Consider the following 60,948-nt stretch of genomic DNA (forward strand, 5'->3'; position numbering starts at 1 on the left):
CGGTGCTCATCTCCGTTTCAAAGCCGAAGAGCCAGCACTGTCCAAAGACGTCTCCATGGTCATGTGGCCGGCAGGACTCAATGCCAAAGGCACAGAGAGCGCTGTTCCCTTCCCACCAAAGATGGTCCCTATTTTTCTACTTGCATTTTTTACGTGCTTTCGAACTGCTAGGTTGGCAGAAGCTGGGACAAGTAATGGGAGCTCACCCCGTTATGCAGCACTAGGGATTCGAACCGCTGAACTGCCAACCTTTCGATCGACAAGCTCAGCGTCTTAGCCACTGAGCCACCACGTCCTCTTTGTGATATCTTACATGTAGTTAAACTACCATTTCCAGCAATCCCAGATAGCAAGACCAAACGTGAGGGATTTTGGATTTGTAAATGAACAACATCTCAAAGGTTAAAAGATCTGATTGGCCAATTCATTATATGCTGTCATGCTTTCTTTTTTTCCTCAGATGCTTCCTGATTGGAATTTTGTCTATGTGCGCTCACACAAGCATGTGCATTTCCTTTACAAAACCATCAATACAAAACCTTTACAAAGCCATCAATACAAAACCTGAACTAATTTTATTACATAATGTATATTAAACGAAGATGTTAAAAAGATTTTAAAAACGACAGAGTCTACAAGGACCTGAAGGCTCCACGTAATGTACCATGGTTGATTTAACCACGACAATGGGCCATGTTCACATAACCTACTAAGCCATAAATCATGATTAAGTCATTGGTTAAGTCACCAGGCTAGAAACCAGGAGACCATGAGTTCTAATTCTGCCTTAGCCATGAAAACTGGCTGAGTAACCATGGGCCACCCACTCTCTCTCTCAGCCCAAATCACCTCACAGGGTGGTTGTCGTGAGGTAAAATAAGAAGAGGAAGGAGTGTTAGATACAGGGGTGGGCTGCTGGGGGTTCGCAGGGATTCGGGAGAATCTCTAGCTAAGATTCTGTGCAGTTTGGAAGACCCCCAAATCCCACTCCTGGCTGGCCCCACCCAGCCCAGCCCCACCCAGGAGTCCCCATGCGGCCCATTTTGGATGCAGGTAAGTGCAGGGCATGCATGGAGGCTCCCGGAGGGCGAAAAATGGGCCTACCGGAAGTTCAGGAAGGCCGGAAAAGGGCCCATTTCCAGCCTCGAGAGGGCCTTCGGAGCCTGGGGAGGCCGTTTTTACCTTCCCAGAGGCTCGAAGAAAATCTCTGGAGCCCAGGGAGGGCAAAAACGCCCCTCCCCCGGTGCAGGAGGCCAACTAGGCCATGCCCACCATGGCCACGCCCACCCAGCAACTGCGCAGAGAATCCCTTTCTAAAATTTTTGGCGCCAACCCCTGGTTAGATACATTTGCTGCCTTTTGTTATTTATAAAAGTAATACAGGCAGGATATAAATCAATCAATAAATGATCTATATGCCGCAGTGGCTGGTTTTTCCATACTTCATCCTGAATCAAAGCCAGGCAGGCCATTTGAGGATTGTAGGGGGTTTTTTTTGAGTCCAACCTATGATTCAGCAAGAAGAATCCAGTTTCCCTCTGTTCTCCACATTTAGAAAACTAGCCCCTACCAGGCTCTCAATCCTGGTCATGAAACAAAAATACTCAGGCTAAAAATGAAGTAATTGTTTGTCAAATACAGTTATTTGGAGGGGGGGTGGGAAATACAGGGTTTGGTGCTTGCAAATGCTCTAAAATTGCTGCCTCCATTCCAAGGAGAAATGTTTCTTAAAGACAACTGTGTGATTACAGTCAACCTGAAAAGGACAGCAATTGTATCTTAATAGCTGACTTGGCCAAGATGACAGCGATGTGATTTCAGTTAAAAAAAGAAACTGCCCAGAATTGGGCTGGTCAGCCTCAGTCTTCCATCAGCCCGGCTGTAATTTGGAGAACGTTTCATTTCCACCGTGAAAACTGGACAGTTAAAAAGGCAGCTTGATCAATGCCGGCACCACTACCACCAAGCAAATAGTGACCGGTTCTGTCTTGTAAATTAAAAAAAAAAAAGATTTTGTTATCCTCTGGACCCAAAGTTAATTTCCCCTTTCTATTTTACTGCTTTTCTTTGTCTTTTGGACTTCAAAGGTGGTTTGCTTTTCTCTGAACAACCCATATGGCTGGAAGAATTACAGTAAGTGTTTCTTTATTTTAAAACAAAAAAAAAATCCCTAAAAGCAACACATTAGGAGTGTTAGGGATGTACTGAAACAAGAGCAAGAACAAACCCAAAAGACTAAAAAAAAAAAAAAAAAAAAGACGGGGTTGGATTAGATCAGGGCTCAGCAATCTTAAACGCTCAAAGAGTCATTTGGACCTGTTTCCCACAAAAAAGAAAACACCGGGAGCCACAAAACCCTTTTGACAGTTAAAATGAAGATAACCCTGCATATATTGTTTCTTACCTTTATGCTATGTATAAAAAAACTATAGTGCGTTGAATTTATGAAATCAATGAACTGCTACAGAGTTGTATTTCTCCATGCAACAAAAACATTTTGAACTCCAAAAAAAAAAAAAAAAAAAGATGGGTCGAAAAACTCAATAAATCGTGTACCAGCGGGTGTCACATATTGGCGGTTGTGACACATATTTTGAGCGACAGGGAGCTGCAGCAGAGGGATGAAAGAGCCACATGCAGCTCCAGAGCCACGAGTTGCAGACCCTCAAAAAGGATGCAAATGACCAGCTGACTGCAAGGAGTATAAATCTTTCCATTCCCCACCATCCAGTCAGAGCTGAAGAAGCTTCTTGGATGAGAAGCAAAACATCTTCAAAGAAAGTCCAATTGCCTCCTGAAAAGAAGCACCTTTGATATTCTTGCATGGCTTTTAAGCTGACTCAGTGGCCCCTGTATTTAAGAAACCCTCATCTCTGAAAGGTCTCTCAACCGCTTCTATATTTTCTTAAGAACAAACCTGATGTGCTGGCTGAACAATATCGCTTGGAGAAGGACATGATTTCCCCAGACATCTTTTCAATTTTGGGTAAGAATGCATTTTCACTCTGGTTTGCCCACCCGAGCCAAGCTTTATTGTAACGTTCTCCAAATAAGATCTATACAAAGTGGTGGAAAATTACTCTGCAAAGCAGGTCCATTACTTCATATGAATTTAAGCAATTTTAGGTGCATCATCGTTATCTTTATTACTTCTGCAACATTTTTTTTTTAATCTGTTCTTCTGCATATGCTTGTACTCCATTACAGAGCCCTTGAGATCCTTGTCTCTAATTGGACTTGTCCTCTTTTCTTCAAGTCCCCTTCCTTTTCCCTTTTAACTGGACAAAAATATCCTTTTCTTTCAAAGGAACAAGATGGAGCTCAGCAACCATTTATTTACTTTCCCCGGATGTCCAGAGCATTGCCTGCCCCGTCTTTTCAGTCAGCTAGTGCTACAGTAATCAGTCCTTACATTTCAGGTGTCCAGTTCTAAGGTGTTATTTTGAAACCAAAATATTTCTATTCCTACAAAAACAAAGATCAGAAAAGAAATAAATATGGTTTGGAAAATACAAAAGTTTGGAAAAATACAAAAGAAAAGTTAGAGAGAAAAAAAATCATACAATGAAAACAAAAAAAAAATAAAAAGGTTATTGGGCCATCCTATAGGTTAGTTTAAAGGGGACATGGTGGCTCAGTGGCTAAGATGCTGAGTTTGTCGATCAAAAGGTCAGCAGTTCAGTGGTTCAAATCCCTAGTGCCACGTAATGGGGTGAGCTCCCGTTACTTGTCCCAGCTTCTGCCAACCTAATAGTTCGAAAGCACGTAAAAAATGCAAGTAGAAAAATAGGGACCATCTTTGGTGGGAAGGTAACAATGTTCCGTGCGCCTTATAGTTCTTAATTAAGCAGACTCGATTATAAACTTGGCAGTTCTACTATCTACTATATATATTAAATGCCCTAAAGAAAGTCGGACAGTTTACTCTTAAATGTATCCTACTGTTTACCTCTTCATCCAACATGAACATGATTGGAAAATGTTAGCTGATGAGCCATCCAAGAATAAAATTGCAATCCCATGTGTGCAGCTCATCAATTTCAACCATTGGTCAAGGGAGCAAAATTGACCAAAAAAATATTTCCAAAGAGTAGCCTAATATTTCAAGAAAAACATAAGGTAATCGTCAAAAGTGCTGTAAAGTCAAGCTATATTGTATATAATATAGTTACTGCTCTGATTAGGGTAGTGTTTTTCAAGCTTGGGAACTTTAAGAGGGATGGACTTCAACTCTCAGAATTTTCTAGTTAGCCATGCTGGTTGGGGAATTCTGGGAGCTGAAGTCCACACCACTTTAAATTGCTAAATTTGAGAAACACTGGATTAAGGTTTAGTGAGTTGTGCCCTTCAGAGGTTGTTTAAATGTAGCTTTCCTCAGTTTATTCAGCACTCTCATGGATCAAGAAGGATGAGAGATATAATCCAGCATCTTCTAAAGAGCCAGAGAAGGCCCAGGCCAGCCCTTTTCCCCCACCTTTGGAACAGTAAAACTTGTATAAATTAGTACTAAAGTCAACCGAATACACTCATTTGCAAAAAAAAGATACAATGAAAAAGGTAAGGAGGATTTACTTCAAAGCTACCTAGAGAAATTTGCTGGGCAGATGGATATCACAAGATAACTCAGTGGAAAGGGGAGGCTGCAGAGAGATTTTTTTGGTATGAAATGAAGGCTCTTTCTGGCACGTCATCTTAAGCAGAAGCAATTTGTATGCTGCCTTGTGTCATTTGATTACTTCCAGTTGAGCCAGATAAAAATCACTTACGATCAGTAAGCAATGATGATTTCATTTTTCATCTGGGAGAAAAAAAATTACCTTCTATTTGACCTTAAAGGTGTCATTTATAGAGGAAAGTGATTGCATCTGATAGAAGGGAACATCAGCAATTTCTTTCAGGAAGTTGAGGGCTGGATCTTCCTCAAACAAATTGCTTAGAGAGAAGAGTCCTTTCAATTCCATCCTGATGGTTCCAATGATCCAATCAAGGATAAAAGTTCATTCGGAGGCTGAAGGAGACCCCTAAGAATCCAAAGCTCAAGAGCTCCTGACAGTTGGGGACTAGGGGTGATGGGACACTCCATAGGTCCATATGAAGGAAATTAGGCTGCTTGGACTCTTTACTTTAAGGTGCTCTCAAAATATGTTTAACCATTGATATTCTTTCTCCTGTTAAAATGCCAACTAAAGTTCCTACCAAATGAGATTGGTTTCAACCCCCAAATCTTCACTAAAAATTGAATTTGATTCAAATTGGGTTGGGTTGGGTTGGGTTGGATTGGATTGGATTGGATTGGATTGGATTGGATTGGATTGGATTGGATTGGATTGGATTGGACTGGACTGGACTGGACTGGACTGGAATACATTAGAGTCCTCATCTCCCCCTGAATGACCTCTCATTATACTGGTCTTCTTGAACCATCATAACAGTTGAAGAACCTGGAAGATAAAGGTAATTCTCAACTTAGGACTTAGAATTGGGACCAGAATTTCTTTTACTAAGCAAGACAGTTGTTAAATGAGTCATGCCAATTTTTTTCAGTGCCTTTGTAACTTTGAACAGTTGCTAAATGACTGAATCCTGATCATGTGACAGTGGGGGACGCCGCAACGGTTTTAAGTGTGAAAAACAGTCATGTCACTTTTTCCACTGCTGTTCTAACTTTGAATGGTCACTAAACAAACTATTGTAAGTCAAGGACTACCTGTATATCTAGAGAGTACAGGTGCTCCTCACTAAATATCCACCCATTCAATAAGTTTATGAGGTGGCATGTTGTTCTTAACAACTGCAGTGATTCGCTTAACAACCATGGCAAAAAGGTCATAAAATGGGGCACAACTCACTTAACAAGTGTCTCACTTAGCAACAGATACTTTGGGCTCAATTGTGGTCGTAGGTCGAGGACTACCTATATTTGGTGACTAAAAGTTGTTGTCCTATTTTTTTCCCCCAGATTCTGCAAACTGTCCACGGTGGAGTATGGCATGCAAAGGGGGGCGGATTTATATCATGCAAACAAGTGTGAACAAGTGTAATCTTTCCTGATTCTCTCAATTCACAACTGAGGCTTTTATTATTCGCTCTTGGTTTTGCTGTCCCTAAGGGATAGGCTGCACCAGAATGTGGAGGTTTTATTAACTTGCTTTTGCCCCTCTAGGTAAAAAAAAAAATGAAAAATACAGCAAAAATACAGTTTTCCTTGCTCTTCAAATGCCAAAGTATAATCTTTTCTTGAGAGAGAGACACATACAAATAATTCTGGTCGATTCCAGGAGCACCCTGTGAATTGAAAGACTTTAACTAAATAAGCTCGGAGACCAAATAAATTACGGAATTGTCCAACACCTTAAAAAAGCATTAAAGGAGGATTGGGGATAAGCCATGGATTAGGGAAAGTACATCTTTAAGTACATAATTTTTTTTAATAATATTATTATTATTAGACAATTCATGCATGCCTAATAATAAGAAAATCAATTGATCTTAAGGCCTGGCTTTATTTTCTGAATAGAAATGTTGCTCCGCATTATTCATGAACGATGTAGTTTAAGAGCCTTAGAGACAGCATTATAACTTAAGAAGTCAGACAGCTGATCAGGCCCTTCTGTAGAGTTGCAGGTTTTGTTTTTTGTTTTTTAACCAACCATGAACTAATGACTAAAGAATGGCACTGTAGAACAGGAGCGTCAAATTGGATTTCTTAGAGGGGTGGATCAGAATTGTAGTTCTCCCCTGCGAGCCGGCCGGAGGGTCGGGTGGAGATGGGACGGACGCAGGGGTCTGCTGCTGGGGGTTCGCAGGGGTTCAGGAGAACCTCTAGCTAAGATTCTGTGCAGTGCAAATCCCACTCTCGGCTGGCCCTGCCCCCGCTCCTCCCAGGAGTCCCCATGAGGCCCATTTTGAATGCAGGTAAGTGCAGGGCACACGCAGAGGCTCAGGGAGGGAAAAAAATGGGCCTACTGGAAGTTTGGGAAAGCCGGAAACACGCCTGTTTCCAGCCTCCAGAGGGCCTCTGGAGCCTGGGGAGGCCGTTTTTGCCCTCCTGGAGGCTCAAAGAAATGGAATGGAAAGGAATGGAGTAGGGTAGGGTACGGTAGGGTAGGGTAGGGTAGGGTGGGGTAAGAAAGGAGGAGGAGGAAGAACAGGAAGAGGAAGAGGAGAAGAAGAGGAGGAGGAAGAGGAGGAAGAGGAGGAGGAGGAGAGTGCTGAAAGATTAAGAGGAATTGTTATTGTTAGTTGTGAAGTCGTGTCCGACCCATCGTGACCCCATGGACAACATTCCTCCAGGCCTTCTTGTTCTCCACCATCTTCTGGAGTCCATTTAAGCTCATGCCAACTGCTTCAGTGACTCCATCCAGCCATCTCATTCTCTGTCGTCCCCTTCTTCTTTTAAGAGGAATACGCCAATAGACCTAGTGGTGATTTACTTTGGCTGGCATCACAAATACCTGGAAATTGACCATCATCACGTATCTGAGAGATCCCCCAGAGTGATGCCTCAAGATACCTTGGCAAGGACCTCGGGATTTATTTATTTTTTAAACAGAGCTGAAAAGTATGTCAATGGACACCACCTATGTGCTGAAAAGGACTGTAAAAATTTAATGTTCATGCTGCAGCAATTTAGGACAGCAGATGCCCCTTGAAGAATTCCACTCTCATACTTCCCCTGGCATCTTTAAAAAAAAACAGCATGAATGAAAAGCATAAAATGGACGCTCCGCACCCCCCCCCACCTTCCCACCAGCTGCATCTGTTCAGTGATTGATGCTCAGAGCATCTCATTCAAATGGCACAATATATTTATCACCCCCTGTGTTAACTACAGTACTTCTTTTTATTTTTGCCATTCCAGAAAGCAGCATGCCTTCCAGATTCAGAGCTTTGTCAGCATAAAGCTTCTCGGAAGACAGCTATGTTAATCTAAAAGCAGAGAGAGGAAAACCCATCTACAATATCTATATAGATATGGGGGTGGGGGTGGGGGGGTTAAAAGACCAAAAGGCCCAGATTCTCTTCTTGGTTGAGAGACAAGGGAAGCCAATGACCTTTTCATAGGGAACTGAAAGCTAAACATACAAAGAACAGTTGCAGGAACTGGTTATGCCTACTTTAATGAAAAGAAGGACCAGAGGTAACATGATAGCTGGGGTGGTGCACTGGTTAGAGTGCAGTACTGCAGGCTCCTTCTGCTGACTGCCGGCTGCCTGCAATTTGACAGTTCAAATCTCACCAGGCTCAAGGTTGACTCAGCCTTCCATCCTTCCGAGGTGGGTAAAATGAGGACCCAGATAGGCTGACCACAGATGGTATTCAGCAGGTTCTGACCAGTTCTGTAGAACCGGTAGCGGAAATTTTGAGTAGTTCAGAGAATTGGTAAATACCACCTCTGACTGGCCCCGCCCCCATCTATTCTCTGCCTCTTGAGTCCCAGCTGATCGGGAAAAAATGGGGAATTTGCAGTATCCTTCCTCTGGAGTGGGGAGAGAATGGAGATTTTACAGTATCCTTCCCCTGCTATGCCTGCCACGCCACGCCTACCAAGCCACACCACGCCCACCAAGCCACACCCACAAAACCAGTAGTAAAAAATTTTGAAACCCACTCAGCCGAAGAGGTTGTAGAAAAAATGCTTTTAAAAGCCTCTGACGATCCCAGCTGAGCCGTTCGATCATCAGAGGCTTTTTTTTTTTTTTTTTACTTTTAAAAGCATTTTTTCGGCCGAAGAGGTTGTAGAAAAAAATGCTTTTAAAAGTTAAAAAAAAAAAGCCTCTGATGATCGCACGGCTCAGCTGGACATGGGGGGGCAGGGATTTTTGCTACTGGTTCTCCAAACCACCCGCCACCATCGTTACCGGATCAGGCGATCCGGTCCAAACCAGGAACATTTCACCCCTGATTCAAATATTTTGGCAATATTTCAGCTTTCAGGAGGCAAGCAGGCAGGAATACCTGAATCCATCCATGACTGTAATAAATCATTGCTTCATAATTAACAATAATAGTTATTAGGTAGGCAAGGTGGAAAGGAACAAACTGACCCATTCCTTCTCCAGGCCTGTTCTTCTTTTGGGGAGGGGAGGAGGGGAGGGGAAGATCAAGGCTAATGAAGTCATGAGAACCTGTCCAGATTTTAAAAGTTTTGCTCTGTAAACCTTCTCAAAACTAAGGAAAATCTGCTGCTGGGACTCAGTCAGAAATTACACACTCCTAATTATTATTATTTTTTCTTTTAACAAAGGGATGATATCTTAAAGAGGTGAAAAGCTATTTAGCATGAGAAATTGCGCTTGTTAAAAGAGAAACATTAACAACATAATCATAAATCATCTGCCAGGTCTGATTTTCAAATTCATCCATTTTGACTGATATGCCAGCGAATCTCATTTTGCTAAAGTAATTAGATCCTTAACACCATTTTTGTGGGGCGGAGGAGGTCGGCAAGGAGACAGACAGTAGATTAAAAGAAACCCGATTTTCCGCATGTGATGATCCTGATATAGACTTCAAAAGGAAGGGAAAGCTGGAGAACAGAGGCACTTTGTTAAATATCTAATTCAGCACAAAAAAGTAATCTAGATTTTTTTTTTTTTTTTTTTTTGTCAGCAGAAGTAAAAAAATACATAGAACACAGAGGTATCATTAAAGCCAAGAGGAGTGGGCAGAAATCCAGGATTGCAATAAGCAAATTATTACCGAAATATAGCAAGGTTGAATTATCACCATTTAAAGCAAGTGAATATTCACTCTGCATACAGCAAAAGGCAATAAGCAGCCCCACAGAAGTAGTCCTAATGTCAATGTTCCGAGTAACACATCCAAAGAAATCGGAACTCCAAGGCAGGAACGTTCCTCAGAGAACTTGTTTATTGGACACATCATATCAGCACAGCTAGTGAAAACCAATTCTAAAGCTTCCCGCGGTTGCCATGTAATTAAAAGAGCAAACGTTTCCCTCCCCAAGTGTCACAGGCCACATTGTCCAATCAAAGCAGGTGGCGGACTCCCTCAATCACTTCTGCTCCTCCTCCAACTGCCACCTGTTGGGATGACCTTGGTTCCCACAGGAGAGCTCTTTATTTAGTTTATTTTGTCTACGAGACGGTCTACCTATTTTCCCTTCATCCTCCCCCTCATAGTGTGTGGCAACTGTAAAGCATCACAATTTTGATTCAGAGTTGACCCCTTGACTTAACAATCATTCATTTAGCAACCATTCATAGTTACAACCAGACTGGGGGTGGAGGGGGGAAATGACTTATGACTGGTCCTTTTATTTATGACGGTCACAGCATCCCCACAGTAGTGGGATTCAGCCAGTTCAGGCCAGTTCAGGTGAACCGGTCAGAACTACTGCTGAATAGCACCCCTAGACTGCAGATGCTTCATGCCGGCCATGGGACTAGGAGGGAAGATTGCTTAGAATGGAGTCCCCAAAGTGCTTTTTCAAAAGGCAACTGGGCTTTTTTTGTTTTTCTTGAAGACGTTTTGTCAGTGTGTATGAGAGTTCATGACTGGGATAGACATGGCAACAGGTCAGCCATTGGGGACTGGCTGGAATAGGACACGGTAACAAGGTCAGCCAATGTATAGGCATAGCAACTAAGTCAGCCAATGAGGGCTGTTTGGGAGCTGAAACAGCTTGGAGCCTGGGCGTGGCTTAGGTTAACTGATATGTATAAATATAAGTTGTGTGCTCCTCTTATTGCCCAGTGGGTGGGCGGGGCTACATTTGGTGTATAAGACGCACCTAAATTTTCACCCCCTTTTAGGGGGGAAAAAGGTGCATCTTATACTCCGAAAAATACGGAGTATTTACTGGTTCACAATGGGAGTGCACATGTGCATGCTCAGAAGCTTCTGTGCATGCACAGTTCACCCATGATGACATCAGGGCGGGAGGGCAGAGCCTCCCGCCAGTTTTACTACTGGTTTTATAGAACCGGATCGAACCGGGAGCAATCCACCACTGATCTACATATATCTATGTTCTAACCCAGGGGTGTCAAACTCAATTTCATTGAGGGCTGCATCAGGGCTGTGGTTAACCTCAGGGGGGGCATGGTCAACTGGGTGGGTGTGGCCAACTGGGTGAGTGTAGCCACCTTGACGCCATTCCCCAAACTGCTTACATGTTTCCTGTTCGCACTGCATAGACCGGGCCGAAGCCGCATTGGGTAAACCGGGCCGAAGTGATGCAGGCTGGCCACTTACATTTTCCAGGACAGTCCCATGGGCCAAATCCAACCACATCGCGGGCCTTGAGTTTGACACCCCTGTTCTAACTCAAACTGTATCTCATATATAATGCAGCTGCATTCGGCATGTTGCCTCACTTAATGTAACATTTAACATATCTGACTGTTCTGTTTCTTGCCAATAACATCCCCGGGAGAAAGCATGACAAACCTGTTTTGCTTTTTCCACATTGGCTTATATCAAATGATTTTCAAGCCAACTTTATCAGTGCACTGATTGACAAGCCACAGGAAAAACAATAAAAGAAAGCACAACATGAAAGATACTTGGCATAATTCGAAGCCCAGACTTTCAAACATCGTTTAAATGTTTTTGTTCTATTACTGCAATTCAGTTAAAGCACTAATGCAAAATCAATAATTTAACTACAAGCATCTTAAATTGATAGAATGCTATTGAATTTAGTAGCAAGGCTCTGGACAAGGGCATTTTTGTTTTCTGAAGTCCTTGCTGGCCCGTAGATGCAATAAATTGCAGCTATTATGACAGGCAACATCTGCCAAGGAAGATTTCTGACACAGGGACCTGCCAGGCCCCAAATGCTAAAAAAGATACATGGTGATTTTTCCAAGCAATTCCAATACTGTGTTGTTCTATACTCTTAGACAGAATCTTGCCAAATTAAAGCAGCCTAATACACACACACACACACACACACACACACACACACACACACACACACACAAACGTATTTTTCTGAGTATAAGACGCACCTTTTTCCCCCCTAAAAGGGGGTGAAAATTTAGGTGCGTCTTATACACCAAATGTAGCCCCACCCACCCACTGGCCCCCACTCTTTGGCCTCTGCTTCCCAGCAATTTACCTCCTTTCAGCAAGCAGCAAGAAGAAACAGCCCTTTTCAGCTTCAGCACAGCCTAATTAGCACAGTTGATTGGATCAGCCTCCCGACTCTCAGCTGATTTGCTCTTAGCTGTTTTGCACAGGGCTCTGCTGCTTGCTGCAAGGAGGTAAATTGCTGTTGCAGTTTTTTTTTCCTTGTGCTAATCAAGCTATGCTGAAAACAAAAATGAAAATAAAGCAGGCTGTTTGCTGTTTGCTGCAAGGAGGCAAAATTGTTCAGAGGAAGAGGCAGAGGGAGATTTCTTTTTCTTCTTTTTGTCACCAAAAAAGGTAGGTGCGTCTTATAGTCCGGTGCGTCTTATACTCCAAAAAATACGGTATTTGTATTCTATCACAGATATGCTTCTGCTACTGTAGTCATTCAATCAGTAATGGTTTACAATCTTCTTCCCCTTGCCCTTTGCAACTGTATAGTAATTCTACAAGATTTGCTAGGACCTATTGGCCAGTTCTTGCAATATTCCACGGGGGGAAAAAATATTTGAAGTGCTGTTTTTATCCACTATTGCCCCACGCTTATTGATAGATCAGTTTCTAAAACTATGCTTATTTACCCACTTGTGAGGAAAAGGAGTTAAAAGAACAGGTGTTAGTTGCCATGTCGTAGATCTCAGTTCCATCAGTAGAATCATGATGACAGGTGTTGAAACAAGACACTAAAAACATATTCATTTATTATTGCTTTCTCTTAAAAAGAGGACATTCAGATTGCTGAGTGGAACATTAGCTGTTTGGATCCCGCTTCAGTGAGCTTTTATTTGTTGTCAGTTGCTCATCATTTTAATATGGTACCCTGCCAGTGTAAAAGCTGAGGCTGCTTATAAAAATAAGATTATATACAGGAGAGAAATTATATACATGGCACTGACTGTAGTTTAAAAAAGAAGCTTACCGGTAAATACCAAAAAATGAATTAAATGCCACAACAATTAGAGAGCATCTTGTAACAACAGACAGAAGCATTCATAACAATTCCTAAATTTGATTCTTCCTACATTCACTGAGGCATAGTGTGCTTAATCGGAGTTTGTTAAATAAGCCACAATGACAACATCTACCTAAGACACTGCACATAAACCATAGTTTGCAAACCACAGTGATTCCAACCATACAACTTTCTGAACAACAACAAAAAAAGTCATTTAATCCTAAATGAATGATTCAGACTATAGTACCACTACTGCCATTATGGATGTCTGGAGCAGTATTTCTCAACCTCATCCACTTTATGATGTGTGGACTTCAACTTCCAGAATTCCTGCACCAGCATGAAGTCCATATTCATAAAGTTGCTGACTGGAGAATTCTGGGAATTGAACCAAAGGTGCTTTTTCAAGAGGCAACTGGACTTCCTGGTTTTTCTTTGAAGACAAAATAGAATAACAGAGTTGGAAGGGACCTTGGAGGTCTTCTAGTCCAACCTCCTACTTAGGCAGGAAACCCTACCCCACTTCAGACAAATGGTTATTATCCAAAAGCTTCATACTTCTTGGATGAGAAGTGAAGTGTCTGCAAAGAAAAAACAGAAAGTCTAGTTGCCTCTTGAAAAAGTACCTTTGGGACAACCATGACCTGGATGACTGAGAATCTTCATAGACCAGAGGTGGGTTTCAGCAGGTTCTGACCAGTTCTGGAGAACCGATAGCGGAAATTTTGAGTAGTTCGGAGAACCGGTAAATACCACCTCTGACTGGCCCCACCCCCATCTATTCTCTGCCTCCCGAATCCCAGCTGATCGGGAGGAAATGGGGATTTTGCAGTAACCTTCCCCTGGAGTGGGGAGGGAATGGAGATTTTGCAGTATCCTTCCCCTGCCACGCTCACCAAGCCATGCCGCGCCCACCAAGCCACACCCACAGAACCGGTAGTAAAAAAATTGGAAACCCACCACTGCCATAGACATCTGGGAGTTGAAGTCCACATACCAAAAAGTGGTAATTTGAAGTGTATTTTTTAAAAATTTTGCTTTGTTGCTTTCAACTAGGAAGCTTTGCCCAGGCTGTAAAATAAATAAATCCAGTCTTCCTAACAGCAGTCACCTGAATAGGAAAAACATTATTCCAATTATAGCTAGAGTGCAAATAATTTTATGGGTAAAGTTCTAGTTCTGCTCTTTTAATTAGAACTGTGATCCAGAGGATGCTTTCATATAAAAAGGATATCTAACATGATGGCAAATGTGACCTGAACATTTAGTCTCTCTTGGGCCTCAAGCCAGCCATTCTATTGTACTATCTTTATTTGTAGATTCTTGGAAGTAATTCTGTTGAGTCTAGAGTAGAAGAATAGAACCAGCCAGAACAGGATGTCCTTGAATTGGACCTTTTGGTTATGAAATTTACACATATGTGGAAAATATACATGAACGCAGAATTAATCATGCTTACAATCATGCTCAGACTTGAAAATACACTTGAGAATTACAAACTTCATTAGCACTCACTCCTCTCCTAGAAGAATGAAATATTTTAGGAAATATTAAAAAGGCAGAATTTCTCTGGATGAGAAATGGAGAAACATGTTTTAAAGACAAAGCAGCTTCCTGCCTCCCCCCACCTTTGTCAATGGGCCATTAAGGCCTCAGCCAAGCTCACTCATTCCCCCCACCTTTGTCAATGGACCATCATCTGCAACACAATAGGACCCATCTAGCAACAGAAACTCACCACATGGCACCTGGGAAGATTACATCAGCCAGCAAGGTTAGCTAAGACCCCCCACCCCCTCGGAGTCTGACAACAAATCAGGATACTCTTCCTGTGCCAGAGAGGGGCATAAAACCAAGGCACGCTTAGCATCTCCGCCCTTTTCTGTTCAGGAACTCAAACTATGTGATTCTGTCCACCATTAAACCATCTTTCCAAGCAGTCTCCATGTTTCCAGTGTCTTTTTCCCCACTTGGAACTGAACCCAGAAGGATATTTCTTCCAACATTTATATCAAACCAACAGAGTTACTGCTGAGTTCAACAGCATTGCTTATTTATAATACTACACCACACAGTACTTTTTTTTATTACACCATAACTAAGGGATTGAGATTTAATTACTTTTTCTTGTATCAATAAAATACAGCTTTCTCAAAGGGGTTGGAGGAATCTGATGCTTTCCAGATATGTTAGACTTCAACTCCTCATCCTGGCCAGGAATTCTGAAAGCTGATGTTCAACACATCTGGAGGACAGTGTCACAGTAAGGTGCAGCTTTCAACCAATGCTACATTTTTCTAATCAGGCAAAGAGCCTTGGTGGCGCAGCAGACTAAAATGCTGTTAAGTAAGACCAGCTGCCTGCAATTACTGCAAGTTCGAATCTCACCAGGCTCAAGGTTGACTCAGCCTTCCATCCTTTCGAGGTAGGTAAAATGAGGACCCGGATTGTGTGGGCAATAAGCTGACTTTGTATAAAAAAAAGAACACCGCTTAGGGGAGGGCGAAAGCCCTACTAAGCAGGTTTATACAAAAAGAATGAAGGCTATTGCTTAACTAATTGTAAGCCGCCCTGAGTCTCCGGAGAAGGGCGGCATATAAATTGAACCAATAAATAAATAAATATAAAACCAAGTAAATCCTTCTGGAAAAGCAATGGACATTCTTCTAAACAAATGTGGTTGAATCAGGCTGTAAGACTTTTGAACTACCCTAAAGTTCCTCATAAACACAATGTCTATAATTAACTCCTAAGTAGCTTTTTTTTTAAAAAAAAAGTAAGTATTATTTACAATGGGGAAAAATTAAAAGGAAGGGAGGAATTAATTACAGCTGACTTGAAGCAATGAGTAGTCAGTGATTTTTGTTTTAAATACAAAAAGTACAGACTGAATCTGCTCAATAATTGGTAATATTTTCATACCTTTTGCTTACAAAGACATTGGGCAAGGAAAATAACGGGCAGAAAGACTGTCTAGATTGATGCACTATATGAATATTAATTCCATTCTTCAATACTGCATTTGCTGAAGATTTTAATTATTAGCACCATTCAATGCCGGGAACCCAGACAAGGACACAAAGTCAAGAATAAATGCCAAGCTCCAGTCCAGAAAATCTGGGTCAATGAGAAGGTTTCCTTGTATAAAGCATCCAGAGAACTGCGGTACAGGTAGTCCTCAACTTACAACCATTCATTTAGAGACTGTTCAAGGTTACAAAGGCACTTTAAAAAGTGGCTTGCACCTGTTCCTTGCACTTAGGATAGTCACAGTCTCCCCGCACTTACGTTATCAAAATATGGGTGCTTGCAACCAGCATGTATTTACAATGGTTGTAATGGCAGCCTACTGGGATCATGTGATCACCATTGGTGATCTTCACAGCCAGCAAAGACAACAGGAAAGTTGGATTTGCTTAACAACCATATGATTCACTTAACAACGGCAACTTAACCACTGAGGCAACAAAGATTGTAAAATCAGCTGTGTGACTCATTCCTTGCTTATCAATGGAAATTCTGGTCCCAACTGTAGTCATCAGTCAAGGATTACCTGTACTGGATCAATTCTTTCCAAAGCAGCTGAGGGGAGGGCAAGAAGCAATGGATGGAAACTAATCAAAGAGAGAAACAACCTAAAACTAAGCAGAAATTTCTTGACAGTGAGAACAATTAACCAGTGGAACGGCTTGCTCCAGAAGTTGTGAATGCTCCAACCCTGGAAGCTTTTAAAGAAGAGATTGGACAACCATTTGTCTGAAATGTATAGGGCCGTGATGGCGAACCTATGGCACGCGTGCCACAGGTGGCATGCAGAGCCCTCTCTCTGGGCATGCACACCGTCGCTAGCTGCTGTTCTGGTTTCCGGTGCGCACATGCGCACCGACCAGCTGTTCTTCACATGTGCCAGAGCATGGAAATCTGAAGACCAGCTGGCCGGCGTGCATGTGCATGCCGACCACCTGGTCTTTGGGTTTCCAGTGCTCCAGCACACGTGAAGATCAGCTGACCAGCGTGCGTGCATGCACCGGAAACCTGAAGACCAGGTGGCCGGCGTGTGCATGCACACCAACCAGCTGGTCTCCAGGTTGCTGGGGTTGTAGCACATGTGCACATGTGTGTGCACACACACACACACCAAGTGTGTTTTTAAGTTTTAAAGAAGAGATTGGACAACCCTTTGTCTGAAATGGCATAGGGTTTTCTTCCTGAGCTGAGGGTTGGACCAGAAGACCTCCAAGGTCCCTCCGAACTCTTTTATTCTATTTGAAAATGACCAGACCTGTCAAACCTCTCCTTAGACTTTCTCAACCACTTTCCAAATTGTTGATCTTTCTCTCAGACCAGGCTCAGTCAGTATTTAATCTAGAGGTATCAGGAAAGTTTTTTTTTTTCCTCTAAGATTCTCAGAATCACTAATAAACTGGCATGCATTCCTGAATGATTGCTGACAAACCACCCACCTTTTCTCTTCTACCTTACTAGTTAAGGGAACTCTCTACAAAGAATAAGGGCAGGAGATTTTCTGCAATCTACACTACCCAGAAAATTCCCCCCTATTTAAGTATAAATTTTATTAAACGTTTTAAACATGAAGAAAAAAGCTAACACAAACTAATGGACGGAAAGAAAGGAAAAAGAAACAAAAGTCAAAGAAAAACCAAACAGTGCAAGAAAAGGAAAGCATGAAAGGAAAATAAAAAGGATACAAAGTGGTTTCCAATATGCTTCAGAACAGTTATTAAGTACAAATATATTTTGACCTCCCGCTCTGAAGTTATATCATATTCTTCTTTTTTCCATAATCTATACTGTGAAAACCATAAGTCACACCACATCCAGAAAAGTTTTTTCTGAGCATACAAGCCATTTTCTACAGGCCAACAAGATATCTGTGCCATATTATTGTCCCTAAGTTCCAGAGATTGCTAACCTTAGCATTGGGATAAATATCTAGATCAGAGATATCCAACCTTGGCAACTTTAAGACTTGTGGACTTCAACTCCCAGAATTCCCCAGCCAGCCATGGCAATTTTAAGACTCGAAGTCTACAAGTTTTCAAGTTGCCAAGGTTGGACACCCCAATCTAGATAGTTTAGGACTGTGATGGTGAACCTATGGCACTAAGTTACTAAAATTGGTTATACTGAATAAACGAATAAACATATTTCTTTTCTTTTTCTGTACTACATTTTTATTTTTTCTGTTTTTCTTTCTAGTTTTTCTTTTCTGCATCTATTTTTTTTTAGTTTTCTTGGTTTGCATTGGTTTTTGTCTTTTTAATTGTCCAATTAAATTAATATATATAAATAGAAAAAAGTAGTACAGGACCCTGTATTGGCATTGCTAAAAAATGAAGAAACATGTGAAGTGACATGTGAAGCCATGTTGCCTGGCATGCACCACCTTGCCTGTTTGTCTTTCGGGTTTCTGATGTGCATGCGCATGCGATGATCAGCTGTCCTTTGCACATGTGGCAGTGCCAAAAACCGGTGTGTGCATGTACACTGGCCAGTTGATCATCAGGAACGCATGTGCGCTAGAGCCCGGAAGTTTGGCTTTTCTGGAGTGTGGCCCCGATGAGAGCACGACATTTCCACGTGACCTTTTTGGCACTCGGTGCCGAAAAGGTTCGTCATCACTGGTCTAGGATAAGAGGCTAGATAAGACTTAAATAGTAGTAGTTGCTAGAAATCCAAAAATCAAGTTCCTTTTGGGTTTCTCTTTGAACATTAGCGAGATAGGTAGCATATATATTTAATAAGTAAACATTCTTTACTTTGAGATGGCCTCGTAATAAGCATTTAAAAATGTAAAAAATAAAAAAGCAATACAATATTCTTGTAGTTAAAAATTCTCGCACAATGCCCTGCGGTCTCTTTATGTTTTCAGATATGGGAAACTTTTCTCAACTAAGGTCGTCAGCAATGTTTAAGGACCCAACGGGTAGGGACTTATCTCTAGTGACCAGAGGGAGCCAAGCTTTAGATCTGCCAGCAGCACTTGGCAGCTGGTTGGGAGAAAAATCCACTGAGCCCACCCCAAGCATGGAAAATATTGTGTTCCCGGTGAATGCTGAACAGAACCAGAGGGAATTGGATTTACGATTCAAATTGTTAATTAACCTCTAGGAAGCTCATATTAAGCTCACGGAAGACGTATTTACTTGGGTCTATTTAACAAACCAAACAGGTGCTTTTCTTGATCCAATTCGGTATTTATATAGCTTTCGAACATTTTGACACTTGTAGACAGCAGAGCAATAAATCGCTTGGCAAAAACTATGGTGCCAGAATATTTCCCTTGCTACACAGGCCAGTTTGGCCCTTGTAAGTTCTTGTTTATTGATTACATTGATATTCTGCCTATCTATGTTACTATTTGTTTATTTTTCTCATTGATGTAGCCAACCATCTCATCTGTGTAATTCAGGGTGGGGGGCTTAGAAACAGTTAAAACAATGTAAAAACGATCAAACAGTATCTCAATCAGAGGTGGGTTGCAGCAGGTTCTGACCAGTTCTGGAGAACCGGTATGGAAATTTTGAGTAGTTCGGAGAACCGGTAAATACCACCTCTGACTGGCCTCGTCCCCATCTATTCTCTGCTTCCCGAGTCCCAGTTGATCAAGAAGAAATGGGGATTTTGCAGTAACCTCCTCTAGCCACGCCCACCAAGCCACACCTACCAAGCCATGCCACGCCCACCAAGCCACACCCACAGAACCGGTAGTAAAAAAATTTGAAACCCACCACTGATCTCAATGTATTGTTTCGATTGCCATGGGTAACAAGTTAAAATCTACATAAAAGCAGCCAAACATTGATAAAATACATTAAAATGTGCAAAAACCAGTAAAACACTAAAACATTGCTAAGCAATCTCTGTCTGTCTATCCATCCGTCTGTCCGTCCATCCATCTATTTATCTATCTATCTATCTACCTGCCTATCTACCTATCTCTCCAGCCAGCCAGCCAGAAGCTTGTAGCTCAGTTCTGGTTGTCTCCTTTTTCTTCGTAACAACTCTATGAAACAGGCTACTTTGGAAGCTAACAATGAATTTACCTGACCTGAAATTTCAGCTGCTTCTTTCCTCAATGTTATTCCAGCATAATTGTTATCAGTGAGCCAGTCTGGCCTAATGGTTAAGGCACCAGGCTAGAAACCAGGAGACTGTGAATTCTAGTCCTGCCTTAGGCAATAGGCATGAAAGCTGGATGGGTCACTTTAGGCCAATCATCAGGAGACTGTGAATTCTAGTCCCACCTTAGGCATGAATGCTGACTGGTTGACTTTGAACCAGTCACTCCCTCTCAAGTCAACCCACCTCACACAGTTGTTGTGGGGAAAATAGGAGGAGGAAGGAGTATTGTGTATGTTCGCTGTTTGAGTTACTTATAAAGTAATAAAGGCAGGATAAAACTCTAATCAATAAATAATGGAATAAACCAGAAAGAGTAAGTTATATGGTGAGGCACATGCTATGGCTGAGTAAAGACAATAATAACTCTATTCACAAACCACATTAAGGCACACCTAAGCTTAGTACATTGTATGCAGCTCTTGAGATTCATCCACTGCAAAAAAATCACAAACAGTATGTTGGATTTTGCCTTAATGTGTATGAAGCTGATCTTGTAAACCATATTTTAGGGGTTTATGTCTGAACCTAGCCACCTGTAGTTAATTCAATAATGGAAAAGGGAACCATGGAGGTTAAGTTTTGGGCGAGGAATGGAGGCGAGACGGGAGTGATTTCTAACAGTTCTTTATTCAATGCTGCCTATGAGGTAAATTGTCTCCCTGGCTGACACAGCTCCTTTTATATGTAACTGATCAGCCAAACAACCAATTAGGAGAGAGCATTTTCCCGCTCCAACAGAGGACCAGAATGAGAACTTCAACTGACAACTATACACTATATACAATACATAACAATGGATTTGCACAGTGAATGCCGGCATAAGACACTTGCCTTTATTTAACATAATCATGATTAGATTAGATTAGATTAGATTAGATTAGATTAGATTAGATTAGATTAGATTAGAATACTTTATTGGCCAAGTGTGATTGGACACACAAGGAATTTGTCTTTGGTGCATATACTCTCAGTGTACATAAAAGAAAAGATACATTCGTCAAGAATCATAAGGTACAATACTTAATGATAGTCATAGGGTACAAGTAAGCAATCAAATCATACTAGGAAACAATCAATATAAATTGTAAGGATACAGCAACAAGTTACAGTCATACAGTCATAAGTGGGAGGAGATGGGTGATAGCAATGATGAGAAGATTAATAGTAATAGTAATGCAGACTTAGTGAATAGTTTGACAGTGTTGAGGGAAATGTTTGTTTAGCAGAGTGATGGCATTTGGGGAAAAACTGTTCTTGTGTCTAGTTGTTCTGGTGTGCAGTGCTCTATAGCATCATTCTGAGGGTAGGAGTTGAAACAATCTATGTCCAGGATGCGAGGGGTCTGTAAATATTTTCACAGCCCTCTTTTTGACTCATGCAATATACAGGTCCTCAATGGAAGGCAGGTTGGTAGCAATTGTTTTTTCTGCAGTTCTAATTATCCTCTGAAGTCTGTGTCTGTCTTGTTGGGTTACAGAACCAAACCAGACAGTTATAAAGGTGCAGATGACAGACTCAACAATTCCTCTGTAGTTCATTAAATTAAAGATATAGGCTGAGTAAGAAATTAATTGCATTGCCTGGGATCACACAGTAATGCTAGCATAAAGTGTTATTTATGGTTCAGTAGGTCATGTAAACAGACAACATCTTAGCTGAGTCTCTCTCTTTCCTTCTCTCCCCCATTATGATTGTTAAGGCAACTTGGTTTTACAATACTCCAGACCAGGGGTCTCCAACCTTGGCAACTTTAAGTCTGGCAGACTTCAACTCCCAGAATTCCCCAGCCACCTTTGCTTTGCTGGCTGGGGAATTCTGGGAGTTGAAGTCCGCCAGGCTTAAAGTTGCCAAGGTTGGAGACCTCTGCTCCAGACTGACAGCTACGCTACATGTCATTTGTCACCCAATGGTGAAATTTTCCAATACACATAAGCAGGATTCTCCTGAACAAGAATGCTTATTTTAGCATGTAGCAAAAAGGAGAACCATCAATCCCGCTGTTTCTTTAGAGGAAAAACTTGCATCTTTTAAAAACTAAAGCAGTAGCATACCAGAGCCTGGGGAAAAAGCAATTGTTTCTGAGCCTCTGATTAAAGATCAGAATCTCCTGGAATCTGGAAAATTTCAGAGAAGCAAGTAGAAAAGTTTGTGGCAATAACTCCTTTATCTCTAAGGGATAGGTAACAAGTTTGAACTGGAAAGATGGTGTAAGGTTACTTTCATTTCCAATGTGAGATGCTATTAAGGTTTATGGTCTCTGATATCTGTTTTCTCTGATGTTTATTTTCTATGCAAGCTTAGGAGCTGTATGTCTTAGATAACACACCGATCTTATGTATTTTTTTTTCCATTGGAGATTATCTTGAAATCCCTTCGTTGGCTTCATATCTTTCTACTTTTATTTCCTCTGCCACTGGTTATTTCATGTGCAAATGCTTAAGGTTAACAAGGATTGTTTTTCCTCCCACCCATTCCCTCCCCTTTGCTTCAAGCACATTTTGTTTATAACTTGTGAACTTGCTTCAACTTCTTAGTTACATACCTCATGCCATGGAGTCACGATTACAACATTTATTTCATTTTTTTCATTTCATTTTTCAGCTGCTTGCCCCAAAGGCACACAAGCTAGGATCAGTACAGGAAAGGCATCTCCTTGGAAGACCGAATTTGCTAGCGATAGCACAGCTGAAGAAGCTTCTTGGATGAGAAGCAAAACGTCTTCAAAAGAAAAAACAAGAAAGTCCGGTTGATTCCTGAAAAAAGGACCTTTGGGACAAACCGTGACCTGGATGGCTGAGAATCTCTACAGACTTTTAGCTATACAGTTTGGAATGAACAACCTTTGAATGGTGTGGGAGTAGGAATGGATTTCCAGAGGAAAAAAATTACAGACTACAGGAACCAGGAGCACCACTCAGGTGACCCTGAGAACACAGATAAATCTCCAAGTGCTTCAAAGACCCTCTAAAACAGGGGTGTCAAACTTGCGTTGTCATGGCGGCATCACGTTACATATCACGACTTTTTTCCCCTTCACTAAACCTGGCATGGTGTGGCCAGTGGGTGATGCATCTGGCCCGCGGGCCACAAGTTTGACACCCCTGCTCTAAAAGGATGCAGATGACCAGCTGTCTGCAAGGAATATAAATCCTTCCACTTCCCCACTATCCTGTCAGAGCTGAAGAAGCTTCTTTGATGAGAAGCAAAATGTCTTCAAAAGAAAAATCAAGGAAGCCCAGTTGCTTCCTGAAAAAGCACCTTTGGGATAGCGATGGGACTCTGAAGAGGGTTTCATCCCATTTATTCAACCCTGTCACTCCAGCTCCGTTCATGTTTTTTATGTCCAGGCATGATTCTCACACAGACTCTTTAAGAAAATTTATTGGGGGGGGGGAAGGATCAGGATTACAAAAAATGTTGCAGCTGAACAATTCTCATCTCCACTATACATCTCACAGGATACTGAAGCAGCATGTTCTTCGTTTCCTCTCTGCCTTTTTTTGAACTAGCAAAGTGGTGTGCCTTCACTGATAACAAAGGAGCTTGCTTGGTCTCCTAGATTATTATTATTGTTCCTATTAGCATTGTTACATTAGCCAGGAGACTATAGTGCTAATGCAGACTAGGAGTTTGGCTGCCAAGTTACTAGCTCTGTTGTGGTACATGCTCATGCACTTCCCATGGTGCGCCAGAGAAGGGCAAGCTAGCTTCACACCAGATGAGTGGCTCTCCCTGCAGCAGCATCCAAGAACCCCTCCTTCCACCAGAGCCACCTCGCAAATGGGTATCAATTCAGATTCAGATGGCAAGAATCTGACTGTCTACAGCATTGCCAAAAAAGCATTAAAAGTTGTTAAACTAATCTTGCGTAGCTTCTTCTCCGGTAACATTGAACTGCAAACTAGAGCATACAAAATTTTTGCTAGACCAGTTCTTGAATATAGCTCATCTGTCTGGAACCCGCACTGCATAACAGACATTAATACAATCAAACAAGTCCAGAGATACTTCACAAGAAGAGTCCTCCACTCCTCTGCTCGCAGCAAAATACCTTATGCCACCAGACTTGAAATTTTGGGCTTAGACAATTTAGAACTTCACCGTCTTCAGTCCAACCTAAGCGTAGTACACAAAATTATCTGCTATGATGTCCTACCTGTCAATGAATACTTCAGCTTCAACCACAGCAATACACGAGCACACAAGATACACACAAGATTGCTTAGCGCATTGTAAGCCACCCTGAGTCTCCGGAGAAGGGCGGCATATATATCAAATTTAAAAAAAAATAATAAAAAAAGATACAAACTTATGGTAAACCATGCCAAACTTGATTGCAGAAAATACAACTTCAGTAACAGAATTGTCAGTGCCTGGAATGCACTACCTGACTGTGGTTTCTTCCCCAAACCCCCAAAACTTTATCCTTAGACTGTCTACTGTGGACCTCACCCCATTCCTAAGAATTCTTTAAGGGGCGTGCATAAGCGTACCAGCATGTCTACTGTCCCTGTCCTAATGTTCCCTCTTATTCATATCCATTTCCAGTTATGTTTATACTTATATCTGTTATCTAATACATGCTTGACGAAAGAAAGAAAGGAAGAAAGAAAGAAAGGAAGAAAGAAAGAAAGAAAGAAAGAAAGAAAGAAAGAAAGAAGAAAGAAAGAAAGAAAGAAAGAAAGAAAGAAAGAAAGAAAGAAAGAAAGAAAGAAAGAAAGAAAGAAAGAACCAACTCGACTCCCCATCAAAGTGGTACCTACTTATCTACTTGCATAGAACATTCTTTCCAACTAGTAGGTGGGAAACTGAGGCAAGTTACAGGATCTCACCCAGCCACACAGTGCCAGCACTCAAACCGCTGGACCAGACCATGTCCATCATCATTAAGTCACTGATCCACCATCCCTCTTCTACTGGATGAAGATTCGTCTGGGAACCAACCATTACAGGCTTCTTCAGTTTGGACTTTGCATATGGATGAACCAAGCTAGGCATATCAACAGAGTTGTCCAAGCCTAACTTGGATTATTCTGGATTATTCAGTAAAGCTTACTGAAGTAACTAAGTAGGCTAAGCTGTAGGCTTAAATGTGAACCCAGCTGCTGATCTATGAAGCTTGCATGCTAGGAGCCCATTTTGCATAAATACAGCATTCCTTTGCACCATTTTCTGCCTATTATATGCAGAAGAGCAAAGCAAGATTTCAACAGAATGTCATTTTTTTAAAAAAAACTTCTTGGTGCTGAGTGTTCTGCTAATGGGCTTCATTTGGTCCAAAGAAAGTAGCACATTTGCATGCAGCAGAGTTAGAGGCATTATGAAAATGATGTGTTTATGAACTTACATTAAAGCAAAAGAGGTCATTAATGTTTCATTTTTTACAGATAAGTCAGAAAATTACTAAGTGCAAGATTTTAACCACAGCAATAACTCGGCTTCTTCCGAACATCTGGAGCTCATCCATCTTATTTATTTATATATTTATTTAGGCGAGAGGAGTGGAAATGCTTGGGCTTGAGCACAAGCAACTCAGATTGGGACCTTGAAATGTATTGCTATTTTTGATGCAAGTCGGCAGTTGATTTCCCCTGATAAGGAAAAGTCCAAAAATGGAACACCATAAAATAGCAGGCATGTGTAATCTCTCCCAGGGTATTTCTAGCAGAGCAACTACAAATGGAAATAAATAGATAAATGATCCGTTTTTCAAGGTCTGGAAGGGGGTTCACATAACACGATCAGGAAACAGAAAAACCCAATCTCTGTTTCACCCTGACTACTGTACATTTGATGGCTTTCTGCGAATGAAGACTATAGAACAGGGTTTCTCAAACCTTGGCTACTTTAAGATGTATGGACTTCAACTCCCAGAATTCCCCAGCCAGCTCGCTGCCAAGGTTGAGAAACACTCTTCTATAGAACAATCATGATGTCCAATTAGCAGTAAGAGAAGTTAAAAACAATTATTGTATCTGTTGTTGGTTGGTTTCAACAATAAAGAGGAATAGTTGTAACTCAGAGTTGGAATGAGGGGTTCTTAGCGCTCTCTGAGCTTGGGTATTTTCTTGCAGATGTTTCATTACCCAAACCAGATAACATTACATCACTGGTGATGCTTTCTAATTTGGATAATGAATCGTCTGCAAGAAAATAACCAAGCTCAGAGAGCATCAAGGACTCCTGGTTTCAACCATTCCAGGGAATGCTAACTGGAAATGCAAATCGAGTCCTGGTTTGAACTGGAATGGGCTTACCCAATAGAATACCACCATCTATAGCTATGGGGAATAGGATGGGAAACCTATAGTAGCTTATATAGCCCAGTAAACACAGACATATCCAGACACAATTTAATGGAGAAACAAGCACACACAGTTGCAAGTTATTTCTTACACAAAACTGTCAAACCTTCTTATGGACACCATAATGCTTTGCATAATTTCCCCTGCTTTGTTTAAATCTACATTTTGACCAATCTCAGAAAAAAAATACTATTCTGGTCACCAAGAATGTTGGAAAAATTGTCAGGAAAAAAAATCCCCAAAAGAAAAGCAAAACCAAGGGGCAGAATTAGCCTCTGTTTTGAAAACTGATGGTTTGGAAATGTACAGGTAGTCCTGGACTTACGACCACAATAATGAGCCCAACATTTCTGTTCTCAAGTGATACATTTGTTAAGTGAGTGTTGCCCCATTTTATGACTTTTCTTGCCACGGTTGTTACGTGAATCACTGCAGGTGTTAAATTAATAACACAGTTGTTAAGTGAATCTAGCTTTTCCATTGACTTTGTCAGAAGGCCTCAAAAGATGATCACATGACCCCAGGAGACTGCAACCGTCCTAAATACGAGTCAGTTGCCAAGTATCTGAATTTTGATCACGTGACCATGGGGATGCTGCAACAGTTGTAAGTGTGGAAAAAAGTCTTAAGTCATTTTTTCAGTGCCATTGTATCTTCGAATGGTCATTAAATGAACTGTTGTAAGTCTACCTGTATTTGTGTTTTGTTACATTGACTGTGTGCCATCAAGTCAATTTCAACCACTAAACCTGCTGGATAGTTTTTCTCCATGACCATCTATCCCTAACCTGAGTGTAGAAACTTAGCACCCACCCTTCTCCTAGAAGAATGAAATATTCTAGGAAATATTAAAAAGGCAGAATATTATATTTCCCTGGATGAGAAATGGAGAAACCTGTTTTTTAGCCAGGAAGCAGCCTCACTCTTCACAGGCCCCACCTTTCTCAATAGCCCCAGAAAGACTGGTGCCAACCTGTCTACAAGACAAAAGACTGGGCCATCTTACCTACAAAAGACTCAGCTCCAGGAGGATAGGATTAGCACTCACTCAAGAGCCAAACCAGGTCAAAGCCATTAAACCATAATAGGAATTGCCCAAAGCCCTTCATTACATCACCCTGCAAGATTCAACCAAGCCTGGGACTCAAGACAACCTACAAAGTTAGCCCTGCATGGCCCCATGGGAGACTGACAACCAATTAGAGTACATTTCTTACACTGGAAGAGGAAGCTCCAAGGCAGGGCCCAAGAGAGGGCCATCTTTCCAAACAGCTTCCATGTTTCCAGTGTCTTTCTCCCCACTTGGAACTGAACCCAGATGGACATTTCTTCCAACATGAGCCTTTAGGTCTTCCAACAATGCTCCCATGGCCTCTGAAACTGAGTCACTCCACCTTGCTGCTAGTAGCCCTCTTCTCTTTCGTTCCATTTTTCCCAGTATTAGAGGCTTTTCTAGAGCTGGGTCTTTGTATAATGTGTCTAAAGTAAGATAATTTGAGACTGTTGGAACTATTTAGGTCAGAACAAAATAAGAATAAGAGGAATAGTTGTTTATAAAATGATGTATGGCAGGCCAAAAGTAGATGGTATTTTTTTCCTTTTGCATAAGGTATTAGAGAATACCTAGACTATTAAGCTTAGAATGGAGAACTCCCAAAATTGCCATGCAGTCTGTGGCATACAAAATCATTTACCATTGATCTGGGTTTCTTTTTCTGAACAGCCCATGTTTGAACTCAATCTGTCTTTTGTTGGCTTCTCCCACCATACCAAAATCAGTCTCGGTTTTATTCTGATTTTGGACAGTTGTTCCGACTGACAGTCCAGAACCCTTTATAAAATTGCTTTTTTGACAATTTGAGTTGGAGATAAAATTCGCCTATTTGTTACTCCAAATATGGTAACCACACCAAGCAACCACTCAGGAGAAGGATACTTTTAACTAAGGCTAAAAGGTTTATTTTTAAAAGGTGCACCACGGTGTTAAGTAACTTGTAATAATATTGCTGTTCTGGGATGCGGTTTTCATTCTCTGTGGCTATTGATACGTTCTTGTGTTTATGGCTGCGCTTTATTGTTCGGCTGTTGGAAGTCACCCCCGGAACTTGGTTTAATTTAATTAAAATATCGCTACAGCAAGAGACCGTCCGTTTCTTTCTCTGCTGAAACGCGCCTGCTGCTGTCTATATTCTTGACTTTGCAATTACCCTTGCATTTCCGTTTTAGGTTTGTCAGTTATTATGATAGGTTGTTACTGCAAGCACACCATAAAACTTTGTTCCCTTTCATTTAATAACATCTTCCTGCGGTATAAAGAGGCTGTTTTCCTTATGCACGGAAATACCCACACCTGGCGCTATAGGTTGTGATTTATGGTTGCATTATTTTACTGATTTCTTTCCTGTTACTGTAAATCACTCAGAGAATTTGATGAGGGCATACAAGCGCAGAATATACATACTCACTTGATAGATAAGATAGATAGATAGATAGATAGATAGATAGATAGATAGATAGATAGATGATAGATAGATAGATAGATAGATAAGATAGATGATAGATAGATAGATAGATTATATTGATTATATTGATTATATATATAGTTGACTCAATTTATTATTTACTGTTTATAAAAAAAAATTATTATATGTATATGAAATCTTATTCTGTTCACCGGCCTGAGCCCTTCGGGAGAAGGGCGGTATAGAAATTCAATAAATAATAATAATAATAATATAATACTCTATCTAATAAATGTATTAATTTATTATATTTATAATACATAAATATAATAAATTAATACATTTTAATAACAAATCTATATTTATTTATTAAATTGTGTGTCCGTGTGTATATGTGCAGGCAACATAGCATCTCACTTCCATCAAAACTTCTCCATCGCTGTTAGCACTTAGGGGGCGGGGCCACCACGCGGAAGAGCGGGATCGGGGCCGAGCCAGTGCGTTAATTCAGTGCTGTGATGACGTGCATTTAAACGGCCCGGGTAAAGTGGCGTGTCGTCATCCCCGCCGCGCCGCGGGACTCTTAGCGATTGTTGCTTATTAGGCATGGCGGTAGTCGGAGGATCGCGGGTTCGAGCCCTGCGGCTCCTTTTCGGTTACGGCTTCCGCGCTCGGTCAGTCGCGGCAGCGACGCCAACGGGGCCTCGAGGACTGGTCTATGAGAAGCACGGAGAGCCGGCTCAGGTCCTACAGTAAGCGGAGAAAGCTTTAGCTTCCCTTTTTGACCCGAAGTGGGGTTTGTGTTCTAGACAGGCATCAATCGCAAATTGCGTTGTGATGGGCTTGTTTTTATTATTATTGTATGCACAGCAATGCGAGATCGCAGCTGCCGCGTGTCTCGTGCTGCCCAAGAACCTAGGACAGAGGTCTTCAAACTTGGCAGCTTTAAGACTTGTGGACTTCAACTCCCAGAATTCTCCAGCCTGCTATGTTATGCTGGCTGCAGCTATGCTGGCTGGAGAATTTTGGGAGTTGAAGTCCACAAGTCTTTTTTTTTTTTTTGGAATTTTTATTTTTTATTTTTTAAGAGCCTTGGTAGTACAGTGGTCTAAAGCACCCTGTTATTAACACAGCTGCCTGCAATTACTGCAGGTTCGAATCTTACCAGGCTCAAGGTTGACTCAGCCTTCCATCCTTTCTAAGGTAGGTAAATTGAGGACCCAGTTTGTGGGGGCAATAAGCTGACTTTGTATAAATATACAAAAGGATGAAGGCTATTGCTTAACGCATTGTAAGCCGCCCTGAGTCTCCGGAGAAGGGTGGCATATAAATAAATAAATAAAAAAAAAACACAAATAAACATGCAATACATCTTTTCGGAACAGAGCATTGATCCGGTCATAAATTTGTTCAACTTTTTGTTCATCTTTAACAGAATTTTATATATGCTATGTTTGCCATAACGCTTAATCACATATCTCAACTATTACCGTCTTATAAAAAACTTAACTCATATTAACTTAAATCAAAACAATTACCCATCTATTAATCCATTTTAAATCTTAATTCAATTAATACCTCATAATACATTTCACAATTCTTACCCCAAATTCACTATTAAAAATACAATTCAAACATGTTTATGTTTCTAAATCTTATTTCCATTTCTAGAACTTCCTTACATTTTATTATTACTTCAGATAATATTCATTAAGTCTTTATTTAATTATTACTTCATTGTTTATCGTTTTAATTAATGGGGCCAAATCTATATATATATTTTTAACTGTGTTTTAATATTTGTATTTGATGTTTTTATTTGGCTGTTCACCGCCCTGAGTCCTCAGGGAGAAGGGCGGTATACAAATTCAAAAATAAAATAAATAAATAAATTTAAATCTTATCTAGTCCACAAGTCTTAAAGCTGCCAAGTTTGAAGACCCCTGTCCTAATGTATCAATGTGGTATATTTACGGAGCCAACCAGGGTGCCCTTTTTGCAATTGACAGATGGGGATTTTTGTCACGCACAGGATTTTTTGGGGGGTATGGTGGTACCCAGTGTACTGAAAACCCCTGGGACCACCGTGGCTGGTCTTATGCCATAATCTAGAAGATCTTGATAACTTTGTGAACTTCTCCAATTCTTGGACTTCTGTTTTCATATCCTCTGATATTGCGTCAATTATCTACACTTCCTTTTTTCCCTCCCAAGCACAGTTATTTCAACTATACGTTCCCACCAATTTTTTTTTTTTACTGTTGGCACATGATCATTTTTGCAGATGAATCTGTTTGGCAACTTCGTTATTGACAGTTTGGCTGAACTTTTTTTCCCCAGGATCTGAGTATATGAGCTACTGTTGCTTTGAGTTCTTTGTACAATCTGCATTTTGAATGATTTAATGGTGGGTTTTTTTTCAGTTCTGGCCTTGATTGCATTTATGCATTACTTATTTTGTCCTATCTATCTCGTGGCAATAAACATACCTAATATTCTTTCCTTCCAACTATTTTCTCCATATCAACAACCTGGTGAGGTGGACTGGGCTAAGAGAGGGACTGGCCCAAAGTCCCCCCAGCTGGCTTTCCATATATAAGGGAGGTCTATAATTCACAAGTGCCCTGGTTTCTAGGCCAGCACCTTCACCATTACATCAAACTGTATCTCTGTAATAGAGACTATGGGGGAAAGATTAGCAATACAAATAATATAGAATCTATATTATTTGTATTGCTAACCTTTTCCCCATAGTCCGTATCAGCCAGACTAGTAGTGAAAGCAGGCTGTAAATGTACTAAGGAGCCTGCAGCAGTACTACTTTCAAGAAATGTGGATTATGGCAGGACAATAAGGCAGTCCCATGGATTTCTTCACAATTTGCTAAAAATGGGGTGGGACGGGACGGAAGGGAACAGAACGGAACAGAACAGAACAGAACAGAACAGAACAGAACAGAACAGAACAGAACAGAACAGAACAGAATAGAATTCTTTATTGGCCAAGTGTGATTGGACACACAAGAAATTTGTCTTGGTGCATATGTTCTCAAAGTACATAAAAGAAAAGATACATTTGGCAAGAATCATAAGGTGCAACACTTAATGATGATCATAGGGAAACAATCAATATAAATCTTAAGGATACAAGCAACAAAGTTACAGTCATACAGTCGTAAGTGGGAGGAGATGGGTGGTGGGAACAATGAGAAGATTAATAGTAATGCAGACAGTGAATAGTTTGACAGTGTTGAGGGAATTATTTATTTAGCAGAGTGATGGCGTTCGGGAAAAAACTGTCCTTGTGTCTAGATGTTCTGGTGTGCAGTGCTCTGTAGTGTCGTTTTGAGGGTAGGAGTTGAAACAGTTTATGGCCAGGATGTGAGGGGTCTGTAAATATTTTCACGGCCCTCTTTTTGACTCGTGCAGTATACAGGTCCTAAGCTGTCCTGTGTTGTATTTGCTTTCAATGTAGATATTATTGTGATTCCTATAATTATGAGGGGATACCTGCTACAGTTGAGAACCATGAACGGTTTGGATGATGTGTATGAACTCAGGTAAATTATGGTTGAATCAATTAAGTAAAAATGACTTGATGTGTGAATAGAGTTTCTATGTTGGATATGGAGATATTCATCTCCATCTACAGTGTTCTTTTCAAATTCAATAGACCCCTAGGAGATCTGTTGCTAGCCTTGCAGTAGATTCTGAGTTCCGTTTTTTAAAAGTCTGAAATCTTAGGGAACATTTTATGAGTCAGTGACTGGAGTCATAATGTGAATTGAAATGAAGCTTTCTGGTTTGTGATATAGTGTGAAGAGAAAACTGAGCCTTTGTGTAAGTTACAAAATATTGTGAGAATCAACATCGTGATTTCAGTATATGAACAGTAATATTGATTTTATTTATTTATTTGTATTCTGCCTTTATCATTTTTACATGATAGGCAAACTATTGTTTCTTTTATTTATTTTAAAAATATTTTCCTGTTTTATTACTTAAAAAATAAATCCCAAAATGCCTAGTTCACATATTGTGCCAAGGCATAAACTGGTTAATTTCAATAATACTGAGCTGAGTGGTTCTTGATCTTCTTGTGTTGGGTTAGGGTAGGGACTCCTGTACAAAGAACTTAAAGTGTATATCTTAACTACCAAGAATATAGTGTGCAGTAATAATCTGTGTACAAATTATATATTTAAAAAAGCAGAACTTTCTTTGGCTTTGATGAGATTTTAAATTCTGATTGTTAAATTATTAAAATATATTCCATGTAGGAAGGAGAGTGCAAAAGTTGGCTTGAAAGTTCGGAAACGAGCTTTTTCTGGCCCCTGGAGAGCCAGGGGAGGCCGTTTTCGCCCTCCCGGAGGCTCCATGAAAAGCCTCCCGAGTCTGGGGAGGGCGAAAAATGAGCCTATTGGAACTCCCGGAAGTCCGGAAATGGGCCGTTTCCAACTTCTGGAAGCTTCAGGGAGGCCTGCTAGGCCCAAAATGGGGTGTGGGGGTGTACATGCGCAGGGCAGCTGCATTATGAGAGTGGGCATGTGCGCTATTGTGTGCTAGTGCACGCTTTCGGCACCCGAGGAAAAAAAGGTTAGCCATCACTGCCCTATACCATTTCAGACAAATGGTTGTCCAATCTCTTCTTCAAAACGTCCGGTGTTGGAGCACTCACAACTTCTGGAGGCATGCTGTTCCACTGATTCATTGTTCTCACTATCAGGAAATTTCTTTGTTCTAGATTGGTTCTCTCCTTGATTAGTTTCCATCCATTGCTTCTTATTCTGTCTTCAAGTGCTTTGGAGGAGAGGTTGACACCCCCCCCCTCTTCTTTGTGGTAGCCCCTTAAATATAGGAAGATTGCTATCATGTCACCCCTAGTCCTTCTTTTCATTCGATTAGGCAGATCCAATTCCTGCAGTCGTTCTTCGTATGTTTTAGCTTCCAGTCCCAAGAGAGAAAGAACCAGCAAAATGAAATGCTGTAAATAAAGTGGACAGTTCTTAGTACATCTCACTTAGCTGTCATAAAAATTTTGGAAAATGCTGCCTCAGGAGCATTTTTTTTTTTAAATTCAAGAGAGTTGTGCTTAAAGTGATCCTATGCTCTTATTCCATCACTCTTTCTTTGGCAAGTGCTGCTGTGGTATTTAATTTGTGTCCAGAAAGGAAATCAAATATGATATTGGCTGTAAAATTCCCTGGCCAGCAGCTCGTAGATTAAGCAACAGGTTTCTTACACAATTTACATGCTCGTTGCAGCAAGTCACCGTTATTCAGCTGAGTGGTATAATATATTTGAGCAAATCTGGACAATTAGGTTTCTGTCATACTTTGCAGGCTATGTGGTAATTAATGGTCTGTCAGCATTTCCATTACAACATCAGTTTTTCAAGGGAGCTATAAATTATTGATTGAAAAAAGATGGCCTGTGCAACATAATGGGATGCGTCTCATGTGGAATTTTTCTCTGTGCTGGTTTTATTAGATTTAATTCTTCATTAGCCACAAAATCTATTCATCCCGCATCTCTTAAGAGCATTGTAATTAGCCACATACCTGTTCCGGACTGGAAAAAGTTAGCTGACAAACACCCTAGAATTACCCGTAAACTGCAATTTAATCAACAGTACTGGGTTGAAATTTCCATTTGTAGCAGTCTTGGATTAAAGTTGTGAAATGTGTTGGTTTGAGTGGGGTTTCAGTAGGCCAAAAACTGCTTTATCACAACAAACTACAATTCATTTACAATTACAATTTAGAACTAAGGAGAAATTTCCTGACAGTTAGAACAATTAATAAGTGGAACAACTTGCCTGCAGAAGTTGTGAATGCTCCAACACTGGAAATTTTTAAGAAGATGTTGGATAACCATTTGTCTGAAGTGGTGTAGGGCTTCCTGCTGGGCAGAGGGTTGGACTAGAAGACCTCCAAGGTCCCTTCCAACTCTGTTATTCTATTTTATTCTATTCATAGCAAAGCACATTACGGTTAGTGAAATACATGAATCCGGTGTACAATTAGCAATGGAATGCAGCCTTAGGAAGATGGTGAAAAGAGAGAGAGAGAGATACCAGTAAACACTGCAAAATGGATCCTTTTTTTCAAAGTTCAAGCATGTACTCTATTATAGGGGTCTCCAACCTTGGCAACTTTAAGATTTGTAGACTTCAACTCCCAGAATTCCTCAGCCAGCTTTGCTTTGCTGGCTGAGGAATTCTAGGAGTTGAAGTCCACAAGTCTTAAAGTTGCCAAGGTTGGAGACCCCTGCTCTATTAAAAGTTCAGCATGCACTCTTATTAGTTTAACACTAGGGCACACATTAGCAGTAGCACTTAAATTTACATACCACTTCATAGTGCTTTACAGCACTCTCTGTCTAAGTGGTTTTTAGAGAGTAAGCATATTATCCCCAACAATCTTGATCCTCCTTTTCCCAACCTCGGAAGTGTGGGAAGCCCCATCCCCCAACCCTTGAAGAATGAAATATTTTGGGGAATATTAAAAGAAGCAGAATATTATATTTTTCCAAAGGGAAAAATGGACAAACATGCTCCAGCCCCAATTTCCTGCATAGTAAAACAGCTTCCTGCAGAAATCTTTAGAGATGGAGATTTTGGGCCCATTAAGAAATCCTTCATAAACAAAACATCTTCAGCTCCAGGGCGATGGGATTAAGAAAGGACAGGACATGACCCTTCAGGACATTAATAGGATGAACCCACCATCATTTAGCAAAAGACACAAGCCCCTTCATTGCACAATACCCCCCCCCCCCCGGAACAGTTCAAACTTCAGTGTTACTTATAAAGATCCATCCACTCATTCAACCATTTGGTCAGCTGTCCCAGAACTGCATGCTGTGGTTCTGTTCATCAGTAAACAGAGTCTTTCTTTCCAATCAGCCTCCATGTTATTTCCAGCGTCTTTCTCCCAGCTTGGAACTGAACCAGATGGATTTGCCTTCCAACAGAAGGATGGAATGCTGAGTCAACCTTGAGCCGGTTGGGATTGAACTCCTGGCAGTAAGCAGAGTCAGCCTGCAATACTGCATTCTAACCATTTCCACCACCACGGTGTAAGATTTTGTTAAAAGATGTTTCCTGTATTTGTATCTCTCTAGATTGCAAATACTAAATCTAAATCATCTTATTTCTAGAAAACTAGCATGCGTAAATGTTTTCTTTTTGCCCTATCATATACCTACCTGTATTAACTTTGATGTCAATTTGCAAAGCTTTCAAGTTGCCATGAGCAGGAGGGAGGGAGAACTGATGGAGCTGATTGATTTCCCTAACTGAAACTACATTCCACAGATGCCTTTATACCGCAATCAGTAGGAGAGCTTTGGGTTTCACAGCCAGCCAAAGTGGTTAATTGGAGAATGTGATTTATGACATGGCCAGGGAGGAGGGGAGAGACAGGGTCATAGGGGAACGTAAATCTACGTGGGATTACTTATAACTGCATCCAAATATTGCCAAAATGGTGCTCCTAATACATGACTGTATTTCTTTTGAAGTTTGGCTCATGGCTCATGAATTAATTAGAGCATCTTTCGGAAACTTCACACCTCGATTTCTTTTTACTGGAAGTAAATAAACTTCCCAGGGTTTAAAATCGGTATTAGAGACATGTTAGTTGACTTGTGGGTATAATATTAAGCATTTGGTAGGTGTTGAAAATTAATCTTTTCAGTCACGTCCCCTTCATTGTGCAGCTCGATCCCAAGGGAAAATTGGCTTTATTTTTCCCTTAAGGCTTCAAAGATCCATTTGTTTCTAATTTCTTCTAGCTGAGATGCAGTTCTTTTATTGTTTGTTTGCTTGTTTATTCAATTTATATAGCCACCCAAATTTATTGTATTATATGGACTCCCCTGAATTAAGGAGGGGCTTAGTGAGTGGCTGAATATTGGCAAGCCTGTTCTTTAATGTTCTTGCATCTTTTGTTTTTTTATAAGACTCATTATATTAAAAAGGAGCCTAAAAATATTTGAAATATATTTCGAAATTAGACCAGCACCATCCCAGTTGAATCTGTAAACTTACTTGTAATTGAAGGGGAAATTATTTGTGCTCTTGGGGGAGGATAGAACTGAAAAGCAGGGAAATATATAGTACTCATTTTAATGATAGAGCAAGGCTGTGGTTCAGGAAGAGAGTAACTCCACAGCCATGTGGATGATGGATAACTCTATTCTAATTAAGTTCAAACAGATGAGCAGTAATTCCAGGCTGAAGTAAGCCATAAAACCTCATTGAGTGCAGCACAGATGTTACTTGGAATTTTAAAAAGGTTTTGGGTTGCTGTACTGAAAAAGCTTATACAAACATTCCTATGACATTAATAGTGGAAGCTGAACAACTGATCAATTAGTTTAAAGCTACCTCAAACTGAACGTTTTTGAGTTATCGGGACCGTTCTGTTGAAACAGCCAGTCCCGTTTTAATTCCAGCAGTATCTGACTTTTTCTTTATGAAGAAATTAAACCGTGCTTTCTATGTTCAGGTTTGAGAAGTAATAGGACTTGTGTTATCTGGCATATCTCCATTCCATTGGCATCCTTCAATCTCAAGGGACTATGGTATCGTGCTCTGGAAAGAGGCCCTAAAACAGCATCTAGTGTGACTAAAAAGGCCAATTTGAGAGTGGCAATCCCTTCCACACTGAGGGCAGATACATTCTGTCCCCTGCCCAGCCCCCAGATTTCGCTGGTTCCGGGACTGCCTCTTTGCCTCGGCCTGCCGAACAAGTGTCTCTTCGAATTGGAGAAGGCCATGCTGCGTCTTTAGCCTCCAAGCTGAACGATTGGAGGTCAATGTCTACGCTGGCTTGGGCATGTCGTGAGAATGGCTGATGGTCAGATTCCGAAAAAATCTCCTGAATGGAGAATTAGTGCAGGGAAAGCGTCTCAGAGGGAGACCACAGCTGTGATATAAAGATATCTGCAAGAAGGCCCTGGGAATGGACATTAGCAACTGGCATGTCTCATATGTCTATAAACTGGTGTGATAGAAGGGAAAAATATAGTAATCTAAAACTAGATTGCTTTATAATCTGATAGCAGGGTAGAGAATCCTCTGGTCTGATTTGAATTGATTTTACCAACCTGTCTTGTGTTTAATAATGCTAAGACTAAAGAGCTGGAATTCATTTTATTCTATATATCGCTTTCTGTATGTTGGTTCTGGCTGAGAATTTTGTATCGAGTGATTCAAATCCACGTAGGTATTTTATGCAACCTGTGAATTTCCAGGCTTATTGAGAATAGTTATTTTTTTATTTTGTAATAGAATCAGCCGGCTTTGGAGATATTCTTTTCGAAATAAATCAGGAAGATAAAAGCAGCTGAACTGACAGATAACAATTTTAAAATTTAAAAATAATTGTAGCACTTAATAGAATTAATTTAGCACTTAATAGAATAAATTAATAATATAGCACCTAAGAGAAATAAATATACGAAAATAGTATTTCCCAGTCCTCTATGTTCAAACTGATATTTCTGCTGAGATGTGATGTTAACATTGTTACTACAGATTGGAGTCTTCATTTCCTTATCACAAAGCAAAACTAACATTAAACATTTTCTGTAGTATTTTGCTAGCACTTAATAAACTGACATTGTGGGGGGAAAGAATAATCGGGAATTAGATTTTAAAGGAAACAAACTGGAAGGGCATCATTAGAAAAAGGGCCAGTGGTATTATGTCAAAATCAAGAGAATTTATCTTAGACTAATAATAAATCTGCACAAGTAATCCTCAATTTTTGAGTACAGTTTGGACTGGAATCTTGGTCTTTGAGTGAAGCAATCATTAAGCAAGATGCCCATGTGACTGCTTTGCTCAATAACTGCAATCCCTGCACTCCCAGTTGTAGTCATTAAATGATCTCCCAGGACATTAAGCAAATGGACGGAAAGCAGTGGTGGGATTCTACCAGTTCGGACCGGTTCGGACAAACTGGTAGCTCCGACGATCAGCTGGGAATGAACTGGTTCGCCCTGATGATCAAATGGGTCCCCCCACACCTGCGCTATTTTCCTATTTTTTATCTCCTCAGCTGATTCGTGCGGAGAGCCAATTACCACACAAATCAGCTGTGTTATTCCTCCGAAGAAACCCGGAAGTGAAGATTTCTTCAAACTACGCATGCACACGCGATCACTGAACTGGTTGTTAAACCGGGAGGATCCCACTACTGAGTGAAAGAGCTGCCTGCTGAAAGATTTCAGCTCCATGTGGAACTGAAACTCTCCCAGCAGAGGCAGCCCTTTTGCTTTCAACGTAGCCCACCTTGGAGTTCAGCTCCTCTCCTTGCATGGAGGGGAAATACTTAGAAGGGGCTACGGGAGTGAGTGAAATCATCAGAATTTCTGCTCTGTTCCTAAGATCCCATGAAGACTTCCTCTCCCTTTTGTGCACTGAGGGGGAATCCTTCAAAGAATGGAGCTGAAATCCATTCCTGCAGCCTCCCAAAGGATTTCAGCTCTCCTCCATTCCCTTCGCTTGCAACTTCCACATGGACTTATTAGGGAAGCTGGCAGATGGTGGCAAATGGTGGTCACATGATCACAGGCCACTTGGCAAAGAGTTGAAAATGAGAGTCAGTTCAGTTGCCAAGTGCCCAAAATATGGTCATGTGACTTGGGTGTGGGGGAAACCGCCATAAATGCTCTTTCTGTGACCATCATAACTTCAAATGGTCGTGAAACCACCGGTCATAAGTCAAGGACTACCCGTAACTATAGATGAAACTGATTTTCGAAAAGCTGGTGGAACTTGTCTTCTTGACAAACTGCCAGCAAGTGAAATGCTTGCAAAATCTCTCTGCTGGCAAAGAGAAGCTTAAGAATAATAAATATATTCTGTCCGTTTTCCCTTGCAGCCTAAAAGACGTAGCTTTAGCCAAACTCGGGGATTCTGGAGTCCACGTGAAAATGGTTGCAGCTCCCATCAACCCAGCGGACATCAATATGATTCAAGGTAACCTTGACATAACACACATTGTTTAATTTTTGCCTCCCATATTCTTTCTTTATGTGGTGCTGTCAAGGGAAAATTAAGCCTCTAGATTGTCCACATTTAATAGTATTCCCAGTGAGATAGTACACAGGATTGACAGAGTTAGCTTGCCTACAGCTGCTGCTATCTTCATCAATTCAACTTAGGCTATATTACTGTGCAATCTCTGGAAACATTCCTAAGAGCCATTAATAAAGTTTCTATATTTGGAAATTGCCACATGCAGAGAGTCTCTAAATGATGGCAACCTAAATAGCAAAGCTATATAATAATATTACATGCCATCCATAATAAGCAGTCTTAATCTGCATAATCTTGGAAATAGCTATTACACCAAAGATTAAAGAAGAAACAAGAGGATTATTTCTTGCTTGTGGGGATACAGCTGTCTATCAATCCTACAGGATCTTTTCTAACCAATGACCAGATCTAATTGGCTAAGAAAATTAGTAACCCTAGGGAAAAATTTCAGCCACTCCATGCCCGGATTCACATATTATTACAAAGAGCTATAATACGATTTGCTTGATTTAGATTTTTCATCTGTGAGCCGTTATATTTTTTTAAACTATAGTTTATGGCTTAGTGTTATGATATGCATCCAGTTCAATTGTGTTTTAAGAAGCAAAATTACCTACAGCTTAACTTAATGGAATTCATTAACTAAGGTTTTATAGAACATTTACTCCATTAAGAATCCCCAAATTCTCTTCCAAGTTTGAAATCCTTCCCGTTTTAAGAACGCAGCTTCAGTGTGACCAGTGCTCAGAAAAGTGGCAAACTCATGGCTTAAAGCGATAAGGGAACCAATTCAGTATTATTACATTGTTGAAATCTACCTTGGAAATCTTTACGACCTTATACGTTATATGCTATTTGGAATTTGCTACAGAATAAGAAAATAATGTACAATGCCAAAGCAAGTTTTAATTCATTCATACATCAAAATTGCTCCTATTTTTCTTGCAGGATCCTATGGCATTGTTGCTGACTTACCTGCAGTTGGAGGGAATGAAGGAGTTGGGCAAGTGATGGACACAGGAAATTCTGTGACGACTTTGAAACCGGGAGACTGGGTGATTCCAGCTGATGGAGGACTTGGTGAATTTTGGGGGAGAGAGGAATTGAAGCAAAACTCTTGTTTCCCTTTTGTCCAGTCCCTCTGCTGAGCTTTAAATGTTTGAAAACAAATCGTAGTGGACAGATTGTCACAAGAGGCCAAGTCAAAGCTGAGGAAACCATTTTGTAACATAGCCAGAGGTGGGCTTTAAAAATTTTAGCAATTTAGCCAGGGGTTCTCTGCCTGGTTGCTGGGTGGGGTGGCCATGGTGGGCGTGGCGTAGTCAGCCTCCTGCACCATGGTGGCGGGGGGGGGGTGTCTTTGCCCTCCCCGGGCTCCGGAGGCTTTCCTTGAGCCTCTGGGAGGGTGAAAACGGCCACCCCAGGCTCCGGAGGCCCTCTGGAGGCTGGAAACGGGCCTGTTTCTGGACTTCTGGAACTTCCAGTAGGCCTGTTTTTTGCCGTTCCCCAGCCTCCGCACAGGCCCTGCACTTACCTGCATCAAAAACAGGCTGTGTGGGGACTCCTGGGCAGGGTGGGATTTGGGCATTCTCCGAACTGCACAGAATCTTAGCTAGAGGTTCTCCAGAACCCCTGCGAACCCCTAGCACCCTGAGCATAGCCCAATGTGTGAAACATGGTGGCTGTTTGTAAACCGGAGTTTATAACTTCCGTACGTTGTTCAAACCCAATCTTTTCAACGATTTAATCTGTTGAGTGTTTCTTGACAAGACTTTAGGCCTTTTCTGAGAGCTGAGAACTTCCAGATGGTGATTAACTGTTCCACAGCTTAAATCGTGTCTTCTTCTTTTTTTTTTAATCCTTTACAAAAGGAACTTGGCGAACAGAAGCGGTATTCGATGAGAAAACTCTGTTGAAAATCCCGCCAGATATTCCGTTGACTTGTGCTGCCACACTGGGTGTTAACCCCTGCACAGCTTATCGGATGTTGTCTGATTTTGAAACTTTAGAACCAGGTATGCATATATGTACGTATGTTTGTAGAATTTATATGACTGCTCAACTTGAAAATTGCAACTTTGGCCAGTGTACAGGAAAACATACAAAAAACTCTACATAATAAATAACTCAACACAATAAACACGATAAACAATCCCAATTAAAATCCAGTAAATGTTAATAGACGATCAGTTCTTCATATGATTATCAACCCCCAGTCATCCTTAGCCCCACACCTGAAGAAAAAGCCAAATTTTCTAAAAGCCAATGGGGTCACAGCCAGAAGGATACAGGTAGTCCTCGCCTTACAACACTTTGTTTAGTGACCGTTTGAAGTTACAACATCACTGAAAAAAGTAACTTAGGATCATTTTTCACACCCACGAAGCATCCCCATGGACACGTGATTTACATTCGGATGCTTGACAACTGACTCACATTCATGACAGTTGCAATGCCCGAGACTCATGCGATTCCCTTTTGTGACCTTCTGACAAGCAAAGTCAAATAGGGAAGCCAGATTCACTTAAGAACCGTATTAGTAATTTAACAGCTGCAAGGGGTTCACTTAACAAATGTGGCAAGAAAAGTTGTAAAATAGGGCAAAACTCACTTAACAAGTTTCTCACTTAACAGCACAAATTTTGGGTTCAATTGTCATAAATTGAGTACTACCTGTGTTGTCAATGGCATTGACAGCTGGTAAACTATAAAGGACAGCCAGAACAGATCTAGTACCACCATCCTGGGGCCACCAAAGATCATGGACATATGTGACCAAGACTGTCTCAGTAATTATCCCGATCTGAATCCTAAATGAAAAGAATTCTACATAATCAAAATCAATGCAGGCACTTTTTCTTTTGCACATCCTGACCTACATTATCATCTTCCAAAAATATTTGCTGCAACTGACCAGAATTACTTTACTGACGTCGAACGTTCTCGTGGTTATGATTAGTTGGGCCTTTAAAGGGAACTTAAGGGCTGAGATTTATATTTTATTTATTTCATTTTAAAAAATTGGTTTTCCTTGTCTTTTTCCAAGACCTCTTTTTAAATTGGGAATAAAAGGTGTCAGGTGCAGAGGTGGGTTTCAGCAGGTTCTGACCAGTTCTGGAGAACCAGTAGCGGAAATTTTGAGTAGTTCGGAGAACCGGTAGTAAAAATTCTGACTGGCCCCGCCCCCATCTATTCTCTGCCTCCCAAGTCCCAGCTGATCGGGAGGGAATGGGGATTTTGCAGTATCCTTCCCCCGGAATGGGGTGAGAATGGAGATTTTGCAGTATCCTTCCCCTGCCACGCCCACCAAGCCATGTCACGCCCACCAAGCCACACCCACAGAACCGGTAGTAAAAAAAAATTTTAAATTTTTTTATTATATTTTTATTGTTAAAGAATAACAAAAAGAAAAAAAATCAATACAAAAATCAACAGTAAGGAAAGAAAAAAATTTTTCCCCCAACGTGCTATACAAACGGAAAGGAAGTTTTAGGAAATTGAAGTCTTCAATTCTTCCAGAAATCTCTTTGATAAGGTACTGGTGCCGATTCATCCAATCTCCCAAGTGCAAAGTCCACAAATGGTTGCCAAGTGTTCCAAAAAACATTTTCTTTATATATACCGCTTCTAATTTTAATATCACAAGTCAATTTATCATTTAATGCAAATTTCCATGTTTCATTATACCATATTATTGCTAGATATTGGAAATTAAATGTTGACTTAAAATTAGAAGAATGGTAGTAAAAAATTTTGAAACCCACCACTGGGTCAGGTGACCTGAGTTTCCACTGGCTATGCTATTTTCTCCAACACACAATAATGATGAGAGTGTCTTCCACTTGAGGGGAGCAGGAAAGAAATACCTTTGAAGCCCGAGATGATATCTCTGTTTGTCTGTAGGGGAGTCTGTCATCCAAAATGCAGCCAATAGTGGAGTGGGACAGGCTGTAATCCAGATTGCAGCAGCCAAGGGCATCAAAACAATAAATGTAATAAGAGATAGGTGAGTGTGCCTTACAAAACTCTTTTTCCCTCTCTCTCTTTTTTTTTTTTCCTTTTTTCCTATTGCTTTTGCCCAGTCAGATCCTTTTGGTTTACGCTAAACCTGCACAAACAGGGCATTCTCTTAGACGCCTTTTATTCAGATGGAGATTATATGAGTCCTAGATGGCATTATATGATGCTCATAGGTGTTTTTTTTTAAATAAAAGATTGCCAGTTTGTACGCTATGGTAAGACCAGTGGTGGGATTCAAATAATTTAACAACCGGTTCTCTGTCCTAATGATCAGCTTGGTGGGCATGGCCAGTGGATGTGACAGGCAACACTCAGCCTCCTGCACCCCCCTGGGAGCAAAAACAGGCCGTGGGGACTCCTGGAAGGGGTGGGGAGGGGCAGAGCCAGCCAGCAATTTAACTACTGGTTTGCCCAAACTGTCTGGAATGGGCTGAATCCCACCACTGAGTAAGACCACACTTGGAATACTGCATCCAGTTTTGGTCGCTATGATATAAAAAAAGATGTTGAGACTCTAGAAAGAGTGCAGAGAAGAGCAATTAATATGATTTAAGGACTGGAGGCTAAAACCTACGAAGAACGATTGAAGGAATTGAGCATGTAGTGAAAAAAAGGACTAGGGGAGACATGAGAGCAGGCTTCCAATATTTGAGGGCCTGACACAAAGAAGAGAAGGCCAAAGCACCAGACGACAAGACAAGAAACAATGGAAAAAAAATAATCAAGAAAACAACAATCTAGAACTAAAGAGAAATTTTCTGACAGTAAAAAAAATAAAAAAATTAACCAGTGGAACAGCTTGCCTTCAGTAGTTGTGGGTGCTCCAACACTGGAGGCTTTTAAGAAGAGACTGGACAGCAATTTGTCTGGAATAGTATAGGGCCGTGATGGCGAACCTATGACGCATGCCACAGGTGGCACGCGTAGCCATATCAGTGAGCACACGAGCTCAACTCTGGTGTGCATGGGTGTGCTGGCCAGCTGATTTTCAGGCCTTCTGGGCCTACCAGAAGTTGGCAAACAGGCCTCCGGGGGAGTGGGGAAGGCAGTTTTTGCCCTCCCCAGACTCCTAGAGAGACTCTGGAGCCAGGTGATAGAGAAAAACGGGCCTACCAGCGGGTTGCGTACCAGGAGGGGGGGGGGTTGCGCATGCATGCAGGGAGCGGGATGCATAAAATTATGGGTGTGGGCACGTGCGCGCACGCCTCCCCAGCCCTCCACTCCTGGCACACGGTGACAGAAAGGTTAGCCATCACTGGTATAGGGTCTCCTGCTTTAGCAGGGGGTTTGACTGGAAGACCTCCAAGGTCCCTTCCAGCTCGGATGATGATGAGCATTGGGTTTCACTAGGCACATCATACAAAAGGTTTCTAATTTATATCTGAGACAATGTATTTTTAAAATTTGAATACAGGACTTTAATATGAGAATATGCTTTGGATTTGGTCTGAAAAGATGCTTTGGAGCAGAGGTCTCCAACCTTAGCAACTGTAAGCCAGGAGGACTTCAACTCCCAGAATTCAGCAAAGCTGAGTGAGGAATTCTGGGAGTTGCAGGTTGGAGACCCCTGCTTTGGAGTATATGAGGGCACAAATGCAGTGCCTGTCTGCAGTTTCTTAAAGCAGCTGAGATCCCCCACCCCCACCCCAGAATTGAACAGCAATTGCGGAGAGCTTTATCTGAAAGCTTCAGGCTGTTATAGTTACTGGATGCTATTTTTTATTCATAGCAATTGATAGATTTACTCTTAACGGCAAGCGTTCTTTGTTTCTGAATGAGGGCTCTGTCTTATCAGCAGTTGTCTTCACAGAAAAAGTCTTCCTCTTGTAGAACATGCATGTAGAAGTGAACCGGCTGATAAGTCGCCGAAGGATGAAGTGGTCTCCTGAACCACTTCACCACTTGGCAAATGTTAGAATACTAAAGTAGAATAACAGAGTTGGAAGGGACCTAGTCCTTCTTTTCATTAAACTAGACATTTGTTGTTGTTTGTATATCACCTGACTCCCAGCACTTATTCTAAGCTAGCTTTTTTAGTATCTAAGTGCAAAAAGACGAAGAAAAGTATTTTCTTAATCGCTGAAAATTGACTCAGCTTAGGCCAGAGTGAGAATATTGATAATGTGCATTCTCATATCAATTTAATGTTCGCGTTCCTTTTTATGCCCCATCAAATCATCAGCTTCATCTGATTCTATTTTTGTTGTTGTTCCACAGACCAAATCTCCAGGATCTTGTAGACAGACTTAAGTCCCTTGGAGCAGACTATGTTATCGCAGAGGAGACGCTAAGAAAACCAGAAATGAAAGAGTTGTTTAAGGTATATATATATATATGACCACAAAAAAGGGTGTGGCTGTGAAATAGCTAAAGGAAACAGGATTGCAGGACCCAAATTGTTTGGGGGCAATATGCTGACTCTGTAAACCGCTTAGAGAGGGCTGTAAAGCGGTGTATAAGTCTAAGTGCTATTGCTATTGCTATTGCTGCAATGAATTGGATTTTGTTAGTTACCTCGTTCACACACAAACCCATTTTACTACGGTAATAAAGGAGAATATTTGTAGCTTAGGGTTGAAATGAGGAAGGGGTGTCAAACTCGATTTCATTGAAAGCCACATCAGGGTTGTGTTTGACCTCAGGGGGGTGGAGTGGATGTGGCCTGGGTGGGCGTGGCCAGCTCGATGTCACTCATGTCGGGGGTGCCTGTGGTCACCCGAGCACTCTGCCAGAGAAAACAGACTCCCGAGCTCCGTTTTCATCTGGCAACCCTCTGCCAGCGAAAACGGAGCTCTGGAGGGCCTCCGTTTCCGCTGGCAGAGACACCATGGCCCCAGTCCTTTGCTGTTTCCAGGGTGGCCCTGTGGGCCAGATCTAAGCACCCTGCAGGCCAGAGTTTGCCACCTGAGACATGAGGGGTCCTTGCAGCTCTCCGAACTTTCATCAGCAAGAAAACAAGCAAGCTCAGAGAGCACAAACCCATTTTAGTCTCTTTGGTTTGCTCCACTGTTTTGCATCTACAGGTAGTCCTCGACTTACAACAGTTCATTTAGTGACCGTTCAAAGTTACAACGGCACTAAAAAACTGACTTATGACCATTTTTTCACACTTACGACTGTTGCAGCATCCCCATGATCAGGTGTTCAAAATTCAGGCTCTTTGGCAACTGGCATGTATTTATGACGGTTGCACTGTCCAGAGGTCATGTGATTTGTAACCTTCCCGGCTGGCTTCTGACAAGCAACCTGGAATTAAGGAGAAACTTCCTAACAGTCAGGACAATTAAACCAGTGGAATAGCTTGCCTTCAGAAATCGTGGGTGCTCCATCACTGGAGATTTTAAAGAAGAGACTAGACCCGTGAAGACGAACCTATGGCATGCGTGCCACAGGTGGCATGCGGAGCCGTATCAGTGGGCACGTGAGCTCAGCTCCGCCAGCTGATTTTTGGGCCTTCCGGACCCACCGGAAGTTGGCAAGCGGGCCATTTCCAGCCTCTGGAGGGCCATTTCCAGCCTCCGGAGGGCCATTTCCAGCCTCCGGGGGTGGGGGGGAGGTGGAAAGGTCGTTTTCACCCTCTACAGGCTCCTAGAAAGTCTTGAGCCTGGAAAGAGCAAAAAACGGGTCTACCGGGCCCACCGTGCCATCACGTGCCAAAAGTGGGGGTCACCAGGGGGTCGCGTGTGCATGTGTGGGGGGCATGCGCACACACGACCCCCCCCACTCTCCCCCGCTTTTGGCACGCAATGGCAAAAAGATTAACCATCACTGGACTAGACGATCACTTGTCTGAAATGGTATAGGTCCATGACGGCCAACCTATGGCATGCGTGCCCAAAGTGGCACACGAAGCCATGTCGCCTGGCACGCACAGCCTTGCCTTTTTGTGTTCCGGGTTTCTGATGCACATGCACATGCAACAGTCAGCTGTCCACGCACGCGGCAGTGCCGAAAACCAGTGTACGCATGCGTACCAGCCAGCTGATTGTCATGTGTGCATGCGCACCAGAACCCAAAAGTTCGGCTTTTCCGGAGCATGATCCCTTCGCGCACGTGGCAGTGCCGAAAACCGGCCTGCGCATGTGTGCCAGCCAGCTGATCGTTGGGTGCGCATGCATGCTAGAACCCGGAAGTTTGTCTTTTCCGGAGTGCAGTCCTGATGAGCACACACACATGACGTTTCCATGCAACCTTTTCGGTACTTGGTGCCAAAAAGGTTTGCCATCACTGGTATAGGTTCTCTTGCTTGAACAGGATCTGGACTAGAAAACCTTCAAGGTCCCTTCCAGATTTCTGTTCTGTTCTGTTCTGTTCTGTTCTGTTTGTTCTGTTCTATTCTATTCTATTCTATTCTATTCTATTCTATTCTATTCTATTCCTGTTCTGTTCTGTTCTGTTCTGTTCTGTCATATTCTATTTCTATTCTATTCTGTTCTATTTCTATTCCTGTTCTGTTCTGTTATATTCTATTCTATTCCTGTTCTATTCTGTTCTGTTCTGTTCTGTTCTGTTCTGTTCTATCCTATTCTATTCTATCATATTCTATTTCTATTCTATTCTATTTCTATTCCTGTTCTGTTCTGTTGTATTCTATTCCTGTTCTGTTCTGTTCTGTTCTGTTCTGTTCTGTTCTGTTCTGTTCTGTTCTGTAAAGTCAGTGGGGAAAAAGCCAGATTCACTTAACGACCACATGTTCACTTAACAACTGCAATGATTTTCCTAACAACTCTGGCAATAAAGGTCATAACTTCAGGCACAACTCAGTTAGCAACTTCCTGAAACTCTTGGGTTGAATTGTGGTCGTAAATCAAGGGCTACCTATCCCTAATCTTTGTTACGTATGTGAACCCAGGCAGTCCGTAGAACCTCGAGGAAGCATAACACGGTAGCACAAGGCAGTGAGGAAGAGACCGTTTTGAATGGCTACCGAATACAGCTCAGAAATGTTGGATTCAGCCTCCTTTCCCATGAATAATTTATGGATTTAACTCTTGCACAACTCTGATGCTTTAGTGTTAAGAACTGCCAAGTATTGTATCAGAAAACGCAGGGAAATGCTTCTTGTTAAAATAAACAAACAAACAAATACACTTTATTGTCATTGTATGTGTATACACAGTATACCCATACAACGAAATTCACTTAACACCCAAAGACCAGGTCCAACACACATAATCCCCAAACACACTCCCACCCACCACAAATCCCCCACCCCTAAACCACCCAAACATCCACACAACAGACCAAATAATGCTGTCCAACAGCTCACTGATGGTGGCCCTTTAGTTCATTATCGAGTGCAATTATAGCTCTGGGATAAAAACTATTCAGAAAACGTGTGGTCCGAGTTTTAATTGTTCTGTATCTTCTGCCAGAAGGCAACAGTCCAAAAAGATTGTAAGCAGGATGGGAAGAGTCTCTGAGAATGTTATGCAACTTCCTCAAACAGTGAGATTCAAAGATGTTGTCCAGAGCTGGTAGCTGGAGTCCAATAATATTCTGGGCAGTTTTAATGATTCTCTGTAGAGCTGCTCCCATACCATGCAAGAATGCCGTATGTCAGGACACTCTCAATGGTGCTGCGATAGTAGGACAGAAGTAGATGCTGAGATAGATTTATCTTCCTGAGCATTCTCAAGAAGTACAGCCTCTTCTGTGCCTTTTTCACAAGCATGTTAGCATTCATAGTCCATAAAAGCCAGCTTAGCCATGGTTTTCATCTACAACACTGAGAAATCTCTATAATCTCTAGATTTTTATTACTGCAAAAGGTTGAACTGAAAAACTCCAGATGGGGCGTTTTAAAGAAACAATAGGAAAGATCTCATATGGGTGCTGTTTTACTCGCTGGTTATTTTTACAAATGTTCTTTCTGTCCAGTTTTACCATTTTGAATTACAGATTTAATTTCGGAGGAAATACAAAAGGGACAGGCAATAGATATGGACGTTATCCCGTGCCATAAAATTTCAAGGCATGTTGCATACTAAAGTTCTCTTTAATGAGACAAACTGATTGGGATTAGAAGCAAGGACATAATTTACTCTCTCCTCTGTCTTCCCTCTTTGGTTCAGCCTGTTCCCTGTTTATGCCACCCTGCAGAGAAATAATTTCCAGAATCCAGATAAAAATCCGCAATACCTACAGGTGGCCCACAGTGATATGGCCCTAATAAAATGCTTAATGGGCAAAATCAACAAAACTTTCCTCATGCAAGTTTTCAGTCTATTTCTGGTTTGCCTTGCCAGATATTAAGCCAAGTCACATATGTTTTGGCATTTCACATAGTTAGTCCTCAACTTATGACCACAACTGAGCCCAAACTTTATGTTGCTGAGACAGTTGTTAAATAAATGTCTCATTTTACGATCTTTCTTACCACAGTTGTTAAATGAATCACTGCATAGCTGTTAGTAACACAGTTGTTAAGTGAATCCGACTTCCCCATTGACTTTGCTTGTAAGAAGGATGCAAAAGGGGATCTCATATGACCCAGGGACACTTGCAGTCGTCATAAATATGAATCAATTGCCAAGCATCTGTATTTTGATCCCGAATTGTGACCATGGTGATGCTGCAATGGTTGTAAGCAGGGGTGAAATTCAGCAGGTTCTAACAGGTTCTGGAGAACCGGTAGCGGAAATTTTGAGCAGTTCAGAGAACCGGCAAATACCACCTCTGGCTGGCCCCAGAGTGCGGTGGGAATGGAGTTTTTGCAATATCCTTCCCCTGGAGTGGGGTGGGAATGGGGATTTTGGAGTATCGTTCCCCTAGGAGTGGGATGGGAATGGAGGATTTTGCAATATCCTTCCCCCAGGAGTGGGGAGGGAATGGAGATTTTGCAGTATCCTTCCCCTACCACACCCACAGAACCGGTAGGGAAAATTTTTGAATTTCAACACTGGTTCTAAGTGTGAAAAACAATCATAAGTCACTTTTTTCAGTGATGTTGTAATTTTGAGCAGTCACTCAATGAACTGTTGTAAATCAAGGATTACCTGTATAATCCCTCTTAGTTCTGCTGTTTCCAAACAAAAGCATGTTACAATCGGATGTCTGCCTTCCCATTCTACTGTCTGTTGAAAAGATGATTGTAAGACAGAAATCTTAAGAACTACTTAGCAAAATCAAACATTTATTTCTGTGAATAATTTGAAGGACTTAAAGCAAGAAGCTTTAAGCTTTGTTTTCTGTTTTGTTTTTGTTTTGTACAATTTTGTTCTCCAGGAAATTCCTAAGCCCTCATTAGCTCTGAATGGTGTTGGAGGGAAAAGTGCTACTGAGCTGATGCGTCACTTGAGGTAAATTTAGTTTTTGTTTGCTTGAATTATATCTGTAGTAATTGTTTCACTCGATTTAAATGCTTAATGGGCAGTCTGTCTTTAATTTTCATTTGGGTTGCGAGTTGCCTAAGAAAGAGTATATTTGAAGCAAGACATATACACACCCTTACATTTCCTAGTGTGAATTAGTGCAAGATTTGCTATTTAATGGGGCAGATTTGTACTCTCTGAATTCTTGTTTTGAAGTTGACAAATTGTACTGAATACTGTCTGAAACTTTTGACTTGTGTGACATTTAAGAAAGAAATTAAGAGGTACTTAAAAACCTCATGACAAACATATTTTGCCCAGCTAGCAAGCTGCCAAATGCAAGTCAGGGTTGAAGGATTTTGTGCTGCATCTGAAAAATATTTAAATTTTATAATTTCAGTGAAATCCAGCTCCACAGCTCTGGAATAGTCAGGAATAGATCCTGGTATCATCATTTCACTGTAGTAAGATGAATTTACTGTGTATTAGAGCCTTGGTGGTGCAGTAGTTAGAATGCAGTACTGCAGGCTATTTCTGCTGACTGCCAGCTGCCAGCAGTTTGGCAGTTCGAATCTCACCAGGCTCAAGGTTGACTCAGCCTTCTATCCTTTCGAGGTGGGTAAAATGAGGACCCAGATTGTTGGGGGCAACAGGCTGACTTTGTAAACCGCTTAGAGAGGCCTGTAAAGCCCTTTGAAACTTTATATAAGTCTTATTACTATTACTATTATTTTTAGCAAATGTAATGTCATTATTAGACAGGAAAAGGAGACTGGTATTCTAAGCCAGTTCCCAGAATTGCAGGGGTTTTATAGATCACAATTTATCTGGATTTTATAGTTTAAAGGTCTCACTTGAGAATGCCTTGAAAACCTGGAGGTATCCGACACGAAGCCAACCTTAATGTATTTAAAGAAGTCTTGAACCTGAACCTTGGGAAAATGTTTCTTGTGAAGGACAGCTATGCTGAAGACTTGAGTGAGATTTTGGAAGAGAGCTCTTTTTTAGTTTTCTCAATATTTTATGACATCTAAACTTTAATCCAGTGAACCCTCCAGAAAAGGGCAGTGTGCTGCTGCTTGCTCTGAATCTCTGAACTGCATGGTTTCCAATTAAATATTGCAGAAATTAACCAGGTGTCCAATGGCTGAGGAAGCTGGACAGTAAAAATAGGATCTGAATTAAAGTAGTGTTGTGGCCCGCCAGCGGATCTGGCAGTAGATTCGGAGAGTGAGGAGGTTGGGGAGGAACATGGGCCAGTCCTGGAGTCTGGGGAAGGCTCTGATGAGGGCTCAGCATCGGAGGCAGAGAGAGAGCCAGGACCGTATGCCAGTTATCAGCTGCCTTCGAAGTCAGACATCAGTGAGGCAGACAAACAGCTGGAGCCTGTTCCCAATGTGTGCATGCGCAGAGTTACCAGACGAAGGGAACAGCTAAAGAACAAGGGTCGACTTGGGAGTAAGGCCACAGGTGGATGATGAATGGCCCCACCCAGAGGGAATAAAAGAGGAATGAAAGGGGAGGGGTGTTTGCAGGAGACAATTAGTTCATTCCTGCATTCTTGCCAAGTATTGCGGTGTTTGAAAGATATCGGCCTGGCCACTCTCCAAGCCTGATAAAGGTCGGTAATTGTGAACCATCTTGAAAGACTGTGGGAGAGGAAAGTCTTTGCTGGAGGGGAATTCACTGTAAATTAAATAAAAGGGGTTTATCGCTTCGTGCTGCTGGGGAAGCCTAGGTAGTTTGCCAATTTAATTGCCTTTATCCTAACCTTAATTGCCCTAACCCTAACCCAATTCCTCCATTAGGCATAGTGGAACCATGGTTACCTACGGTGGGATGTCAAAGCAGCCTGTGACAGTCCCTGTGGTGAGTAGTCCTGAAATTTTCTGGCTAACCTATTTATCCTTCACATGTTCCCTTTCCTGAGATAACACAGGTAGTCCTCAACTTATGACTACAATTGAGCCCAACATTTCTGTTGCTAAGTGAGACAGTTGTTAAGTGAGTACTGCCCCCATTTCACGACCTTTCTTGCTACTGTTGTTAAGCAAATCACTGCAGTTGTTAAGTTAGTAACACAGTTTTAAGCGAATCTGGCTTCTCCTTTGAATTTGCTTGTCAGAAGGTCACAAAAACTGATTGCCTGACCTCAGGACCCTGCAACCGTCATCAATATGAGTCGGTTGCCAAGCATCTGAATTTCGATCACATGACCACGGGGATGCTACGGTGGTCGTAGGTGTGAAAAATGGTCATAAGTCACTTTTTTCTCAGTGGCATAACTTTGAATGGTCACTAAATGAACCGTTGTAAACCGAGGACTACTTGGATATTATTTCTATTTGCGCATCTAGTTATTAGAGCAGTATCTCTAAGAAGAAAATCATTCTGATATCCCCATTGTCAGCCCTGAAGCCATTTTCTCCGGGCATCTTCAGGGCTGCCACAGCAGAGACGAGTCGAGCTGTGGGAACAGGAGGGGGGAGGTAGAGGTAGCTGGGGGACTGTAGTCAAAATAAAATTCTTTCCTCTGAGAACCAAGGACTTTCCCACCAGGTGCAAGGAGGTGGGATCTGAGACCAACTGACCCTTGGACTGATTGGACAATGTGATGGATTGCATGGGCAGGGGAAAGAAAACTTTGATTTTAACTGGGGGGGGGGGAACCAAGGGTGGTAGAGTGGGTTTCCCCAGATGTGCCAATATGACATGCCCAATAAATCAAATAAAAATTCAGTTTTGGTCCCCACGATGTAAAAAAGATGTGGAGACTCTAGAAAGAGTGCAGAGAAGAGCAACAAAGATGATTAGGGGACTGGAGACTAAAGCATATGAAGAACGGTTGCAGGAACTGGGTATGTCTAGTCTAATGGAAAGAAGGACTAGTGGAGACATGATAGCAGGGTTCCAATATCTCAGGGGCTGCCACAAAGAAGAAGGAGTCAAGCTATTCTCCAAAGCACCTGAGGGAAGGAGAAGAAGCAATGGGTTGACTTGAAACTAAACAAGGAGAGAAGCAACTTAGAACTAAGGAGAAATTCCCTGACAGTTAGAACAATTAATCAGTGGAACAACTTGCCTCCAGAAGTTGTGAATGCTCCAACAGTGGAAGTTTTTAAGAAGATATTGGATAACCATTTGTCTGAAGTGGTGTAAGGTTTCCTGCCTAAGCAGGGGGTTGGACTAGAAGACTCCAAGTTCCCTTCCAACTCTGTTATTCTATTCTATTCAAAAATCTATACTTTGAGGAATATGCCTGCCTTGGAGTTTTGATTTCATTGGATGTGTTAACTGGAACTCTGACACCCATATTGTGATGCTAAATTCTGCCCCAATCCCAAAACCGTATTTTGGAATGTGTGAATTGTAATTTCCTCTGCAGAGTGCACTGATCTTTAAGAATGTCAACGTACGTGGCTTTTGGATGACCCAGTGGAAGAGGGACAATGCCCACAGTAAGTGGCATGTGTGTTATTTTTATATTAGAAACTGGTGAAATCTGCCTTCAGCTCTAAATTTCTCATCTCTCTAATTAGATAGATTAAAATGCATACTAAATAACCTGCAGCCAATGAATATAAAACTCAATCCATGAAAATTGAAAGAGCTACATGTACTAGAAAAATAAGGCTATGGGAATAATTGAACTATGGTTCCTTAGCTTAGTGAAAAGGGTTCTGTCCCCACTACATGTTAGCCTGTGTGAAGTTCAACATGCAGCTAAACCCATCTATCCTCCAATAAAAACAGACCATGTGTGTAGATCTGAATGCTTTATTGAAAGAACAGGATATGGTGAAACGGGGAAAAATAGAGATACACACAATGAGAACCAAATACAAGATAGACAGTATTAAGTTACTGCTGAACATAACAATTAATAAATGCAAGCAATTTAAATCTCACCAGCGATGCTGTGTGTGTGGGACGTGGGTTTGTCCTTGGATGACCATGTGCCACAGATTAAGATGGATTCTTCTTTGTGCTTCTGCCTTCTCCAAATGCTAAAGGAGTCTGGCTTTCCAGTGTGCACTTGTTTTGAGAGTGCAGGCTGATGGGTAATGGGATGGGGTCAATATAATTGGTATTTGTTCGTCCAGCCACTAGATGGGGCTAAAGAGCAACAGCTGTATATAAAGATCATATGTTGGGGCATACTTGTCACTCCAGTCACTAGATGGGACTAGAGAGTAACAACAGTATATAAAGGTTATATGCTGGGGCATGACAAGCAGAACATCTGTGAAATGGCCTCCTTGCATCCCCAGTCAAAAGTGAAAGAAATTTTCTTATGAGTTTAATCAATTGAGTTAGTCAGTTCTGTACACTGGATAAAATAAATGTCCTTGATGACACTTTGCTGTCCAATTTATAATGTTGGGTTAGAATTGGGGGTGGTTGGGCCTTTGCAGTCCGTGGATTACAAAAACACATTACGTACTTCCCATAATCTTGAAGTCTGTTTTTTTCCTTCCCTAACTAAAAGGGATAATTCCAACTGTTATCATGTATTGAACTTTTTGGTAGTGCTGATTTTTCTTTTCAGGCTTCCTGAGAGCAGTTTATCTATTTATTATCTATTCATTTATTTTATCCACCGTGTAGACTTGCCCAACTCAATGGATTCTGGGCTTATGATAGTTTACAGTAAAAACGTCGGGTAAAAAAAATCTCCCCTAAAATGTCATGACCAAATAAAACTAACAAAAAACAAAAAAAGAACAAGACTCAATAATGCAAGAGAACCAAAGAGAACTATTCTATCAGGGCCTGGAGGAAGAACCTGGATTAAAAAATGGCAGGGTTGAGCCAAGACAAACCTCTGGTGAGAATACCATTCCAGAGGGCAGGCAGAGGAGATGTCCAGCAGAATTTATTTTGGTGGTGGTGGTGGTGTTAGTTGCGAAGTTGTGTCCGACCCATCACGACCCCATAGACAATGTTCCTCCAGGCTTTCCTGTCCTCTATCATCCTCTGGAGTCCATTTAAGTTCACGCCAACTGCTTCAGGGACTCCATCCAGCCACCTCATTCTCTGCCGTCCCTTTCTTCTTTTGCCCTCAATCTTTCCCAGCATTAGGCTCTTCTCCAGTGAGTCCTTCCTTCTCATTAGGTGGCCAAAGGATTTGAGTTTCATCTTCAGGATCTGGCCTTCTAAAGAGCAGTCAGGGTTGATCTCCTCTAGGACTGACTGATTTGATCGCCTTGCAGTTCAAGGGACTCACAGGAGTCTTCTCCAGCACCAGAGTTCAAAGGTCTCAATTCTTTGGCACTCAGCCTTCCTTATGGTCCAACTTTCACAGCCATACATTGCAACTGGGAAAACCATAGCCTTGACTATACGCACTTTTGTTGGCAGGGTGATGTCTCTGCTTTATAGTAAATTGTCTAGATTTGCCATAGCTTTCCTCCCCGGGAGCAAGCGTCTTTTAATTTCTTGGCTGCAGTCCCCATCTGCGGTGGTATTGGAGCCTAGAATTTATTGTACAAATGATTATTATTTGTTCTCTTGAGTTTAAACGCAGCAGTTCAGAAAGAAAGAATTGATGACTGCTTTCTGCTTTCTTTTCCATACCCAGGCAAAGAGAAGCTGGAAATAATGATAGCAGAACTGTGCACTCTCGTTCGAAAGGGTCAACTTGTTGCTCCGGTCTGCCGAGAAGTCCCTTTGGCAGATTACCAAACAGCTTTGAAGGTTTCTCAGGAGCCGTATGTATCCGTTAAGCAGATCCTCCGGATGTGAAGATGGTCTGGTGGGAAAATAACAGACGAGCATTTTTAGTGGATTTCAATCCCAGGAGCCTTGAACGATCCAGAATTACAGAACCGATTTATAACTTCACGTCCATCTTCTGGCTCAACAGACAGAGGAATGAGGAGCAAACAGTGAAGGCTTAACATAGACCGGAGATCACTATCCAGTATCAGTGATGGCCTGGGAGCTAAAGCAATTATGGTTTCTACCCAATCTGAGAATCCCTTGTAGACTTTCTCTTTTTATTTTATTTTTTATTATTAAATTTATCTGTCGTCCATCAAGCCAGGGGGTGACTTTAAGTGACTGGATAGAAAACTGAAGAAAAAAGAGATGTTTCAGCCTATGGAGAAACGGTTCTTATCCTGGAGATTCTCCCGTCTATGCTGATGTATGTGTGCACACTCAGAATATTTATTATTATACAATGTGATAAGAATTCCTCAAGAGTGGAATGAGATGGGGCAGAGGCTGGTCCCACTGGAGTTAAAGACTTTGTATAAATCTATTTCAGAATCTGCAGATTATAATGAGTTAGGAAGTGTCGATCGTCCCATTGGGCATATTCAACAAAAGAAACTCCTGGCTCTTTACATCAGGGATGTCAAACTCAAGGCCCACAGGCCAGATTCGGCCTGCGGGGTGCTTAGATCTGGCCCACGGCGCCGCCCTGGAAACAGCGAAGGAGCATCCCACAGTGCCTCTGTCAGCAAAAACGGAGCTCAGGAGGCCCACATGCGGCCCCTCTGAGCTCCATTTTCACTGACAGGAGGTTGCAAGAGGTCCTCCCAGCCGAAAACGGGGCCACGCCCAGCCCAGGCATCCTAGCCATGCCCACCCAGCACCCCGAAGTTAAACACAACCCTGATGCGGCCCTCAATGAAATAGTTTGACAACCCTGCTTTAGATTAACCAAGAGTGTAGCTTTATTGAAAAATCCATCTAGGCACAGCAGAAGCAAAGTCAGTTCTGGAATTTTCTCGTGAAAACCCACATATAGGTAATTCCCCTTTTACCCTCCAGGTCACCCACAGTTCAGAGTTCACCAATTGAGTTCAATTCTTTTGCTTTGGGAAAAGCTGTCTGCTTTGGTCAAAACATTCTTCATCACAGCCTTGTCACATAACATCTCTCCAGCAACAGGTGGTTCACTTGCATTCCAAAGCCGCCTTCCACCCTTAGGAATTCACCACCCACTTCCCGTCACAGTTTGGCAAAGCTGCGAGCGAGAGCAGCTACAGACAACTATGGAGCCGAGTCAGGTTTGACATATAGGTTTTTAGTATTTTCCTCAGGAACACAGGACAATCTTTGCAGCCAGATCCTCTTCTTTCCTGAGCAAAATGGCTCTTGACAAGTTAAATCATTGAGCAGGAAAATCATGGTGGATGCATTCAGCTTCAAAATGAGTTCTGTGGCTTCTAAGGTAACTTTCCCCAACTTCATATTCGAATTCCGCAATTCTCAGCCCACACAACTGATCGCCATGCTGGCTGGGAGTTATATGACCCAGTCCAAAACATTTGGGTTGGAGAAGAATTTTCTAAGCCAGATGTATGGACTTCAACTCCCAGAATTCCACACATTGAAGTTGCCAAGTCCACACATCTTCAAATTGAAGTTCTCACATCTTCAAGTTGTTCTAAGCCATTCTTACACATTTTCAGAGGAGCATTTTAGAAGAAGCAGATACTAAAAAAATAGAGTGACCTGTGCTGTAACATGCAACAAGACAAACTAGTTTCATTTAGCAGATTTCTTAGCGGCTCCTTTTCATTCTAATGCTAGTTTATTAAAGGTGGATGAGTAATTAGCCCACCAAGGTGTTTTCCTTGGAGCAAGCAGCTTCCAGGGGAGTTTCTAAATAGCTGCAGTGTTAATTTGAGAGCTTGGATGGATCAATTGTAGCCTGCAGCATCAAAAGTCCTCTTTGCAATATAATCTCTGAAAAAGAAGAGTTTTGAATTGGCTATTTATATCATGATGGCTGTAACGGAGATGGAAGCAAATTGCATTTGATTACAAACCTGTTCTTGCAAAACCACTTGCCAATGGCCATTGAAATGTCAATGATTTTCATCTCCAGTAAAATGTTTTAGCTCTGACCACCCATGGGATTTTTCCTTGGCCTTAGTAACAGCAAATGACAGCCTTGAAGCTCTTCAATTGCACAGCATTGCTCTTCCATTCCGAATCTCTTCCGCTGTACTGGTTTGTGGGAATCATGTGCTCTTATGTATAAAATGTAAATGATGAAGGTTCGGGGCTTAGACAAATGCATGGCACGATTATAGTGAAATGATAGGTTGATCCTACATAAGTTGGGCACAGCATAATAAAGACTTTTGGGCATTTGAGTGCCTTTGGTTTGCTTTAGTATGGTTTGCATTTAATGTTGCATACCTCGCAGTGGGAATCAAATAATTAGATCTGTTCTTAAAATAGTCTACGTTCTTGCTTCATTTCGAAGGATAACAGACAAATGGAAGGGCTTTGTACACCTCAAATTAATAATTTTGCCATAAATTAGTGTTCAAGATACTTTCTAACTTAATCACCAGTGAATTGTTTATTATAATACGTTGCTCCTGCTTTTCTAACAGGCCTCTAAAAAGGTCATCTTTAATGGATAAATGTTTAAACTGAAGTAGAATGCTTAAAAGTTTAAAAATTGGAGCCTAGTGGTTTTAAATGCCGGGGTCAGGAAAATTACATGAATTGTCTTTGAAGTATTAGAATTCAAGGGAGATTTTATTTTTCTTAGACCCTGTGAGTTTGCACCTTGCATTAAGCTATGGTATTTTTTTATTTTATTTTTGTTTGGCTAAGCAAGCCTTGATTGAATTTCCATGACAGTCTGCTAACACCATACTCATACACAACACAAGCACACGGAAAGCACCATTACTTAACTTACTGGGTCACATCCTGTTGAGCTGTGGATTGCTTGCTTTATCGAATAAGTCAGTTACCGAAGTTGGGCTCACCCCACATGCCATGCCAATCGCTTTTTCACCCAGCACATCAAGTCAAAATTAAATCATGTAATGGCTGGTTGGGACCAGGGGTGAAATGCTCCCGGTTTAGACCGGATCACCCAATCCAGGAGCGATGGCAGCGGGTGGTTCGGAGAACCGGTAGCAAAAATCCCTACCCCCCCCCCCCATGCCCAGCTGAACCACGTGATCATCAGAGGCTTTTTTTTATTATTTTTAAAAGCATTTTTTCTACAACCTTTTCTGCCGAAAAAATGCTTTTAAAAGTTAAAAAAAAGCCTCTGATGATCGCGCAGCTCAACTGGGATCGTCAGAGGCTTTTAAAAGCATTTTTTTTTTACAACCTCTTCGGCCAAAGTGGTTGTAAAAAAAATGCTTTTAAAAGAAAAAAAAGCCTCTGACGATCAGGCAACTCAACTGGGATCGTCAGAGGCTTTTAAAAGCATTTTTTTCTACAACCTCTTCAGCTGAAGAGGTTGTAGAAAAAATGGTTTTAAAAGTAAAAAAAAAAAAGTTGGCCACACCTACTCAGTCACATTACACTCCCCCCCACCAAGCCACGCCCACAGAACCGGTAGTAACAAATTATACATTTCACCACTGGTTGGGACTATTTGAAGCCAATTGCTTGCTTCTGGTTTCTTTTTCTCTTTTTTTTGCCTTCCATCTCAATGTAGGCAAAGACTGAGCTGCTGTCTCTTATGTTTTCTGGGTAAGGAGATGACTACCGTTCTATTTCTGGCCTAGATGAACCGGGGTGACTGGATTTGTTATCCATTTGTGAGTCCATCCATCTCTTTCTGCAGCTGTTCCCCGTTCCTTCTTTCAGACTCATCCATCATC

At 41.5% G+C, this 60,948-nt stretch overlaps 1 protein-coding gene across 2 annotated transcripts; it reads left to right on the forward strand.

Moving 5' to 3' along the window:
* The first annotated feature begins 29,632 nt into the window (after positions 1-29,632).
* Positions 29,633-59,511, forward strand: MECR (mitochondrial trans-2-enoyl-CoA reductase). Of its 2 annotated transcripts, none has more exons than XM_070949306.1 (10): positions 29,633-29,719; positions 39,862-39,959; positions 40,968-41,099; positions 41,891-42,034; positions 43,923-44,025; positions 46,257-46,359; positions 51,267-51,340; positions 53,161-53,221; positions 54,738-54,810; positions 56,934-59,511. In XM_070949306.1, exons 2-10 carry the CDS (start codon positions 39,914-39,916, stop codon positions 57,095-57,097), a joined length of 900 nt encoding a protein of 299 aa, XP_070805407.1. In that variant the 5' UTR covers positions 29,633-29,719; positions 39,862-39,913; the 3' UTR covers positions 57,098-59,511. The 2 variants fall into 2 exon arrangements, with proteins under 2 accessions (XP_070805407.1, XP_070805408.1); XM_070949307.1 differs by lacking the exon at positions 29,633-29,719 and adding an exon at positions 35,965-36,046.
* Positions 59,512-60,948: the final 1,437 nt, after the last annotated feature.

The sequence above is a fragment of the Pituophis catenifer genome, unplaced genomic scaffold (assembly GCF_029215685.1).
Source record: "Pituophis catenifer annectens isolate HBS135680 unplaced genomic scaffold, rPitCat1.0.hap2 SCAF_9, whole genome shotgun sequence".
NCBI classification, from domain to species: Eukaryota; Metazoa; Chordata; class Lepidosauria; order Squamata; family Colubridae; genus Pituophis; species Pituophis catenifer.

What these genes read in the sequence shown, in the direction of transcription:
- MECR (XM_070949306.1), top strand. Translation starts at nt 39,914, where the DNA reads ATGGTTGCAGCTCCCATCAACCCAGCGGACATCAATATGATTCAAG. An exon ending in GAGCTGATGCGTCACTTGAG is followed by an intron (nt 51,341 to 53,160) that starts GTAAATTTAGTT and finishes TTCCTCCATTAG; the next exon opens with GCATAGTGGAACCATGGTTA. An exon ending in AGCCTGTGACAGTCCCTGTG is followed by an intron (nt 53,222 to 54,737) that starts GTGAGTAGTCCT and finishes TTTCCTCTGCAG; the next exon opens with AGTGCACTGATCTTTAAGAA.